Raw genomic sequence first — 60,329 nt, forward strand, 5'->3', positions numbered from 1 at the left:
GATCTAATAAACTAAATCAGAGGATTGATTTGAAAAAAAAAAAAAACTTATTATATAAATGAGGCAGAATTATAATTAAAAATCAGATCTATTCCCAACAACCGCTTCCAGCCTCCCAACACGTCACTGTAGTTGCGCATGGGGAACATCTCCCTAGCGTTGGGAAAATTTCATGGGAGATGTTCCCCTCATGTGCAACAGTAGTGGCTTGTTGGGAGCAATCCGAACCACCCTAATCAATTAATCATTGATTAAAGAATACATCTAATTGAAACACAAAAAATACTCGTATATTTTGATTTTTTTGGCAATTTCTTCGTATTTTCAATGAAAACTAGCAGGACCCATGCATAAGTTAAATTAAAGATAAATAATAGAAATATGTAAGAGTACATAATTATTTTATATAATAATTAATAATTATTTATATTCTATATATTATTTTTAATAATTTTTTATAATACAAAAATAATAATAATTAATTTTAGATAAAATTGTTTATCAAATTTAGGGATGACAATTTTCTTCATTTCCCTGATCCCCATGAGGATCTGCCTTGAATGGGGATGATTTTCCCCGTATAGGGACGAAGATGGAAAATTTTTCATCCTAGTTGAAGGGGATGGGGAGAGCACTCCCTGCCCCACGGAGACCCTGATCCCTATCCCATGGGATTGGGACGGGGAGTGGAGATCCCAGTGGAGATGGGGATAGGGATAACTTTGTCCCCATTAGTGAGGATTGGGACGGAGATGTGGATGGGGATTCTCGTGGAGATGGGGAGAGTCTCCTCGTCCCTGCCCTACCCCATTGCCATTCCTAATCAAACTAATAAACTAACCAACCTGATTTCTAATATTTCCAATTGGATTTGGTTCAACAATTTCCCAACCCGATTCGGTTGGATTAGTTTCGCTTTGACCATTTGTAAATTGACTAAAATCGAATGACCCGATCATATTTTATATCATAGATTTAATTTTTAAATCTTAGGTTAAAATATTTTATATCATAGATTTAATTTTTAAATTTATTTTTAATAATACCATTATAATTTTTAAAAATTTTAATCTTATTTTTTAAATTTAATTTTTTAAGTTTAAATCTTTTGATCCGACCAACCAAACTGAAAATTGACCGAAATCGATATAACCTGAGTGACCAACTCCCCAACCTGACCAGGTCGATTTGGTTGGCCAAACAACTTACAACTTACAACAAAATAAAAATAGATTTACACATAATTATTGAAAATATATTTATCACAAGAAAACAATAAATAATTACTAAAATAAAATGAATATTAGTTTTAGTTTATATAAATATATAATAAATATAGATTAAGTTTTTAAAATTATTATTAATAAACATTAATTTTTTGAAAGTTATGTTCTAGAATTATCAATTGGTATAAATGAAATTAGTTGTTTACAATATTATTCATTTATTGAAATAGTATCGTTATTTAAACTTTAAAATATTAATTATTTGTTGAATTTAATAATTCATAAAATTGTAGTACTATTAATACATAATTTTGTTATTTTAACTATATAAAATCTAGTTATGTTAAATATTCTGTTGTTTGAAATATTTAGTTATTTAACTAAATATTTAAAATCTTAATCTATTTATTTTAATTGAAATTTATTTGGTAACTATTTAAAATATATTATTAATTGATTTAAATATTAGTTTTTATATTTTTGTTTAAGATATTACAATATTTAAATATTTAATAATATTTTTTTTAATGATAGATTTTTATTTTTGTCTTTTTAATAAATTTTTTAAAGTTATTATATAATTTTGTTAAAATATTTAAATAATTCTTAAATTTTTTAATTCAAACTTTCTTTAGATAGATGTAGATAAAAAGTAGGGGAGAAGATAAATAAGAACTAGATAATTTAGGAGAGAAACTCTCTACTAAATTAGAGATAACTTAGGAGAAAGTTAGGGATAGTGGGGGAGGTTGTTTAGGAGAAATTTTAGGATATTAGATTACTTAGGTTATTGGAATGTGTGTGTGTGTGAGAGAGAGAGAGAGAGAGAGATTTTAGGAAATTTTTTTGAGAAAAATAGAGTATAATTGATAGTTTCAAAAATGGCATAGATTAAAAAATTAAAAAAATTCCTTTATACAATCCAAAATTGCACTAAGAAAAATACAACCCTGCCCTAAATTAGGTGTAGTGATCTGAAACTAAACAACCCAATTTATATGAAAGAATATAGTGTTATGGCTGCAGATTGACTTGATAATCATGGTGTATTCAGATTTTAGAAAGGGGAATATGGCTACAGATTGGCTTGCTAATCATTGCATTCCTATAAAGTCTGCAATAGTTCCTTTCCTAGGGATTTATTTGATATCTGTTGTTGTGATTTGGCTAATAAATGGGCAACATTATTAGCAAAAACTTTGTGCATGACAAGTGACCATTGATACGGGGTAAAACACTAATTGCCCTTAATAATAGGGCTGCCAGTACTTAAAAATTCGAGACTCAATTTGATATCAGACCTGTTATCTGGATTCGAATTTTATATATATAATCCGATCGAATTTAGATATTACAATCTATATTCAATTAATAATCTAATCGAACTTAGATTTGACCTAAATCAATCAGATTATAATATAACATTTATTCATTTTAATGTATAAATTTTATATAATTATATTTAAAATTATAATTCTATATATTATATTATATGTGAATTGATGTATATAATAAATTTATTATATATAAAAATTAAAAAAATAAACAAATTTTTAATTTTTTGATATTGTAGAAAATTTGTAGCCGAATCGGGTTAATCCGAATATCCGATTACAGCCCTTTAATAATGATTTGACTTCGTCAAAAGAAAACTAAAGCGGCGGGCTGAAAGAATTTGCCTAAAGAAGCTTCTCGCATGGCACGCATAATTTACTTTGACCTGGAGCCGCCCAACAACTTTCAAACATTTTGAATTTATAGTCTTTATTCTCTATACATATTCTTATTTAGGAGAAAGAATATAGGTCAGACGATTGTAATGGCTTGAGAGCCTGGGTTTTGACATTTCTTTTTTTTTTTTTTTTAATCCAAGTCGGTAAATAAACTAAAATCCGTTTATTATTAAAGAATATGAGCTAACTTTCTAATTGTTTAAATTAAGTGGCAACACAATGTTGTCACCTAAATTTATAGCTTTTCTTGTTCAAGAGTCCTAACCACATGTTTGGACTGATTACATATCTAAAGCTTCCATCGACTTTACTAAAAAGAAGTCGATGTATCTCGAAGGACACTTTTGTTAGAAGCAGTATATTAAAATGGGAAAGTCTATGGCATGGAAAAGATATGATATCAATCAAAATTTAAAATCCATCATGAATTTTGATAAATAACACCTGATTCTAGTTTATTTGTTAGTTGTTTTTCGGATATCATATTTTTTCCGTATCATAATCAAAATTTATTAAAATAATAAATGAAATTAAGTGTGATTAATAATAAAGTCAGTTTTGGGTTTGGTTTTATTATTGGGTCGGGTATCTCAACCTGATCCATCAACGCCCTAAATAAAAGGCTATTAACTAATCGGGTATATTATTTAAACTTTGCCTATCGTTTTTTACCACTGCTTTTAACTTTTCTTGAACTTTCACCTCTAAAAAAACCTCACTTCATACTTTGGAAAAAAATATACATTCAGTATATGAGTGGATTAGTTGGGTCAAATGAGATATTACATAATTAGATAAATTATTTAATCGCTTATAGATTTTTACGACTACTTTAACATCACCTCTATTAAAAAACCTAATTTTAAAATTCTTATCCCTAGATGAAATGGATTTATTTTAATATTCAAAAGCCTTTTTTTTTTTTTTTTTTGAAAAAGTATTCAAAAGCATGTCATCATCTATCTAATCTATTACATCTCAACATCAGACTAAAGATCCGTTTTTCAATAACCTTGATCAGTTCTTAACTGTTGGGGAGAAAAATAAGGAGCATTTGGTAGTAGGTTTAAAGTTGTGTGGTATCGTTTCAAAACCCGGTCGATATTGTACGGGCTGGCCTGTGGTAATCGCCTGTCGTTTTCACTTTTCTGTGGTTAGAAAAGCATGAGCTAATTTGCAAGAGGCAGATTTATCAAAAAAAAATAAAAAATGCAAGCGTCCAACGTCATATACTCTTACAGTTGCTCCAAACCAATTTCATCTTATCTTTTTGACAGGTAGCCTTATCATGTTTTAAATTCATTAATAAGTTGCCACGTTAGTTGGGTATGAATTTGCTATCAACAAATCATATGCACATTGGGAAGAGTCAGGGTCTCCTACCACAAGGAATTTGTTCATCGCAGTCGCACATGGGAAATATTTCATCTTCCTAATAGAAAATGTTCCCAATGCATGGAGGTAGTGTGTTGTGAATAGATATGGACAGAATTATTATAGATAGGAGATTCAAAGTCCATTGGTATGCTGGGAGCATCTAATTGGTAGTAGAAACAAACTCCTTCAGTTGTACATTCTAGAATTGCTACTCACAGACCACACCTCACACCGCCCTCATAGCCCATCCCATCATGTATTGGGAATATCTTTCCATGAATAATAATATAAAGTATAGAAGATATTCCCAATATATGACTGATATGCATTGTGAGGTTGGTGTAAGGAGAAGATCCAAGCTCCAGTTGTACAATCAAATCAGGCCTTAATGCAATAGTTTGGCCTGAAGTTTAATTAGGTTTTGAATCACATTTGATTTAATTGAGCTTGAATTTCAAGGTAATTTCGATTAATTATTTGAACTTTCAACTAATAAAAAGTTCAACTCAAAAGCTTGTAAATCTAGTTTTATTTCTTAGTTTTTAGATATTTAGGGTTTTTATAGTTCAACCCACCCCTAGGGTGGAGTTAAGATTTCTATGGGTGGACTGAATCATACCCATGAATTGATGCCAAATTCACGGGCAGGATGCAGTTTTTTTTTTTTTTTTTTTTTGGGGGGGGGGGGGGTTATTGGTAGACTAGGAGGGGGCTGCAATTCAGATTTGGTGGATTGCAGTCCACTTATCCCTAGATATTTTCAAGCCAAAACTTTAATCATCAAATATTCCATTGAATGGAGCTCAAGCTGGAAAAATAGAGTTTGAACGGCTTCTAACCATTTTAAAATGAATCCATGAAATCAATTTATAACTAGTTTGGGATGGCTTTTGTGTTGACTGAGCGGCTTTGGAGAAGCTACCAAAACTAGCTTCATCAAAAACTTGAGTTCTCAACTCAATGATCATATTTTTTCTTGACCTTTGGGGTTTTCACCAAGCACAACTTCATGGCTTCTCTTGTGAGGGAAGCTTTCCTGTAGTTGCTTCTAATGTTACATGAGTTGAGAAAGTTGGAATGCCATGTAATTATATTTATTAAAAACCTTTAGGCCTCATTTGCATCTTGGTAAATGACTTACGTGGGTAAATGCACTTATTCGGGTAATTGTTTCTTAAGAAACATGTATCCGAATAAAAGAATTTATCAGTGTTCTTTTATTCCCTAGGCAAAGGTGCACAATGATTGATTTATCCAAAAAACTGGTATGATTGAAAGGTTAATGCCATTTTGGCATAAATGATTTACCCAAATATGAGGAGAGTACTACTTCCTTAAGTAAATAATGCGATTTCTTTTCCACAGGACCTACTAACTTACCTACCCCTACTTCCTAAAAAAATGAGCTAGGCCTTCAAGCCAGAGATAGGCTTACTGAAGCCACAAAATAAACTTTCCAATTTATCTATCTTAAGTAGTTCATTTGAATATGTTCAATCATTGCATAAGCCCTCTAAAATGGGCTATTAGTGAAAATTCTAGAAGGCCCAAAATGGTTGTGTGTTTTAGCCTCTTTGAATAGCTTATCTAAAATGCTACAAAGCAACTAAACCAGCTTCCAAACAGGTCCTATAGGAATATGGGTGTAAAAGCTAATGATTGCTGTCTGTCTCCACTATACTCTTAAGTCTAAAAGCTAATGATTGTGTTTTATATGCATATTTTTTATTATTTATTCAAGCCATTAAGGTTGTGCTAGATAATTTTGAAATCTGAAAAGTTAAAAAGATATCATTGGGGTTTGAAATTGAAAAAGAAGTAGAAACGATTTTATGCTTTTTAGAGGTTCTAAAAAGATAAGATCATTTGAGTTGGAGCAATTCTCCAACATATGAAATTGTGAAGTTTACTATTTTACCCTAAGAAATAGATTGTTTGATAATATTATAAATAATAAAAAATATTAAATAAAATAATATTCTATTAATAAACAAAATATTATATTTTTTAAATAAATAATTATTTATTATTATTACTCTTATTGTTAAATAAATATCATTACTAATATTATGTTTTATTTAAATGGATAAATAATATTTATTAAGTAATATACTAATAAATTATCATTATAAATAAATATACTATCATCATCATTATTATTATTATTATTATTATTATTATTATTATTATTATTATTATTATTGTTGTTGTTGTTGTTATTGTTAAATACATGACAATAACAAGGTATTAATGTTATTTTATCATGTTTGAAATGCATTGGATTTTGTAAGACATGAAACCAAGTATTACCAATTTAGATATGAGTTTGTGTTTCAGATCCTCTAATCAAAGCTAAACCCAAACACCATTGGCATTTGAAAAGCAAAGTTTTCAAACTTCAAACGTTTGAAAAGTGTAATCAAACGCCACTTAAGATGCCACATGGACCAAAAAGAAGAAAAGGGGTGTCAATGGTAGTTTTCACAAAATCAAGATATTTAAAATAAGCATTTATGAAATAAAAAAATGCCCAAAAGAAACACTAAAAGGTAAGTGACAAGACCATATGCATACTTAGCGCGACCTACGGTACAAATACCTAGTGATCAATTTTTTTGTTCTTGGTTGGACTAGGATATCATGTCCATAGGCAAAAGTAGGTTGGTAGGGGGTGCAATCAAGCTGACTTGAGCCGAACTTTGACATATTTTGGTACAACTTTACTAAAATACTATTACATTCGAGTTCAAGCTTGAGCTCGATTCAATTATATTTTTCGGCTTGAGCTTGGTTCAAATATTCGATGAGCTCGAGCTTGACTCAAAAGCTCAAAAATGAATACTTTTTATATTATATATGATAATTTTTTATAATATATATATATATATATATATATATATATATATATATATATATATATATATATATATATATAAGCTAAACTTTTTATTAATCAAATTCAAACTCAAATAACTAATTAAATTTATCATAAGGTTTGAACACGATTAAAATAAAACTTAAATGAAGGCTAACGAAACTAAAACCCAAACTACTCAATTGAAGTTAGATTTAGGGAGAGTAGTATGTCCTCAATTCAACTTATTCATATAACCATAGCCACACGTATTCATCCTCTTCAAAGTATAGTATATGGAGCTCAAATCAGTTACGACCACCGATTCGGGGATATCCTGCGACGTGCAATAAGACATGGAAGGATACGTTCTCTGTTTTCTTTTATTATCTCATAGTCATAGACATAAATACCACATGATCTACTTTTTTCTGGTTAGGTCACCTGTCCTATTCCTATCCATGATTTATTGAGACAATCAACAGCTACTCCGAAATCTTTTCATGTCTATTTGTTCAAAAGAAATCCTGTCTACTCCCCAGCCTGTATTCCTTTACTACGGACTACGGTGTTGTTAATCGTTACGGTTGGACCGTACAACACGAGTAATTGGGGTCTACCGATTAGATAGATGGTCCAGCCGTCGAGAATCGCTGACGAGTGACGATCGGTTAACTGGTTTTCCTCGTTTCAGGTCAATTTTAACCGTGGTTCAACACTTTTAACCTAACATTATCTTCTGTGTATATTATTAACGACAAAGTCTCCCTTGAGTCTTCAGCTCTGCCGGGCTCGTCCTATTTCGATTACCACTTGCCTCTGACTGAGGATCTGAAAACTCTAGCCGCGTAGTTCAGATTTGCAGATTGATTCACTACGACCAAATCTGAGAAGGAAGAGAGGGTAAGATCAAGCAATGGAGCAGCATAATAAGTTTATAATTGAGGTTGAGAAGGCAAAGGAAGCGACTGATGGGAAGCCTTCGAGGGGTCCCGTTTATCGAAGTCTGTTCGCTAAGGATGGATTCCCACCGCCGGTTGAAGGAATGGAGAGCTGCTGGGATGTTTTTCGGTGGGTTCATTTTTTCAGTTCTTCGTTTTGAGTCTTCGCCAATTTTAATAATCTGCAGTTCCACGGGTTGGGCGGCTTCTTTTTTATTGTTAACTAATTTCGTCTACTCGAGAACTCAAATATCCGGTTTTCCACCCATATGAATCAAAGCGTGGGGTTCGGAAATTTGATGCTAGCATGCGCGCCATGAAGAATTTTGCGGCGAGCATTTTTATTTATTTATTTTTAGAAAGCTGTCTATAATCTAGATGTAACTATGTGAAAGCTACTTCTTTTGGTCCAAATCAGTTAACGGAGATGGTTCGATCGCAGACATGCAGCTCTGTGTTCGTCGGCCATACCTTAAGATCATTCTACTATTCACTAGTTATTTGTTTATAACTTACTAGTTTAGTAAAGAAATTTGAATCGATCATTGGTTCTTAGCTCTTAGGTTTTGCAAATCTAGTGGCTTACACTTCATAACATAAATTTTTGGTGTCGCATATTTTCATTCTATACAGGACGAAAATTTGGAAGGAGTTCTCACACTACAGTCATGTTGTTATAACTGTTGACCAAACTGGAGCTTTTACGTTTGGAAATATTTTAGATCCTATCGTGTCATTCTCATTATTCGACACCATGAAATATGCTGCCTTTTCTGATTGCCCCACTTTCAGGACTGGTATTACTTGTTTATCAACTGGATTTATTTATGTTATTCATTCGTTTTGTTTGCCCCTCTATTACCTTCACCAGAGGATTGTAGGATTTATCCGTATTGAATTTCCATTATGTAATAATAAAGGTGTCATAAACTATTACGAATGCCTGCAAATTCAACTTACTGCTGGCAGTACTGATTAGTGAGTTTTAAATTTTCTTTGGTTAGAATCCTTCAAAAGCTTGGTGGTGAGTCGGTCCCTTTTAATGGTATAAAATGTTTGGTTATCTTCTTGAGTCCTTGACGTTGTTGACATGACTGATGTTATTGTCTGTTACAGCATGTCAGTTGAGAAGTATCCTAAAAATCCAATGCTTGGTCGTCGTGAGATTGTCAATGGGAAGGTACATCTTCCTTGCAATTAAGATTACTGCTTTCCTCACATAATCAACCTTCCCTATGATACATATCCTCTTAATCAATGGTACGTTGAAGTTTTGGTGGTTGTTTCTGATATCTATTTTTTTTTTGCAGCCGGGTAAATATGTTTGGAAAACTTACCAAGAAGTGTACGACATTGTCATGAAAGTTGGAGATTCTATCCGTAGTTGTGGTGTTGAGAAAGTAAGTTACTGATTTGTTGTATCTTAATTTTTCAGTATTAGGGATTGAAAAGTTGAATAACAAATTTTTTATTAGTTGTTTGTGCTCTTGAATCTATGCTTTGACACCAAGCAGGATTGAGCAGTGTGATCCTTCCACAGTCTCTATTCACCCCTGCTACAATTTTGGAATGATTCCCAGAAATGCTGTAGATCTGTTGTTGCTTTACCCTGTGATTAAGCTGTCATCATTGGCATCGTCATCATCATCTAAGCCTTGTCCCAACTATTTGGTTCAGCTGCATGAATCCTGTTTCACCAATCTGTTCTGTTCCATTTCCATTGTCATATTATGGATGCTTAAATCAGTTCTTACTATTTCCACCCAAGGCCTTTTTTATCTGCCCCAGGCTTTTCTAGCCTTTTCAATTCTTCTAGTGGATGCTGTAGATGGTCTTCTATGCACATAACCAACCACCTTAGTCTTCATTCTCTCATTTTATCACCTATTGGAGCTACTCCTCGGTTCCTTTGTATGACTCCGTTTTTTATCCTATCCTTTCTAGTTTTACCACTCAGCCTAATGTAAAAAAATTACCAGGAATTAATTTTGGTTCGCAATTACAGGTAGCTTGATGGCAATGCCATTTTTTCTTGATAGGGTCATACTGTTCTGTTGGAAAAACAACTTTTTGTATTGTTTTAGATTCTTTGCTCATGGATATAGTGAGATCCTCAATAAAAAGAATGAAAAAAACCCTTCTCCCTTATTCATGTTTTTTGTCATTTTTATCATAGATTCTGTCCTTGAGGGCCCTTGGGTAAAGTTCTATTTAGGTGGGCAAGATTAAACTTTTCATCTTTTAGTTTATTTTCCTCCTTTGGCTTGAACTGGCCAACTGATCTTATCTCATTTGGTAGTAGTAGTTTTTCTTTTCCTTTATGAGATTGTTCTATGTGCAAAAATTATGTCCAACTTGGAGTAACAGTTCATTTGCCCATTTGTCATTTCCAGGGAGGAAGATGCGGTATCTATGGTGCCAATTGTTCGGAGTGGATTATGAGCATGGAGGTACTAGCTTATCATTTACATATTGTTTCCAGGAACAACATCAGTATCTCTGAGTATTGAGTGATTTCCTTAAACAGTGTCAATTTCTCTATTGAGTAATAGGTTTAGGAAACTCTTGTTTAAGGATGTTGTCTATTTCTCTTTAATATTCTAATGTCTTAATCTTATTTTCTTGTAATGGTTTTACTTTTTTGGAGTGCATTTCTTTTCTTTGTTATGGTTTTGTGGAGTTTAGTTTCTTATTTTCTCTACCTAGTATAATTTCCCTCTTTTGATATTTTTAATTTAACTCTGCAAAATATATGCAGGCTTGCAATGCTCACGGCATTTATTGCGTTCCTTTATATGACACCCTTGGTATGCACTTTGAGGACATTGCTTTAGCATTTGATTTTCTATATTATAGGCTTATGATTTTAATTAGAAATATGCTTATTGGTGCCTTTTAACTATATCAAGAAAATATGGGATAGGGCACCTGACTAAAATCCTTGTCGAGTGTTCATAATTTTTGATAAGCACAGTAATTGAAGAAGAATAGTTGTGACTACTCTTTCATGGTTATAGGTGCTGATGCTGTGGAATTTATTATATGCCATTCAGAGGTTTCAATTGCTTTTGTAGAGGAAAAGAAGATTCCTGAGGTATATGATGCTTTATGTTTGCTTTTCATTCTTTAACTAGTTTGGAAAAAAATGATGGTTGTTTTCTTCTTAGGACTAGAGATATTAAACAGGCTGGGATGCACATGGGCTGGCATTGCCCGGCACAACACAGTACCATGGCATGCCAAGCACAGCTCCCACCCTTAGGCTGGGCTTGGCCTAGGGGTTAAGACCCATATGATGCATGGCCTGGGGCTATGTCTTTTATATATTATATATTACATCTATAATAGTTTATATTAAACACATCAGAGTACTTGAAAAGTAAGCTTCATTTCTTCCACATGCTTGGTGAATGGTGAATTTGTGATATGAGACACTGAGAATTTCATTTTGTTTTTCAGCTGTTGTGAGCTTTGGCGAGGTTACACCTGAACAAAGAGAAGAGGTGGAAAAGTTTGGTTTAGCAATTTATTCCTGGGAAGAATTCTTGCAACTGGTAGGGTAATCAAATTGAAATATAGGTCTTCTTACTTGCTGTTGTATCCAAAGTAGTAGTGAATGCTCATGGAAGAGATGCCTTTTCTTCATATACTTTCTGAAAGTTTAAAGTTCTTCTAAACATTATGCTTTCAGGGGTTATTGCATCTCTATCCATTGTCAATCAGTTTACCTGCTGGTAATTTTTATTGAAGGATCAATAATAGATTATGAGGTAACTTATCAAAAAAAAAAAAAAGAAACATTATGAGGTAAGGTGGGGATATCTTATCAGTCTGATCCTTCAAAGCCTTGAGAAACAGTGTTATCTGTACAGAACACTGATGTGGACCCCACTGCTGTGGTCCCCACTGTGTTCGTATGGCAGCATAGCATATGTTTTTTGTTAGTTATGTCAGTGTTAGTTGGTAGTTATTTTAGTTTGTTGTTACAACTTGCTATTTCAGTTTTATTATTAGTTTATTTGCCATGTAAGCAATAAGGGCAATTCAGCCCTTCTACAATTAGTCAACATATATAAATATTAAGAGTGGACTGACAGATCATTAAGATCAACCCCCTCTCTCTCTTTTCTAAAACTCTTCGTGTGCTTCTTCAATTCTCCCTCTCTTCTTCTTTTCTTCTGAAATCTTTCTTGTTTTTTGCTTTCGAATTCAAGACTGATTGTAGTCTTGATCGACTACTTGGTATCAGAGCCAGGTTAGGGTTTCTCATGTGAGTCTGATCCAGCCAACCACATGAGAGTTGCCTAGGGCTGGAAGATTAAGAGGATCCCTTTTTCGGCTGATTCTTGGAGGTTATTAGAGACTGTAGCAGCTGTCCAAAGAGTGGATTGTGTTATTGATAATTAGGAAGAATCAGAGGAAGATAAAGAGTCCAACATCAGTTTCTTTATCAAGATTGAAGGTGGCGATCAGAATCTCTGTTCAAAACCTAAAACTGGTTGCAGAGAAGGAGGTCTTATGTTAGTCTAATTAGATTGACTACATGAGAATTTTCTAGGTTTAGAAGTTTTTCAACAAAGAAGAAGGATTGGCTGATTCTTGGAGGCTACTAGTAGTGTGCGGCTACTACTAAGAAGATTGTAGAAGGCTGGGAGAGTTCCAGTAGTCAGGAAGAATTAGAAAAGGCTTCGGATCCCCAAGATTAGGGTTCTGCATCCGACAGAAGGTGGCGGCCAGAGATTTTCTTTCATAAAGTAAGTTTTTTTTTGCTTGAGAATAACCTTGAAAGAATCATCTTGGTCTATTCTGAGAGGTGCGGCTGGAAAACCTTTTTTTTTCTTTCTAGGCTTTTGAGAGAAAACCCTAAAATTCAGAACTGTTGTTGGTTTTAAATCATATTTGAACTGGTTTCATACAAAATTATGTTTTTCCTTGTTTTTGGAAGACCTAGGCCGGCTGTTATCAGTTGTTTAGGTGTTGTTTTCTATTACAGTAGCTTCAAAAGTTTTTTATTGCTAATTCTTGACCAAGAATGGAGTTCAAGAATTAGGGGGAAGGTGTTTTTGGGACTAGCAATTCTGGTAACATGTATGAGAATGCCTTTCAGATTACAATTGTGAAGTTTGATGGATCCAACTACTTAGAATGGGCCCAATCAGCCATGATGGCCATTGGGGGTAGAGGAAAACTTAGCTATCTGTTGGGAGATGTGAAAAAACCATCTAAGGAGGACCAAATGTATACCAAACGGGTTCAGGAGAACTATTTGGTCATGATTGACTGTTCAACTCTATGCAGCCACATATCGGCCAGAACTATTTGTGGGCAAAAACAACCAAGGAAATCTGGGATGTCATGAAAGAGACTTACTCCCAACCCCTTAATGTTGCTAGGGCCTATGAATTGAAGTGTGTGGTTAATAACCTTAAGCAAGGAGGGAAACCAGTCTCCGTTTACTTCTCTACTTTGAAATCTTTGTGGCATGAAATTGGCCACCTAGAAATGCTTGAATGGGAAAGTTAGAAGGATGCGCAAACTCATAGAAAGCAAGTTGAAACTAATAGGGTTTTTGAATTCCTAGCTGGTCTGAATCCTGACTATGATATTGTGAGACAACAAATACTAACAAGGGAAGAGACTAGGAGAAAGGTTATGATGCAGCATCAGCCCTTTCCACCAACCTTGGCAGTAGTTAAACCTAAGTCTGGGGGTGATACAAAAAGGGATATAAAGAAGGAAGATAAGCGGGATCTAGTGTGTGGACATTGCAAGAAACCTAAGCATACTAAAGACACATGTTGGAAGCTGCACCCTCATCTAGTCCTAGCAAAACTGAGGAACAAAAGGGGTAATGCCCATATGGCTGTTAATACCGATTATGCATCCTCATCGGACACAAAAGGCACGCCTCTAAACACCTTAGCTGTTGTTCGGGCTGCCCTAACTCAATTGGAAAAGGAAGATGAGAATTCAGCTCAATCATCACAATCATGATAAACTCCTTCCACATCAGCCTTTGCTCATTCAGGTACTCGGGCCTCAACTTACCATGCTTCAGTTCCAGGTAACACTGAACATTGTTGGGTAATAGACTCAGGTGCACCTGACCATATGACTAGCTTGCCATCACTATCCACTACCTATCACTTAGCTTCTGGTAGAGATATAATGTCCATTGCTGATGGTTCCCTTGTTCCCATTTCTGGGAAAGGAGACATCAAGTTGTCTAATACCATTTTCTTATCTTCAGTTCTGCATATTCCTAAGCTTGATACTAACTTGCTTTCAGTTAGTAGTATTACAAAACATCAGAATTGTTTAGTAACTTTTTTCCCTGACCGATGTATTTTTCAGGACTTGGAGACAAGGAAGGTGATTGGGATTGGCCGTGAGACGAATGAGATCTATCTACTTGGAGAGAGTTCTCATTGGAAAGATCATGAAGAGAGGAAGTCTTTTGTTTCTCAGTCTGTTAGTCCGGTTATGCTTTGGCATAATCGGTTAGGTCATTTATCCTTTTGGTCTTTGAAGAGTTTCTTTCCAAATTTGTTTGAGTCTGTTCAAATGTCAAATTTGAGATGCGAGAGTTGTGAGCTTGAAAAGCATTGTAGAACATCTTATTCCTTGAGTAATAAAAGAAGTAGTAATTCTTTTGATGTTGTGCACACTGATGTTTGGGGCCCGTATCACATCCCTTCTATGAGTAGTAATTCTTGTTGTTTGTTGATGACTGTACCCGTTTTTCTTGGGTTTACCTTATGTGTTCTCGAGATGAGGTTCCTGCTCTGACCCAGATCTTTCATCAGATGATTTTAACCCAGTTTGGGGTCAAAATCAAAATCTTCAGATCCGAGTACTTGATCATGGGATTATTCACCATAGTACTTGTCCTTATACACCACAGCAAAATGGGGTTGCTGAGAGGAAGAATAGGCACATATTGGAGGTGGCTAGAAGCATTATGTTTAATTCCAATGTGCCTATCCGTTTCTGGGGCGATGCTATTCTTACAACAATGTATCTCATTAATCGAGTTCCTTCACGGGTTCTTGACGTGAAGCCTCCCTTTACCCTTCAATACCCCGATAAAGATTTATTTACTGTTCCCCTTAAAACCTTTGGTTGCACTTGCTTTGTTCAGATTATTGGACCTCATCGTTCCAAATTTGATCCTAAGGCCTCCAAATGCAATTTTCTTGGTTATGTACAAAATCAAAATGGTCATTATGAACCTACTTTTAGGAGGAGATTTGTCTCGATTGATGTTTCTTTCTTTGAGGAGGTACCCTATTACCCTAGGGTTTCTCCTCAGGGGGAGAGTAGTGAGAGTAGGGTTAGGGTTAACTCATCAGAAATTCCTTTATCTGTTCCATTGAGTGATGAGGGATGTAATGGGGAGGGTTGTCAGAGGTGTCAGGATTTGAGAGTATCACAGGCGGTGGAGGCAGGTTGATTTCGGTCATCAGCAGTCTAGGCCAGCCCCAATTCCTTCTACGGATCCAGATCCAGGTACCATAGTCCCTTTATCAGATCCAGGTCCCCCTGAGATATATTCCACTATTGCTACTTTACTTTCTTTGGATGACCTTGACCTCTCCATTGCAGTCCGTAAAGGCAAACGGCGTTGCACCACATCCACAACCCACTGCATTTCCCAGTTTCTATCCTATGATCGCCTGTCCCCCTCTTACATGTCCTTTCTCACATCCATTGTTGATATTCCTATTCCCAGAACAGTGCAGGAAGCCTTGTCAGTTCCTGAGTGGAAAGATGCAATAAAGGTTGAAATGGATGCCCTTCTGAGGAATAATACTTGGGAGCTAGTTGATCAGACTAAAGAAAAGAAACCGGTGGGATGTAGATGGGTATTTACTGTGAAACATAATGCTGATGGTTCCATTGAAAGGTATAAGGCCCGGTTAGTTGCAAAGGGATTTACTCAGACTTATGATATAGACTACTTGGAGGCTTTTGCTCCAGTAGCAAAGATGACCACTATTCGAGTTTTGCTATCCCTTGCAGCCAGTTATTCTTGGCCCTTGTTTCAGATAGATGTTAAAAATGCCTTCCTCAATGGAGACTTACAGGAAGAAGTCTACATATAGTTATCTCCTGGATTTTATGATGCAGAGACAGGTAAGAAGGCTTGCCGGTTTAATAAAGCCTTGTATGGACTAAAGCATTCCCCCATAGCTTGGTTTGATAGATTCAGACAAGCCCTTGAAAAATTCGGCTATGTACAAGCCCAGTTAGACCATACATTGTTCATTAAAAGAGTGGATTCTTCATTGACTTTGCTTACTGTATATGTGGATGATATTGTAGTGACAGGGAATGATAACAATGAGATTGGGTCTCTTAAACAACTCCTTCATTAAGAGTTTGAGGTGAAAGATCTGGGAGAACTACGATACTTCTTGGGTATTGAGGTTGCTAGATCTAAACATGGGATTTTTATTTCTCAAAGGAAGTATGTTCTAGATCTATTAGCAGAAACTGGAAAGTTGGGTGTTAAGCCTGCAGATACACCTATTGAACAATCACAAGATCAGTGTAAAGGGTGGAGAGCCTCTTGAAGACAAAGTTGTGTTCCAACGGTTGGTTGGAAAACTCCTCTATCTTTGTCTCACACGACTGGACATCAGTTATGCAGTCAACGTTGTCAGTCAATATATGCACTCTCCTAGAACTACTCACCTGTTTGCAGTTGAGAGGATATTAGCATACTTGAAGAGATGTCTAGGTAGAGGTATATTATTCAAGAATAATGATCACATGAAGATAGAGGTCTATACAGATGCTGATTAGGCTGGGAGTGTTGATGACAGAAGGTCTACCTCTGGATATTGTGCCTTTGTAGGAGGTAACCTTGTCTTCTGGAGGAGTAAGAAACAAAGTGTTGTTTCTCGTTCTAGTGCTGAAGCTGAATATAGATCTATGACTAATGGTGTGGCTGAAATCCTATGGCTGAAGTCATTATTTGAGGAGTTGGGTATTGCTTATGAGAAGCCATTAATGTTGTATTGTGATAATTAGGCTGCTATTAATATGGCTCATAATCCGGTACAACATGGTAGAACTAAGCCTATCGAAGTCGATCGACATTTTGTCAGAGGGTTTCGTCTCAAGAAGTGTGCCTCCCGTATATCACCTCCAGCATGCAATTCACAGATCTTCTCACCAAGGCTGTTCCAAGGAAAAAATTAGAGGTAGACCTATGCAAGTTGGGAATGACAAACAAATATCTATTCCCAACTTGAGGGGGAGTGTAGAGAACACTGATGTGGACCCCACTGCTGTGGTCCCTACTGTGTTCGTATGGCAGCATAGAATATGTTTTTTGTTAGTTATGTCAGTGTTAGCTGGTAGTTATTTCAGTTTGTTGTTACAACTTGTTATTTCAACTTTATTATTAGTTTATTTTCCATGTAAGCAATAAGGGAAATTCAGCCCTTTTACAATTAGTCAACATATATAAATATTAAAAGTGGGTTGGTAGATCATTAAGATCAACCCTCTCTCTCTTTTCTAAAACCCTTCGTGTGCTTCTTCTTTTCTTTTGAAATCTTTCTTTTTTTTTTTGCTTTCGAATTCAAGACTGATGGTAGTCTTGATCGACTACTTGGTATCAGAGCCAGGTTAGGGTTTCTCATGTGAGTTTGATCCAGCCAACCACATGAGAGTTGCCTAGGGTTGGAAGTCCAAGAATTAGAACTAGTTGCTACCTAGAATTTTTTTACATTCTGAGATAACAATAGAAATATTTTGTTCATGTTATTTATAAAGCTTAAATTTATAGTATATAAGCTTTAAAAAAGATTGAACTATGCTAAATTTTATAAGTGATAGAATGTTAAATTCTTCAATAATAATTATTTTATGATTGGCAATTCTGCAACAATAAATGAAAGTTAAATTTTGAAGTACCAATTGAAAGTGAGTTCTGACATATTTTGCACTTTTTCATCTGCAGGGTGTTAATAAACATTTTGATCTTCCAGTGACAAAGAAAACTGATATTTGTACAATTATGTATACTAGTGGAACAACAGGCGACCCAAAGGGTGTTATGATTTCCAATGATAGCATTATTACTTTTATAGCTGGTGTAAAGCGGCTGCTAGAGAGTGTCAATGAAGAGGTGAAAGTGTGAACATTTTGATTTACCTGTATGGCTAGGAGGAATGCTAACCTTACCAGTGATTTAAAAGGCACGCTTGAGGCGCATAGGCGAGGCGCATTTTGGGGTATGCGCCTCACCTAGGTCCTAGGCGCACCCCTTTCAAAAGGTGCATGCCTGATGTGCCTCAGCCCAGGCGTGTGCCTTTTTAAAATTTTGCGGCTTTTTGCTTTTTTTCTTTGAGTCTTAACGGTTGGGCCTGGGGCTCCGCCCCTGAACCCCCGACCACGCCCCTTGAGGCAAGCTTGAACAAGTCTATGTTAGGGTCTGAAATTCTTATTTCTCACATAAAAATAATGATTTTATAACTTTCATTGCCTTTTAAGAAGATATTTTATTGTAATAAATGAATGGACAACATTAGCAAATAGGGGGTTCTTGGAGCTCCGGTAAGATTTTAAAACATTTATTTTAAAATTTAAGTTTATATTTTTTTATTAACATTATGTTTAATATTTTTTTTTGAATTTTTTGCATTTTTTTTTAAATTTCTGACTTTTTTTATTTTTTTAGCTTTTTTTTTTGTAATTTTGTGCCTTGCGCCTCAGGAGCAAATTGGCCCTTGCGCTTTTAAAACACTGAATCTTACTCTCTCTCTCTCTCTCTCTCTCGTGCATGTGCACGGGATCAAAGATCCATACTCATCAATTCTTTTACATGTGTGCATGTGAGGTAGTGTTATTACCAAACCACCACCATGTAAAAAGACATAGACACCCATGATATGGACACATGTAAATTGGCCCTTGCGCTTTTAAAACACTGAATCTTACTCTCTCTCTCTCTCTCTCTCTCGTGCATGTGCACGGGATCAAAGATCCATACTCATCAATTCTTTTACATGTGTGCATGTGAGGTAGTGTTATTACCAAACCACCACCATGTAAAAAGACATAGACACCCATGATATGGACACATGTAAAAAAGTGGTGAAAGTAGTTTACTGATCCCATTCATCAGGGTAAGATTAGCATTCCTCATGTCACTAGCACGTAAGAGCAATCAACGAGAAGTATGTCCTTATAACTTTTATTCATGTATGTGAACAGTTGCATACCAAGGATGTATACATGTCATATCTACCGCTGGCACATATCTTTGATCGTGTGATTGAAGAGTTATTTATTTCTCATGGTGCCTCAATAGGATTTTGGCGTGGGGTAAGTTAAAGCATTTGCATACACTTTTACCTGGAAAGAGTGCGATTATTAAGTTCAGACTTGATTGCATCTTTAGGATGTCAAACTTTTGGTAGAGGACATTGGGGAGCTAAAACCATCTATTTTCTGTGCTGTTCCACGTGTACTGGACAGGATCTATTCAGGTATGAATTGGAACCAACATCTGCTAGTGCTAATGAGCCATCTTCCTTCAGCATGCATACAGGCAAAAGCTATTCAAGGGCTTTTTGCATCCAAATGGGATTCACATACTGTGCACATGGTCCATATGGCTCACTTGCATGGGGGGTGGGGGTGGGTGGGTTTGATGAACACTCTTTTGATCCAACTAGTTCTTTAAACAATGCCTGGTCTTCACTTGCAAATGTGGTGCTGTGCTACTCAAACAACCCCTATGGGGGGTTCGGGTGTATCACCAAATACCGAAAAAAAAAAAAGAAAACCATCAAATGGTGGTCAACTGGTCATACAAACCTACCATTTATTAAACTTGTCTGTAAGAGAGAATTTGCTTATTTATATTCTCACTTTGAGTAAATTAGTTCCCAAGAGATTTATGCACATTTTCAAGGAATGAATGTAGCTTCATAGTCCATGTCTCTTGACCCTTCTGGCCCTTCTTCATCACTTGTATCTTACAGAAGAATGAAAATACTTACTGATCCTCCAAAAAAAGAAAGAAGGAATTTCTCTTGCAACTCCCATTTTTGCTTGGACCACTCCCATTCAAGTTTTTCTAAATTATGAAATGAATCTTATCACTAAGCTGTTTTGGTGAAAGGTTATTACCCAATGGAGGGTTTGAAAACAGATGTGGGTTGGTTGAAGAACCACAGTATTGGGCCATGGAAGTGTAAGAATGTGGTAAGGGAGGTGTAGCAATTGCATGGGGTGCTTAGGGAAACTTTCAGTTGGACCCAGAGGTCAGCCAATATGGGAAGTCTGTGCCGTGTACAAATCATTGTTAAGAGTGAGTAATAGGACAAGCCAATTTACAAGAGAACTTGGCTTCTATATATGTACTTTATTTTATGTACAAGTCAATAAATTTGATTGTTATTGAAGCGGATGATCTGAGACCTGGACCTGTTTGTTTTCACATTTGTCAGTCTAAGACTTTACTATTCCACCAAGATGTGTACTTCATTCTGATAACTTTTTTTTTTTTTTTTAATTGGATATTTTTGGGTATTAATAACAAAAAAAAAGAGATCAGGGAACATGAGCTTTTGGGTTATTTTGGTCCCAAGATATTCAGCAAAATTAAAGGGGAGTCGGTTTCAAACAAAAAGGGGAGTAGTAATAGCAGTTCCATAATAGGATGAAAGTACTTTTTTATCAGTGAAAAATGAAAATACTTATTAATTTTCGTGGTTGTTGTGTATGCTTTCAGGATTGACAGAGAAGATCTCTGCTGGGGGTTTCTTGAAGCAAAAACTGTTTAATATTGCATACTTATGGTAAGTTCCATGGGACCAAATTCTCACATGAGGATTGAATAGTCTGGTAAAAGACTGCTTTTGTATGTATTTGTACTGTACATATTTGTATTTGTACTCTTTCCAAATTGAGCCTAAAGATAGAATGTAACCACTATATTACCATCAGCCATTGATGGCCAAATCATTCCAATTCAATCCCTGACAGCACAGAATGATGAGTATCCCTAAACTCCTTATTTTCCATAATCCATGATGCCATTGTTCCATTAACATTCTTCAAGGCTATCTCCTCCTGAGCAGCTTTAATTTCAAAAGTTCTGTTTCTTTCCGTCCATATTTGTCCAAACTACTGTCTGCTGCTGCTGGAACAGTCTGTGATACCAGTGTCCCTTTTGTTTATTAGCCCCTTTACAATATCTCCAACACTTCCTTGACTGTTATAGGAAAGACCCCACTTAAGTTGAAGGATCTAATTAAGTGCAACCACAGTTTATAATAACTGTGCAATGCATGAATGAATTTTGTGGACTCCAGATCCCAGTTCTAGAAGCTGCATCCTGTCATAGAAATCTCCATACTTAGCATTTGTCCAGTGTTTCTATCCATAACATGAAACTATTTTAGAAGGAGCCTGGGTTTCAAGATGATTCTGTATGGAAATGTACTGTTGCTGTCAGGATTCAAGACCCTACAATGATCCTACTGAGAAATCACTAATGCTTCCCCTTTTCCAAATGGTTCTTAATGAGAATTTACTGATGCTGTCCTATTTCAAAGATCTTTGTCATTTGCAACAATGCTAGTGTTCTGCTTTCGAAGCTCAATAAGAAGGTTTGCCACTTCACCGACCTCCCAATCCTGTTAATTCCTTTGGATGTGAGGTTTCCAAATTATTCTTCCATCATTTCACATGTTCCTCTTTGTTGACTGCCATAGTAAACGGGTTTGTAAACAATTAAACATTAGTGCCAATTGCCAAAAGTATAGTATCACGCTATCAGCACCATGGCACAGGGCTAGTCGTTGGGGCCCCGTGCGGCACTTGAATGCGACGAGTAAGCCTAGGCAACAAGCAACAACACAAGAAAAAGCAACAAAGATGGCACACAAATTAGACAAAAGGCAACTTGTATTGCATTAATGGATGGCAAGCATAAGCACATAATTCAGTGTCGAGGGGATCTCATGCTTAACCTTTACATGCTCTTGATTCACTCGACTACCTATCTCCCCTCAAAGAGTACGTTAAGCTTTTGGGGGAGTGATAATAGGAAACATAAAAAAGGTGAAAAATCATATTATAGAATTACAGTAATGCCATTTGGCAATCCCTCCATACAAAATCATGCAATGCCCCACCCAAGACACACACTTGGACACTCGGATGGCAGACTGTGGGCGTGTTGAAGGCACTTGATGGCACGACAAATTGGTCACTTGTGACAGTCTCCCCCACTCAATTCGATCATCGTCCTTGAAGACCAACTTCTGCTTGTGGCGTGAGACTACTGTTGGTGAAGGATTCTTCAGCGGCTCCACGAGCTTCTTCTCTTCCAAGGCTTGGGCAAATGCTGGGATGATGGGATTGAAGATTCATGAGGCGTTGGGGAGACCTAAGGCTAGATGTTAGATTAAGTCCTTGGCTAGCGGCTTGAAGGTATGTCAAATGAGGCCTAGGTTTGCTTGCACTACTAGCTAAGGGAAGGATTGGTGCAAAATGTGAGTTTGGATTAAGAGGGGGTTGGATGTAGAGGGGTGTTTCCCAAGGTTATCTCCTCACAGGGTTACTATATGGGTTAGATGAAGGCCGAGTGTTGGAATGATCCCTAACGAGTTGGGGTGGCACTCTCTTCCCATTATGGTAGGTAAACTGGGTGTTGGAGTTGGCCTTGGGTCTTCCCTTGGGCCCATCAATTACGGGCGCTTGCGGCTTCTGCTGATGTTGAGGCTGATGCTGATGTTGATGTTGGTGCTGGCGCAGGTGCTGGCGTTGGAAGTGGAACAGTTTTGGGGGAGACTTCTTCCCACAGATAGATTGATGGGTCCTTTCCATGGTCCAACTTGGGGTTCTACTCCTCGAGCCATGCCCTCTACTGCTTTGGCCCCTGAGTTGATAACCTTGACCCACCTTGTTTGTTTGGTGGTGGTCAAGCTGAGTCGCTTTGCCTCTGCAAGAGAATTGAAGTTATGGGTGGCCCCAGTGTCCACCAAGGCTTGGGTCGGCCTCCCACCGAGGGTGATGTCCACATAATTCAGCCCCTTGTGGGCTTTGGTGGGCCGCTTGGATGTGGCCTCTTTCTTAACCATGGCGTTTCTAAGTTGAAGGGCACCTACTCTTGGCGCCACTGTGGTTTTCTCCTCATCACTCTCTTCATCATCATTGAGTTTGGTGATGAGGGTATTGATTTTCTTCCGCACAGGATAGTCGCTAGTCCAATGCTTTCCATTGCAAATGTAACAAGGTGCGGGAGTAGTTGGTCTCCTGGTGTATTGGTGGCCCTGATAGCTTTGGGCTCCTTGTGGCTTCTTCCCTTGGTGATTGATGGGCTTGTCGGTGCGCACTAGCTTCTCCTTTGTAGAGGTTGATTGTTGATCTCCCCCACTCAAACTCATGGTACGTGGGCAGGATGGCTTTTGCTCTTCTTTCTTAGGTGCCTCAGATCAACAAGCTACTCAGCTACGGCCATGGCGGTGGCGAGGTCCTTAATCCCACATCATTGAAGTTCAAGCTCAACCCATGGCTTGAGACCGTCCATGAAATTGAAAAGGAGATCCTTGTCTGACATGTCGGAGATCTCCAGCGTCAAGGCCGAAAATTCCTTGACATAGTCATGTAGTGATTCTTGATGTCTGAGATTCTTCATTCTTCGGCGTGCCATGTACTCCACATTTTCAGGGTAGAACTGACGCTTGATCTCATTCTTGAATCCAACCTAGGTGTCAATGGTGCGGGTTCCACGTTCAATGTCTTGGCAACACCTACGCCACTATAACATTGCGATATCAGTCAAATACATAACGTCTGTACGTACCTGAGTTGGTTGCCAATGATGCCAGTGGTGGAGAAATATTGCTCCAATTGCCACAAGAAGTTGTCAAGCTCCCTAGCATCTCGAGCACCTGAGTAAGGTGTTGGCTCACGAATCTTGATGTGCATGGAAGCTAGGGTGGAGGGAGTGCTAGATGAGTTGGCCACCGCCCTCTTTAGGAGAGTCATCTCGTCTCTCATCTCGTCCAATTGCGCTTGAAATCTGTCTAGCAAGCCCTGTAGGCTACTTTGGGAAGGCCTTGCTCCCGAATTTTGTATGGTGGTGTGCATGTCTCTGAAGGTGCCATTGAAACGTCCTTCTAATTCCACCACTGCATTCTCAATAGTCTCTAGGTTGAGGTGGAGTTCATCGACCTAATCTCGGGTTTCTCCCACTGTCGCCTCACAACGTAGGATGTGCATGTCCATGCTAGCTAGTTGGTCGACAGATTTGTCACGCTTGCTAGCTTTAGTTGTGCGGTCCTTTGGGGCTTGCGTCTTGGCAGCATCGTCGAGTGGAGCCTCATTGGTGTCGTGGGCTTGGTGCAGCCCGTGTAGTATGCCATCGGCAATGTCACGGTTGCTCTTCATTGTGCTGAAGCAGGGGCGCATGCTAGGTCCAATGTGTGTGTAGGAGCTCCTGCTTTAATGCCAACTGTCACGGGGCTAGTCGTTGGGGCCCCCTGCGGCACTCGAATGCGACGAGTAAGCCTAAGCAACAAGCAACAACACAAGAAAAGGCAACAAAGATGGTACACAAATTAGACAAAAAGCAACTTGTATTGCATTAATAGATGGCAAGCATAAGCACACAGTTCAGTGTCGAGGGGATTTCATGCTTAACCTTTACATGCTCTTGATTCACTCGACTACCTACCTCCCCTCAAAGAGTACGTTAAGCTTTTGGGGGAGTGACAATAGGAAACATCAAAAAGGTGAAAATTCATACTATAGAATTATAGTAATGCCATTGGCAATCCCCCCATACAAAATCATGCAATGCCCCACCCAAGACACACACTTGGACACTTGGATGGCAGGTTGTGGGCGTGTTGAAGGCACTTGATGGCGCGGCAAATTTTGTCACTTGTGACAACCAGGCACCTATCCTGATAGAGACCATGGGCGTCTCAACCCATATTCATAGCTTACACGCAAGTCAGCCCATGAAACTGAGTCCTAACAGCAGTTTTGGCCAGCTCAAGTTGGACCCATGGAGTTACAACAGAGATTGAGAAAATCTTGTAGAATTATTTAGATTTCAGTTTCTTTCCTTTGTTACCAAGGTTTTCCTTGTTTAATTACATCTAAGGGTGTCAATGGACCGGTTTTTGGACTGGACCCCGTCCAGTCTAAAATCAATTTGGATAGACCAATAAGACATATTGGATTGGACCAATCCAGTCCAAAATATTTATTAGATTGGATTGGACCTGGTCCATCCGCAATAAATTTATATTGGATTGGATTGGATTAGGCCAATATCTGGTCCATTGATATAAGATAAGAACATAGGTGTCAATGGACCGGGTTTGGGTTGGAACTTATCTAAATTAAAACGAATTTGAACAGATTGGACGGTCCAGACATTGAATTGGACCGGTCCAAAATATTCATTGGATTGGATTGGACCTGGTCCATTTGTAATGGACTCACATTGGACTGGATCGGATTGGACCAAATCCAGTCCAATTGATACCCCTAGTTACATCTGTAAAGAAGGTAATTATCTTTTAAATCTTAAAGAGATTTGATGCATGAACGAATGGAATTCAAATTGTTATTGCAATTTTATGTTTTGGAGTTGACTCTATTAACCTAATAGTGCTAACTCGACTAGACTGTTGTCTATCCTTACAAGTTACAACAAGCTCATTCTTTATGTTGCTTTATTTTGGTTGTATCTGTCATTTGTCTTAAACTTTATCCTTCTTTTCCTTGTTTTTGCCCCACCTCTCTTCTATTGTTTTATCCCGCTAGCACTGTTTTCAACCTGTTGTTGATTTAGCCACTCAGACTAGTGACCCAGTCATAATTCTGGTTCATCTCAACCTTTAACCTGCTATGTTATAAAAACCCTTGACTTGGTCAACAACCTATTTACCTGGACGGTTGAACCATGACCTGTCTTACCTGTTCAGCAGGTCATTGTTTTTTGTATTATTTTATTTTTTTGAAAAATTTTACAGTGATGGAATCATAGATTGACCTGGTGGTCCAGATGGTTGAACTGCTGGTGTGTTGACCCTTGGAGAAAAGCAGTTCAAACCTCCAGGCCGAGTTTTAAAACACTGCCCTCTAATTCTCTTTATTTATTTTTTGTTCTCTCAATGTTTTCCCTTTTTCTTCTTTACTTATATTTCTAAGATTTCTGCATTTCTCTTAGGACATTAGAGACTCCATGCTTACATCTTTAATGTTCTGAATCCCTATGCCCTTGCTAGACCTCTATCTGCCTTTTGTTTCATATAACCATCCTATAGGGCTTGTTTGAACTCTTTTTGCCACCATACTGGTTCTATTTCACTTGATTTGCTAATTGTTGAAACTCTTTTTAGTTCCACCCAGCCTATTTTTTTGGGTAAAACTAAGCTAGACCTCAAAGTAACAATCTAACTGCTACGCGGGCTGGTTCCTGCTTACTTAGGCCGATTTCCTAATTAGATGCTGTTTGGGTGTGTCCTGCATCTCATTCAAAAATGTGTTCTTGTTTGATTTCCCTTATTGTATGTTATGTCTTTTATGGAGTTGTAAGTGTGTTTCATCCCAGGAATGGGAAAAGTGAAAGAAATTAGGCAGGTAAGTTAGTTAACAATACTAATAATCAAGTTACTCTTTTCAATAGATGTTTTGACTGCCATTTCAACAATGTCTCTTGAGCCTCTCTAAAACCGGAACTTAAGTGGCATGCTATTGATATGGTACAATGGTGAGACAGGATTTGTGTAGATTACCCCATGTAGTTGGGATTAAGGCTTGTTGAATTGAGCCAAGCTGACTTTCACACAAAGCAAGATGCTTTTTTTGAATAACTACATTCTTTTGTAACTGATCCTCAAACACAAGCCTGAGCTTCATCATCATCATCATCATCATCCATGCCTTATCCCAACTATATGGGGTTGGCTACATTAATCCTGTTTTGCCAATCCGTTCTATTTAAAGACATAACCACTGTTAAATTGTTAGTTCTTAAATCATTTCTTACTACTACCCATGCCCATTTTGGTCTACCCCAAGCTCTTCTAGCTCCTTCAATGTGTAACAAACCACTTCTACACAAGCCTGGGCTTCTTGATCTAAAATATTCAAACCCTAAATCCCTAGTTTGACCTTTTGTTAAATTTTCCACTCTACTGTCAATTCCCCTTCTTTGCTTATTTGAATATCATAAAAACGAGACATCTATAAAAGAAATGCTAATGATCTAGATTTCATAAATGTAGCACCTTACAAGGGCTCCATGCTCAACTGCATTTCTGTTTCCTTGTGCCTTTCCATTTTTGGAAATTAATGCCCCCTTCTGATATATTCTTTTAACTAAAACCTATAATTTTATTGAATGGGATTAGAAGGGAAGGTTCCAATAATTTTATATAAAAGCTGACATGGAATAGGTATCTGTAGTATGGGCAATCCAGAAAGTGCGTTCGTCATCAACGTTCTGGATTATCCCGCCAATCCTCCATTGGTCAAAATAGGAGAGATGATATAGGTAAGGAAATATAGGTCACCCGTCACCTGTATATTTGTTTGTACTGTCAGTACCTTATACATGATCTAGGGTGAATAACCTTCTCTGTGTCTAATGTTTTTTTTTTTTGATCGATTTTCTCTGTGTCTAATGTTTTTTTTTTTTGATCGATTTTCTCTGTGTCTAATGTTCAAAGGATGGGATCTGATCATTGGATTGGTCCCACTGTAAAGAGATTAGCTGGATAACAATTGCAACCATGTGCTTTTATTGTATTCATTGGGAAATGGGAAACATTTACTAGGTCTTAGAAAGCTCCAAAAATAGCACTGACAAGATGACAAACCTAAAAGGGCATATTATACCTCCTTTTTCCTTTGAGTGATGGTATTGCTTTGGGGGTTGAGGGGGCAATGAACTAATCAAATTTAATAGAGAGCCCTGCTAATTTGTTAAAGGTTGCTAAGTTGTTAAACTCTTTAGTTTCTAGAAGCTTACTGATGACCTAAAAATTGCTAATCTGCATCTTTCTTTCTTTCCACTGCAGTTACCACCAAATAACTGAGGTTATGTTTGGATAAGCTTCAGTATTTGTGCTTTTAAAGCTCAAAGGGAATGAAAGTGTGTTGGCTTTAGTTTTTTACATTTTAAAAAACTAATTTAATTGTGGTGGTGGTTGATATCTCTTTACTTCATTTTCTTGCATGCTTATTGTTTAATTTCCCTGTTATACAATTTAGCAGTAATTCTTTTTTTCCTGATATCTATTTTTGATTTATGACTTCGAAAATGATGCAGGAAGAACTTTAACATGAAGAGAGGACAACCACATGCAGAAGCAGCTCCCATATTTGATAAAATTGTTTTTAGCAAGGTACTTGATGTATATTAATAGCATCTCTCTCATCTCTCTCTCTCTCTCTCTCTCTCTCTCTCTCTCTCTCTCCTTTTATTCTTTCTTTCTTTTTTTTTGCCTGGCGGACCCTGCAATCTTGATCATTCTGCAACTCAGGTGAAGCAAGGGTTGGGAGGGAATGTGCGACTTATTCTATCAGGTGCAGCACCTCTTGCTACCCATGTAGAAGCTTTTCTGCGTGTGGTGGCTTGTGCTCATGTTCTACAGGGATATGGTATGCACTCTTTTGGATTTCTATCTGGTTATATTTATAAGTTTTCTGTTAGTTTTTAACGGCTGATTGGCACACTTTGTATTATGATTCATTCATTTCCAAAAAGTTTATGGCTACCAATAAAAAAGTTTTTCTGTGTGTTTGACACCTCTGAATAGAAAATAAAGTTGAGCTGATCTTGCTATAATTTCTCATGAATTGAAGTTTAGTATTTCTTAACCATTCTGAGTTAGCTTTCTGTGTCCAATCTTGTTACTTCCACTGTGCTCTTCTGTTTCAATTATATCCTGGTCTTGGTAGTAAAAGTATTAAGGAGAAATTTGATAAATCCTGAATCAAAACCTGTAGTTCTAATCCATAATGGGAACATGGGATTTATCCACTGCTTTGTTGATGAAATTGATAGACAAGTGTAGTATTACCAACGGTCTATACATGTTGTATGAGAATGTCCCATACTGAATGTCTGTCATTGGCATGCTGCACACTATCATCGTCCAGAATAAAAAAAGGGCATTACCCAATGTTGGTCCCAGTTATCTGTGGTCTTAGGAGGGGTGGACAGGATACAGACCTAACGTTTGGCATTTTTTTTTTTTTTTGTGCAAAGCTCTCAGACTTGAACCCTCATTCTCATGCTTGTGACCCTGAGATTTTACCAAGTCTGGATGTACAAATAGGTACGTACAATATAGGCTATGAGACCAATCAAAAGTGAACACATCAGTGTTCCGTAAACATGGGGCCCACACCTTATGGGTACAGAACACTGGTGTGTTTTCACTTTTGATCGGTTCCAATAACTCATTGTACACACCTTTGTTTGCAGCTCGACTCATTCAAAATTTACCAATATACCAAGCAATGTTCCCTTATCATCATCCAGAATAAGTGTAACCATTGAGGAGCATTGTAGCCTTAAGGTTCACTTCAAATATGACCTATCTGACAAAAGGTACCATTTGGTATGTTAAATTATTGTGAGCAGTGTTTTAGGAATTACGGCAGAATTTAACCTCATTGGTAGTTTTTGCCTAAATATATTTATGTTTCTGTTTCATCCTCGGTGCCCATGAGCAGAGTAGAACTGAGTCAGTGACTATATTTATTCAGAACTATTTGGGCCTTTTTCATAAGCTTAAAGATGGTTACTTTTACCAAAAAGAAAAAAGGTTAATTGATAATTTACCTATCTGATAAATGTAAATGCATACGCTGGCCGACCTGGAGGCTGAACCATTTTTTTTTCCTTTGGTTTGAAGGCTAGAGGTTGAACTCTCTGGGTTGAACGGGTCGGCCAGCGTATGCATTTACATTTATCTATGTGCATATATAAATATAATATGCATAATTATATAATTGTATACATGTATATTGTGGATATATAATTATATTCTGCATGTAACTATATATATATATATATATATATATATATATATATATATATATAGCGCAAATAGATCACCCAAAACTGACCATTGAGTGCAAAGTTATGGTCTCTAGAAGTTTTCATAAAAATTGCAATTTGCAACTTGTGACACGTTGCCTGGGTTGATGGTTCTTTGACCAAGTCAATGGTTTTGGAACTGATGCCAGGTGATGGTTCGAACAGTTCAACCGCCCAGGTCAATGACGGTTTGAAAACACTGATTTGTACCTTGTTGTAGCTAGTGCCTCCCTTGAACCCAATGATGTCCCTTTCAAAAGGTGTGCCAGGGTTGCCTTGCACCTCGGCCTAGGCTTGCACCTTTTATAAGTATGCTTTTTGGTTACTTTTTTTTATAAATTCTTATGTGTTGTACATCTTTGTAATGGTCTATTAACTTTTATTGGTGCTTGTGCACAGTGATGGCCTATTAATTTTCAAAAGAAGAAAAAAAAAAACAAAGACCTTTTAATACCTAGGGCACTAGTCATTGTGGATGTGATCTCAGATAGCTTAAAATAGAATGGTTTGTAACCAAAATCACAAAGCCAACCCTTGCATAGGTTTGTCTCCAGGGCTTTTCCTCTAGAATTAGGAAAAGCAAGACATGTAAAACCACACCAGCTACTTGAAGTAATGCAACTAGGAGATAGACAAACATGTTGAGAATTTTACATGCTTCAATTGTAAGGCAAAGTCTTCTTATGTCTGCCAAGTACTTCTCTCACATAAACTCATTGTAAATGATATCTGGCACCAAAGTGAACCCCATTTAAATTATTGTCATCCACTCTGAGTCTTTTGGACGGTCACAAAAAGCATTGTATATTATAAGAAGGTTATGCACATTGGTTATAAACATCTGCCCATATAACTTAGTTGTGTAGCATATTTCCTTGGAAATTAATTCCTAGTCCCTCCTCTACACGTGGCAAGACAAGTGTGTGCAATAATTATACCAAAATTTCATCAGATCATGATTATATCCTATCAGTACATGATAGTCTGGATGCTTGAGATCAGATGGCCTTTCTTTCTGATGCAGGCTTGACAGAAACCTGTGCGGGGACATTTGTCTCGCTACCAAACCAACTAGCTATGCTTGGGACAGTGGGACCTCCAGTACCAAATGTGGATGCATGCTTGGAGTCTGTCCCGGAAATGGGATATGATGCCCTTTCCAGTAAACCACGTGGAGAAATCTGTGTACGTGGTAATACCCTATTCTCAGGGTACTACAAACGCGAGGATCTCACCAAAGAGGTTATGGTGGATGGATGGTTCCACACAGGTTTGTTTAACTTTGCATCTATTCTTCAATAAAATGTGGATCCACAATTTTGGAAATTTGTTCTTCATCAACCTTGGTCTTACCAAATATTTGTATGCAGGGGATATTGGAGAGTGGCAACCAGATGGGAGCATGAAAATTATTGACCGAAAGAAGAACATTTTCAAACTCTCTCAAGGAGAATATGTTGCTGTCGAGAACCTGGAAAATGTTTATGGTCTTGTTCCTGCTATTGATTCGGTATGTTGTGTAACCTTATTTGGAAATGAATGGAATTCCTTGACTGGGGAGGGGGGGGGTAAGGGAATGAATATGTTTTTGTTCTATACATGAATAAACTTTATTGCAATGTTTGATAGATTTTAAACAAGAAAATTAGTATACTGTACTGTTGATTCTTCAGCAATTAGAAAAGTAAGGCAAGGGAAATAAGAAGAAAAAACGACTCAAAATTGATGTTTTTTCTGGGGAATATTGCACTCTACACATAAAACATATGTGCATATGAATAAGCAAGGAGAAAAGAAGAGAAATAAGAAAACAAGTTGTTTTTCCTGGTAAATTTGGATTCACTAAATTAAAATCTTAACAGACAAAAGAAGAGATGAAATTGTATTTGTGCCATAAGGTTGTTTTGGAAATATTTCACCGAGTAGAGAGATAAAAAACAGAATGAAGATCTTCCCACCCATTCTGTGCATATACTGACACACACAGGTAAGCGAAGAAAGTGTGTGGATGCATCTACTTACCCTTGTACAACAAAACAGTAGAAAAATGCACATATTGATGGACAAATCACAGTCTTGGAGAGAAGTTTCTTATATTTTTTACTCATTATGCCCAGACAAATCTCATGGTTGAAGGCCCATGCCAAGAACAAAGGAATTAGTTGTTGATTTTAAATATCACTTGGGAAGCTGATGTCATTGTTCCAGTTTGTTTTTCTTTTATTTTCACCCACTTGAGATGTGCTTGAGTTTGTGCTTATTGAGAAGATAATCCACCTTTCTGTTTCAGATATGGATTTACGGGAATAGCTTTGAGTCCTTCCTTGTTGCTATTATCAACCCCAATAAGCAAATCCTAGAACGTTGGGCTGAAGAGAATGGAATTTCTGGGGAATTTAATTCTCTTTGTGAGAATCCCAAGACTAAAGAATACATCCTTGGTGAACTCACAAAGATTGGCAGAGAAAAGAAGGTTTTCTCCTCTTGCTCCTATACAGAGATTTTTACTGTCATTTGATTACTCAAAATTTGGTGATCTTAATAACTGTGCTAATGTTCTTGCAGCTGAAGGGTTTTGAGCTTATCAAAGCTGTGCACCTAGAACCTTTTCCATTTGACATGGAGCGTGATCTCCTCACACCAACATATAAAAAGAAGAGGCCTCAGTTACTCAAGTATTACCAGGTTAGCTTCTCTTGGCCTTTCCTTGGAACCTTAAAATCATACCCTTAATTCTATACTGTGATGGTTTGATTCTTGCAACAGCCATGACCTCAGTAGAGGAAAACACTGTTCAATAAAAACTTTCCAAATGTAAAAGTCAGTACAGTGCCCATTAGGGAGGGCGTTCATCTGTGGCTTTGGCTTTGTGAGATGGGGTCCACCCAGAAAATGTATAAGCAATATGTGGTTAACATCCAGAAAGCCACGTTTTGGTCACCATAGAACCATTTACATGTCTCTCTAGACCAGTCTCTTCCAGTAGCTTCTTCAAATCAGCTGAACCAAAGTTAAAGCCCTTCCTAAATGGGCCCCATAAACTACCTCTGCGAGTGTTTTTCCTTAATTCCTATAGGATAATAATTAAATTTGATGATTATCTCATAGGAATTTCTGCCTATAATTATAATTCATGTGTGCTTTATAATGTATTCATTCTATTAGGGTATAGACCTTTTTCTTTTAACCTCAACCCGCAACCCCACCCCCCAAGCAGAACAGAAGAGAATAACAAGAAAAGAATGTAGTGTCTAATGGCACCAGTAAACATGGCTCACTGATTGTTATGTTTTACTCTTATCAAAAAGCGAAAAAGAATAAATCATCTCTTGGATAAATGCAGTATAGAAGACCATTTATCAGGTTTAAAATGAATAGAGAATCTATATAGAATGGAAAGTTCCTAGGATTAAAATTTTATTCAACTTTCTTTGCACCGTTACCTATCGAAGAAGTTTCTGGATTGAAGTTTTTAGAGGATGTATAATAAAAAGCGGATAACCCCAAAAAGTTAGTAGTGGTCATCTTACTAAAAGAGAACATTCTGTGTATCATTTATTAAGTACGTGCTTTCTCTTTCTTTATTTTTTTTTTATCAATAACAGAAATTTCATTAAATGATTGAGGAGTGAGAATACATAGAAGGGGAGCTAAAATACATATAAGTTGCACCCTCATGTCTCCAGGGTCAAACAAACAAAACAATGCTGAAGTGATTTATAGTGCATGTTTTGTATTGTGTATTATATGAACCATTACTGACCACAGAATTTTCTTCACAGAACGTCATTGATAGCATGTACAAAAGCGCCAAGTAGTCGGACGACCTTGGTAAGACCAAAACATGATAGGGTGCTTGCTGATTTAGGGTTTGTAAGCTCATCTTGTTCCATGTCAATTTCATAGATGCATGGTTTTTCTTTGTTCTGAATGTACATATTCTTTATATATTAGATGCAGAAAGCATGTCTTAATGTCTGTAAGTTATTGGGGGCGTTTTCTTAAAATGTCCCGTATTGCCTAAAAAAAAAGAGAGAGAGAGAGAGAACCATGTAATTGTCTTGATAATACCAATAAAGACGAAGCAAGCTCCTTATGAATTAGATCATTTGGGTCTTTGCCGAAATCATCATCTTTTATGTTAAAGAAGAAAATGACATAGTTGGCTTTTAAGAGGGCTTCGGAACGTTTGTATCAAAGCCTCAAAGGCCTTTCAATTTCAATGCACAAATTTCTATCGAAATTCAAAAACTCTTGTCGCAAACAATTGACAAAAGATGAACATATGGCGTTTTTAAGTTTTTACTTTTAACTCCCTCGATTCCTGTTTGATACGGGTTCCTTTTATTGTTTTAATAATAAAAAGAAGTACTTGTTCTATAATGACCACAGAATAGAGAATTATTGGCTCCTACCTGGTCCGGGGGTTGTGTGTCCGATCAAATGCATTTTTCAGTTAATATTTAGAATTTAAGTTTAGGGTTTAAAAATTTAGGGGTATAGTTATATAGGGTTTAAAAATTAGGTTTTAGGTCGATTTGTGCATACTCCAAGTGTTATGATTCCTGTTGAATAAGTTTCTTTTGGGTCAATAATCTATTTTTATGCTTTCGAACAGTTTTTATTTTATTTTTAATCAGATGTTTTTTAATTATAAATGATAACAGCTGACGTATTAAGTAGGTCGTGTTTTGAGAACTGATGTAGAACATACGTACCGTATCCGTATAATCACATATATATGGACACGTGGATACTTTCCAAGTTTCTATCATTCCATGGTGTAATGTGGGACCGTCAATCATGCAATGCTCCTGATAAGATGACAAGTTGGTGGACTTTTGGAACGGTGGATCAAATTAAGTGTGATTTCTTTTTGTCGTCGTCTTTGTCATCATCATCGTTGGTTCCTAACCCTAAAAACGTGCATACTCCACATGTATTTTAGAAGTATACAGTCGCAAATCTATTACGCAGCATGAACAGTCATAATCAACCTCTATACGTTTCTACATCTAAATCGAGACAATCAGCATTCACGAAACCATCTCATCACCCAGAAGCAGAATTGAACCAAACAACTGCATCATCGGTCGATCTGGAAATTAAAAAAAAGAAATACATATCAACATCACAAATCACCATCACGTATCACGCCAGGCCGCCACCACCGCAACCCACACAACCCAAAAGAGGGAAAAGGAAAAAGGGAAATCCCAACCACTGAACAATGCCAAAACGACAACGTAACAAACAACCGGCGGGTGAGTGAAGGCTTCCGTAAAGAGTTGAAACTAAGCACACTCACCCTTAGTCCATAGAATTCACAGACCCACAACCCACATTACCATAACTGTCATCTGCATCCCCTGATCCAACCTTCCACTGGTTTGATTTCACCAAATCACCAAACTACCTACAAGGCAAAGAACTGGTTTTCTTTTCTCTTCTCTTTTCTCTCCATCCCCTATTCCTTGCATTTGCATTGCAACAGAACTACTAACTCCAGTCTCCAGCTACTAATCAACCAACCACAACCACAACCAGAACCAGGCAGGTATTCCAACGAAAAACCCACTGCGGGCCCACCGGACCCGGGACGGTTTCACTAAAAGCGGGTTCACGGGGTTCCATAGATTTCAGATTTCAAAATCCGAAGGTACCAAAACCATTGTCCACTGAGCTCAAAATCGACGGCAAGCAAATCGCCAGCAGCTGCTCCTTTGTTCTGTATCTTAGCTAGCACCACACCTGCGGCCAGCTGCCGGACCGGACCCACTACATCTTTATGAATTTTTTTTTTTTTTGGTGAAATACATCTTTAGGATTTATGAGAGAGAGAGAGATCAGCCGGTCGGCCCACGATGCCACAAAATATCGCGATTTGATAAACTGGAAAAGGAAGGTGGAGTGTTTGTACGAAGCGGAAGCCCGGTTCAGAGACTCCGAACCAAGTACAAGACACGTGTGCGGCAGGTCTCCGGGGAATCCGAAGAGTCAACAAACTTTTGTCAAAGGAAAAGTGAGAGAGAGAGAGAGAGATACTTTGGTGGTGGTCCTTCCTTCATCCCAAGCGCCACGTTATTAATTTTCTAGAATATTAAAAACCAACTGGTGGGACCCATTTCTAAATCCACGATATCTCCAGCCAAAATAAAACACTAAAATGAATTTGTTGCACGTAGTCGTTGATCAGTTCCCAGCCGTCCACGTTGCGCTTCCAAATATACACGTTGTCATATTGTTATCCGTGGAAGACCGCCGTATCTAGATATAGGTGGCGGGAATCCAGCGGATGTCGGTATCCGACGGTCCAGATTCTGTCCTTTTCAGGTTAAGTATTTGAATACAGCTGAAGTGGTGTGGTGGTTTCATGCTTGTCGCTGTGTGAGGCAATTTTAAGGATATTAAGAACGAAACAATATGTCGCCGGATTCCAGCAAGAGGGATGAATCTTTGTCGTTATCGTGTGTTAAAAGATCGTTGCATGTTCGCCGGAAAAGGCTAGAGAATCGACGTCTGAAAGCCGTCTCTTCGAGAGAGGACCTTGCGTCGCTCGGCGATGGTAACTCCGCCGACGTATCAAAGTTGGAAGATGATGCCAGGGTTTGTGTTGCTAAGAAGACACGATTGGCTAATAATGAAGTGGTGACGCTTTGTCAGTCACGTAATGATGGTGATACGGAATTGAAAACCGATGCTTGTTCCGATGAGCTGCCGTCCAATCACTCGTCATTATCGTCGGCATCGTCGTCATCCTCGGAGAACGAAGGGGTACCGATGTTGGTCGGGGAAGTGTTCGGGCGAGGAGATAAATTGAGGATCCTTCCGTGTCTGTCGCACGGATCGGCTTCAGTGTGTGGGCGGCGAAGGGAGATGGAAGATGCAGTGACGGTGGTGCCGGGGTTTCTGAACGAGGAAACCGGGCTGTATGATTTTTTTGCCGTCTACGACGGCCACGGTGGTGCGAGGGTTGCTCAAGTGTGCCGGGAGCGGTTACATCGTCTACTGGCAAAGGAAATTGAAGGTAGGGAGGCGTCGGAGGTGGCGACGAAGAGGGAGGAGGATATTAAGTGGGAGGAGGTGATGTCGGCGTCCTTCGCAAAGATGGACGAAGAAATCAATGGTGATGAAGTGGTAGTGGAGAAGACGATCGGATCGACGGCTGTGGTGGCGCTAGTTGGGACGGAGAAAGTCGTCGTCGCCAATTGCGGCGACTCCAGAGCTGTTCTCTCCCGCGGCAGAGTAGCGATACCACTCTCCCGTGATCACAAGGTAATAATATGAAATTATTATTATTGATTTATTTCATTGTTTTGTTGCATGAATTAATTTATATTTACCTCTTTTAAAAAGTTAAAACCTCAGATTAGGCTGCGTTTGGAAACGAATGAAAGAAAACATATTAAACAAGTGCGGGTGCCTATGGAGTCTGGACGAACTTGTTTTCGATTTTTATTATTCTTTTGCTCTTTTTGGGTAAGTATAAGATGATGCTCACAAAGAAGTTGCAGAGAGTGCAGTTGTCATACACAGAAGAGTTGCATATACGTGTCATATAGGTACTGTTTGGGGCATCAAAGGTGGGGTTGCCTTTTGGTAGAGCTTTTGAAGTGTCCCCAAGTAACGGGTTGCGAGTTCCAAGGTTTTAGTGAACGTAGGTGGTAGGTTCCAGATTTGTTCTTAACGTGTCATCCCCAAGTCCAAGTGTCCTTTCACTATGTCTATCAAGAACCTGTTTGGATGGTTTGAAATTCCATCTTTTGCCGCCTGCAGGAAACCCGGTCAGGTCAGGTAGCTTGTCGTCTTACATTCTGCAGAAAGCGGAATGCACAGGTGACATTAGTACAGACATGCAGAGTCGTCCATTGTTAGGCCATGCACACGCCCACCAAATAGTATTAGACTATTAGTTGTCAAACAATTAACACACATCATCAACTTTCAGACTATTTGTGTTTGTTTCTTTCTGGCACTGATACAAAGCAGACTCTTAGAACTCTTAATGCTGCGTTTGAATATAAAAAGAATGGTTAATTTTGTGTTGACAGCCTGACAGGCCGGACGAAATGGAGAGAGTAGAAGCTGCAGGTGGAAGGGTGATAAACTGGAATGGGTACCGCATCCTAGGAGTGCTTGCTACTTCAAGATCGATAGGTACGTACGTACGTAAGTGGACAAATTTAATGGAAAGAGTAGTTTAATTAGCAAATAAGATATGATAGATAGACTGAAGTTGGAAAAATGTGCAGGGGATCAGTATCTGAAGCCATATGTGATATGTGAACCAGAGGTGACAGTGAGCAAGAGAACGGGGAGGGAAGAGTTTCTGATATTGGCTAGTGATGGGTTGTGGGATGTAGTGTCAAATGAGGTTGCATGCGAGGTGGTGAGAAGATGTCTGGATGGCCGGATAATGAGGAAATTGTCGGGGATGGGTGCAAGTGGAGCTGCTGAGGCTGCAGCGGTGCTAGCTGAATTGGCGATGGCTCGTGGGAGCAAAGACAACATTAGTGTTGTGGTTGTAGACCTCAGACCCCACCACGGATTAAATATTGGATCCATCTCTTGATACTTAATATATACAACAACATCCATCTACCCACCCCTACTGATCATCATATCCATCCTTATTCCTACCATACCACCTCATAACATATTATTGTTTAATTTAATGCATTTTTTTTGTTTCCTGTTTGATCTTCATCTTGTGTAATTGTGTTCCAATTGCAATATTAAAATGTCTAACAAAAATGTACGTACATGCGTGCTTTATTGGGTTCGTATTTGGTTCAAATTTCAATTTGGATTAAGCCCACTTAAGTTTTTCACGAGTCTTTTTCGATTTATGTATGTCCATCCCTCCCTAAATGGGTGCCTAATTCAATCCATTTGTAATCGGGTCGGATCTGAAAGTGGGGCTAACCTAATTCTATCCCATAAAATACCGTATTGATGATGAATCTACAGTGTTTTCCATCGATCGAAGCACTGCTGTTTGATCGATTTGATGTTGATTTTTGGTGTTAGGTGGGCCGCCTGACAATTTCACGGGAAATGAGTAGTGTTAATGGAAGCTGAACATATATATATATATATAGATAGATATGGGCTATGGTCGTGATATTAATCATTAATAGCAACTGCTAGTAAATGGGGCACGGCCGTTTTACCCTTTCTTGTTTCTCTATGTAAAAGAAGAAGAGACAATTCAAAAGAGATTTACACCTTTTTTACCCCTGTTGGTCTTTATACAATCTAATAATCAAAGGCATCGAAGATTGAGAAGGGGGTATGCCACGATAATATCAGAACAAAATCATGAAGATTCCACGAATATCGCCATCAAAGCTGCCCTTGGATCAGGATGCATGTGAAGCCCACTAACTATACCATGGAAAGCCTGTGCTTCCACAAGTCTGATCACGTACAAGTGAAGACCAATTTGGCATGTTTTAACTATACCGAGTTATGCTATCAAATGTGTTATTCATCACAATTTATTTTAACAAAACTCTCGGGCAGAAGGTTTCCAAGTGGCAATATAAGGCTATGTTTGGCATGTTTTTTCGTGGCCTGACAGTTTGTGTTTTTGCATGGTTGAGAAAAGAATTGTATTTACTTGAAGTGGAGTTTTTCGGTTATTTTCAACTCGTCTTCGCATTGAAAGAAGCGTACAAAGACACGTCTTAACCAAACGGTCTTTAGGATATCAAGATTTTAATATAAAAGTTCATTCCAAAAGATCTTTCAGAAAAAAATTGTCAAACTGCCCTTAAGTAAATACATCTCTAATCCCCTTGCTCTATGGTATGAAATAGCAGAGGCAATGTGTCTCTCTGCCACTGGCTTGGCATATGGAAATCGATTTTCATTTTCATAAGAAAAAAAGGTTACTGCATGGAATCTCACCGTTTCATATATCATCTCCATAGATAAAGGTTGCATTTGGTACTACCACTCTATTCTTTTTTGAGTTGTTCTACCTCCAAAGCATATAACCGTTTTTTGAAACTATTCGAAGTAACAGGCATGCCTTATAATTGCTTGTTAGGACCGATCATTAATTAATATAGTTGAAATGTCAAATTATCGTTTCTAACTCTGCACAGGTGAAGTCTGATCATTCTAATTGAAGTAGTTCTCATATATGATGTGGCAACACATACATCATCAAATTGTATGATTAACCCAAAATGTATGTAAAAACAGCCATGATACCAAACACAACTCAAGTTGCTGATTCTTAAACCAGACTTCACACTTGATCTCATTTTCTTCTTCTAGTAGAATGACACGTTTTGTGTGTTTATCTCAAGTATAATATTGTAGATTAAGGTTAAGCAATATATATTGTGGAGAATATATTATTAAGACACACCCATCCTTCAGTTTGTTAATTTCTCTACTAAAATTTTCGCAATTTTCTCAATTTTAATGATTTTCTCAGAAACCAAATGCTGACTAACAGATTAATCTTAAACTCAAAATCTTGGGCATCTGTTATACTACTACTGATTATTGTAGAAAGTGTTGGGAAAAAGGCATAGGAACTCGTCAATAAGCACGCCATATGATGTTTTTAGCCTCTCAATCTCCTACACTTGCCCTCAATTTTTTACTTGCATTTCCATTCATTATGTGACAGATGTCTCCTCCTGTCACATGTCGAATGGAAGTGTAGGAGATCCCCATATGTGTTTCTAACAGATCCGGAGTTCTAAGTCTTGGAAAGATTTACAATTTAAGAAAGTTGACAACTTACCTTGGTATGTTTTGTACACAGTTTGATCAACTTGGGTAGGGGTCTTCATCTTTAGCTTGGCCGGAATTTTCAAAGGCCTGGTCCTAGGTTTCCTGTGCAGGCATCGTCTGACTAGTAAATATATGAATGTGCATTTGTGGGTATGTTTGTTTTCTCGTAAATGGGGGCCGGTAAGTTGCTAGGTCCCATGGAAATAAAAGAAACACACGTTTGTGTTTCGGTACTAGCAGTTCCCATAGAAATAATAATTCACAAGTAGCTTAGGCCATTTTTGATTTACTATTCTAGAATGGACAATAATGAATAACATTGGTGTTTGGTTATAAAATTCTTGTCATGGGCTTCATTCTTTTTGGTATGAAAAGTCAGTCTATAGCACAAAAGTTGAGGTAGCCTGCAATATGAAAAATAATCATGCCTCATCTTACTTATTCATTCTTTAAAAAATTCTATATCGGGGTTCATAAACCACCAGCCTAGGTCTACAAAACCATCGCCATAGATGTTTACTGGCAGACTTCCATGATAACTTATGCTGATGGACATTGATCATCGGCCATTTGCCTGAAAACATCTATGTTGATGGTTTTGGAGACCTACGTTGGCAATTTATGACTGTTGGCGTAGAGTTTTTTTGAAGAATGAAAATGAACAACATAGGGCATTTATTGGTTTGAAAAAAAAAAATCATTATTTGGGAAAAATGTTTGGTTCACAGAAATTTTTTCTTATTCTTCCCATTTTTACTCATTCTTGTTGATTTTAGAATTTCTATCTTGGGTAAGAATGAGACAGAGAGTTGAATCAAACATGGCCTCATTTACCTGGATAAGTAATACTCTCCTGATTTTTGGATAAATCACTTTCCCGTTTGCGTGATAATTTGATAGAACATGATGGGACAATATTGTCCCTTCAATAATGACACTTTCATGGACAAAGCAAGTCATTGTATAATTTTATCTGGGAAACAAAAGAACATTGTAACGTTAGCTAACAAACTTGAACTTGAATGTTGATTTCTGAAATTTTTTAATCTAAACCCAGCCCTTACATAAAAAATTCGGGCCCAACCCATACAAAAGTTAAGTTGAATTGGGTTGAGCTTGCCCAAGTTGCAACCCTATTGTTGGGCAACCAAGGTTTTAAATATCTAAAAGCATAGTTGAGGTATAATGGCCTAAAAAGGTAAGGCGTAAGCTTCAAAGTTTAACAAAAGAGTTAATTTAAGTTTATAAATTGATAAAAAAATAACATATAATATACTAAGTGAAAATGATAGAAGGTATAACTATAAAATAGAAGCAATAAATTTCAGCATTTAAGCAATAACTAAAATAATGACTAATGAACTAACAATAATAAACATTTTGCATTACATATTTCAAAATGTAAATTTCTCAAATTATTCAAATGACCTATTTAGAAGGAAACATACGAAGGATCATCCATATAATTGATATTGGATTTATGGCCATCCAATTGTTTAAAATAAATGAAACAACTTAGTTAATTTGATCTATACAAAAATAAAATCAATAAAAAGAAAATAAATCCATTAGGAAAAAATGAGAAAAATAACAAACTTGGGGTGTTAATTTATAATAATAAGAAAACAATCTCACTTGATTTATCCAAGAGTAGACCTATTCATGGCCTAGGCTTAGGCTTGACTTTCGCCAAAATTCTAATGGACCAAGCCCAAAACAATGTAAAGTTGAGCCTGAAGCTCGACCTGTGAATAGGTCTATATAAGAGAAACTAAGAACTTGATTGGCCTTTTTGGTATTGAATTCTCCTAAAACACTAGGAACTTGATTTGACCTATTAGTTTTACATTTTCAATCTTTTTATTTGGCTCATAATTATTGAAGTTTTTTTTTCTATATGTTTTTTCTTCCTATATATATATATATATATATATATATATATTGCAATCACTAAATAATCATTGTCACTTGAGACCTATGCCTTTTTTATGCCTCAAGCTACCTCTTATGCCTTGAGGCTTGAGGATTATGCCTCATTCTAACAAAGGCTTAAGCCTCAGGCCAAATCTATGTGCCTTGCCTTAGAGCTTAAGCCTTTTAAAACAATGTGGACAACCCATTGAGATCTTCCACACTTTAACTAGAAAAATCTTTAGATTTTCTATAGAAATCTTTTATTCTATGGAGAATAAATATGTTGTCTCTTGTTGCATTTATCATCAAGATAAACATGGTAAGCACGAATTGATCACCGTCAAGCATTAGCTTATGTCCAAATTCAAAGTCTCCCTTCTTTTACTATTTGATTAAATGTGTGTGGTCCATCATGAACAATATTTAAAATTTACATATAAATAATATGCATCTATTAGTAAAGGTGGTTTAAATGTTGAATCCCCACTGCCCCAAATGTGAGACTTTGAATGCAAGGTGCCAATTTGTTGGTTCGTAAGGTCTTCAGCTAGTTGTAGTGGAGACTTGGGATCAAATCCCGCTTGCACCAATGTTGAGGGAGTTACGAGTTTGAGGGATAGACTACCCGGCCCATTGTGTAGCACATGCCAAGACAGTGATGCATTAGGAACATCTCCCCATACATGATAACATGCATATAATTAAATACAGATGTTCCCAATGTGTGGGTGTGATGTCATGTGGCTAGGGTTCTTGTGGATAGAAGATCCAAACTGACCAAAGGAAAACGAGGTTTGGTTCAATATCAATTGCTTTGGATTAACTCAAAATCTATTACATCTTAATTTGCCCAACAAAAATGAAAAAAACAACCACATCACTTATTTAGATAAATGGTAGGAGGTAACATATGTTGCAAAATAGTTGTTTAGAAAATATATTTTTCTAGTATTTGGTTATCATTAAGGTTGAATATGGTTTAAAGGAAAAAGTAGGGAAAGGAAAGGAAATGCATGGTGTAGATAAGGTGGCGGCTAGCTAGGGATGTGGTCTCTTTGAAAAATAGAGAAAGACTAAGGGCAGGGGAATCAATCTGGAGGCTAGGGCATGAAGGGAGAGTGACAAAATGGGAGATCAGTGATGAGGATACTCGATGATTGAATGGATGAATTTCGTTATGAGAAGGATCTCTATTAAAGGGGAAAATCCCAAGATCTTGAAAAAAATGAGTTAAAGGTGTTTGTTTTCTACTAGGAAAGGGAATATTGGATTCGCTATCAATTACTAAGAGCATTGTTGGGGTTTCATCACGTGTCCTTATGGGACACATGTGCTACTGCCCTTTGTGCGCCTTATTTAACTGATGTGGCGCTAGTGACGTCACTGTCTGGCGGGCGTCGTCTTATTAGACCCATGTGGTGCCTTGTCACGCTTGTCCCTTCGAAGTTACATATGTAGATAGTGTTTGGGCTCAGTTCTTAGTGAATCGGGGTGTCGTAGCGATTGAGGGTTTATCGTAGGGCCGAACTCATGTGAACCTCATCGCGGATTTGACCCGGGTTTGCTTTGGCTTGAGGTAATAATAGGTTCGTCGTGAGTGTGTGATGAACCATGAGTTTATTGTAGTCCTCCGATGCATTAAGTGTTCACCGTAGACCTGCAATGCATTGTGGATTCATCACAGAGAGACGATTAGTTGCGGATTGATCGCAAGCATCCATGTGGTATCAATCAAGTGTATGCTGTGCGTTGAGGGAGTGAATGAGCACTATGCACTTACACAGGAAAACTTTACAAACCTTGTATGGGTTTCCTACTTTTTCTTTCCTTTCCTCACATTTTCCTTCAAACCAAACATAGCCTAAAATACCAAGGAAAGCAAAATATTATGCAAAACTAGAATGAGAATAGGGTGAAATGACTTGGCCCTTTTGGAGTGTAAATCACCAAATCGAGTTTCCTGTCCATTGCTCTCTACCCACCCTGAATTACAGTCACACATCGTCAAACATTAGAAAATTTAATAAAAATAAAGTTTTATTAAAAATATTCTCCCTTACAATTATATTTCCTGCCAAAATATTTTTCTGGGATACAAGCACAGTTGAAAACCTTTTATTTATTCTATTTATAATTACAAAACTATATCACTCTCTACATCTTTTGTCAATATATAGTTTGCTTCTCAAATGTTATGGTATATATGAGTAGTAAAAACCTACGATACTGTGTATCATTTAGAATCTCATGAAATATTTTGAGCCTCTTTAGTTTAGTCTCAGTTTGGACGGAGTACAAAATACAAACATGTAGAATGTAAAATCTTGTATTTTATATTATTTTGTATATATTTGTATTTATATTCTTTTCAAATTAAACCTTAAGGCCTCCTTTGATTGTAAGCAATTTTTTTACTAATACACACTATACATGACAGAGGGATTAAGGGATAGAGACCGAAAATGGTACATGTAGCAAGGTGTCAATTGGTTGGTTGGTAAGTTCTCCTGTGGGGTACACGTGAAATACAATGGCCTTACAATGGAGAATCTGCAGTAATGCATGCTTGGTCGTGCCTTTCCGGAGGGATGCCGAATGACCATCTAAATAGGAACCAAAAGTACTTTCATATATGTGTTTAGCCTAACTTTGAAAACAAATATGGATGTTTGAGAAACATAAGGGTGTGACAGGATTCATGTTGAGAGAATCAACTTGTGCTTGAAAAAATAAAAATAGAAATGATATCATTTCCTTACAACTAATCCCATAGATATTTCACATGCAACGCAACCAAACACTATAAAATAGCATTGCCGGTGGAAATCTTTTCCTTTTCTCTTTTATTTGAAGCCAAATAAGAGAGAAAAATTGTATGGTTTTTAAAATCGGACTGGATCAGACGGTCGGATCGGAAAAATTGGGAATCGGTCAGGTAACCCGAACAGTCGAACTATTCAAATCGTTCAGCGATTGTAATCGTTTTTATTTTTTTTATTAGAACAGGCCATCCATTCAATTCGAACCGTTCAACCCGGGAACTAGACCCCTGACATTGTCCGGTTTAGCTTTAAAAACCATGGAAAATAGTAACGTTATTAAGAAAATTGCAAATTTTGACACTCTTTTATTTCTGGGTTTTCTTGATTTTGCTTCAGCTTTTATTTCACCTTGTCTACATTGCAAACAATCAAAAGGAAGTTTTAAGCCATTGTACTATCTTATTAGGACGAAATCAACTTTAAAACAATTATTCCCTCACTTTGATTTGATCAAAATCAGATGCAATAGTTTGATTTGTCAACCGGGGTATGAGAAAAGAATTATATATAAAGAAAAATAACAAAGTTGGATTCATCAATCAGGGTATGATAAAAGAACCATAAAGAAAAATAACAAAAGTTGGAGCAGAGAAATTAAAAAAACAAAGATCACCACAGAATAAAAAGAGTATATCTCATTTCATGCTTTAAAAGGGCTCATGTGTATCTGGCATGTCACCTCTTTATATAATTGTATTTGACAGTCTTTAATTAAAAGCCATTGATCATCTCTAAGTCCATGTTGTAAAATCAATCAATTTTAGCTTTGTTTTGGGGGGAAGTTGAAAAAAGAAAAAACGCGGATCATCAAAACCAAGTGAAAGATAATCAAGTACTGAAATCCAAATAACAAAATTCTTAGTAAACCAATATTCGATTCCTCGTTGCAATCTTTAGAGAAAAAAATCCAGGTCCAGGCTAGAAATCAAAACTCAATACAAAGAGTCAGATCATGATTCATACCTGCTTCAACTGTGATCATTGGATTTGCTCCTCACAGAGCGCGACTCACCAATCACACAGCATATTGCAGCTTTGCATTAGGTGCATCTTCCCATGGTTGATAAAATCAAATACGGGAGATGTTTCCAGGGATGCAATGCACAGTGAGGTTGGTGTGTGACACTGTGAGGAGCAAATCTGAATACGGACATGAGATAATGTCTTGCCTATGACTATGAGTTATGAATTATGACCATGAAATGGTAAAATGGGCCCAACATCAATTGAATTGTACATTTATTTGTACTCATCCGTCTCATCCATGGCTCTCACCTTTTCCTACATGTGAACTATATTTTATCGGCTAAACCGTTTAGCCTTCCTTTGGACCGGTACCAACGATTGGATGAGTTCGGCTTCGACCAGTGCAAGCCCATGTTCATACTGTTTGAACAGTTTCTTGCAATTTTGTATTGGGAATATCATGAAATAAAGCATATAAATACGGAGATATTTCTGATACAAGGCTGTAAAGACTGTTCAAATGGGCTTTGCACTGACCAAAGCCCACTCCGATTGGATAGTTGATTTGTTTGTATTGGTCTGTCCCATCCTTCCTTTGGACTTTGTCCGGTTAATGGAGTACCAATCTATGATGTGGGAAAGATATAGTATGAAAAAAGTTTTGACCAATCAAAACCCACTCATGAATTTTGATAAATAACACCTGATTCACTACCACGTTTATGATTCCAGTTTATTGGTCAGTTGTTTTTCAGATATCATATCTTTTCCATATCATAATCGAACCCCATTTAAAAAGCAAATCACTACTTCTCGAATTTTAACAAAGGGCTGGAGTGTTGCAAAGAAATTCTGTAACCGTGAGCCGATGCATTTTGAGTGCAATTTGAATTTGGGTTGGTCCGAGTTAGTATTTTACACTGTTTTGGGCTGTGGACATGAAGCTGGGCCATTCAGAATTTCATAAAAGCCCGACTCAAATTGCATCCTTAAGCCCGTTGGATTTTTGCTATTTTGAAGGAGAAAGTTGGTCAAAGTTACCAATTTACCCATGTTCCTATTTCATAAGCATGTGGCTCCACGGCAAAATTGATTTTTCCAGATATCACTTACCCGGTAAGCGTTAAGTGATGATGCCCTTTTCAAACTTGGATAAGTTTAGAACATAAATAAGTGCTTCCTAGGGATCCACGAATTAAACATTAGGTATGCCAACAATGAAAATGAAAAATCAATTGACCTAAAGTTTTGGTTCATTTGATTATCTGTATCGTATTCAGATTGGTTGGAGACAAAATCATGCACACCGGGCTGGATTATCTATCATGAATGAACACAAAATCATGTGTATGGAATGCTGACATGTTGCTCATCATGGATAGCTCAGCCCGGTGCACAAGATTTTGTCTCCAGCCCATCTGTTTCCGTTTCTATCACTGACCGTCTGACCCCTCCCGGCGGCCGGCGCTGCTTCAAAGTTAACTTAAAATTTTGTCTCCAGTCCGGAGCACAACTCTTTACAGCGCAATGGAGGGACCAGCCGGGAAAGCTCAAAGCTAAGCTTCCTGAAAAGCATATGGGCGAACAACATCACTCGTGGCATATTTGCCTTTGCAGTTTGTAAGGTGGAGTCCATCTGTAAAGAAAGCCCATAGACAATGTTTGCTGAAAATTCAAGGAGCCTAAAGTGATTATATTCAACATTCATATGGCTTTTCCGTGAGCCTCATTTAGAAGCTTCTTCAAAGCAACTCAGCTATAAAATCCTAACCAAATTAAGCTTAAACCCTGCCAAACGAGTGGGAAGCGTTGCTTTAGTCCCTGGGGCTTAATTTGCACATGCATGAAAAGAATTTTGTAGAGACTACACTAGAGAAAATTATTGCATAGGCTGTATTTGATTGCAGCGCAATTTTATTTGTATCAATATAAATGCTTGGGAGTGCAAATGAAAATAATACAAATTCTGATTTAATTTTGTTTTGGATTTTATTTTATTCTGTTTTAAGTCTAATTTTATTTTATTTGTATTGCAATCAAAATAAAATAAGGTAAACTTTAAAATAAAAATCAATCATAGTTTACATTAAAATCATTTGCACTTTCATGGTTTTGCATCAATAATAAACATGATCTTCTGTTTCAACTTTAGCATAGAATTGCCAACCGAGAGTGATGTCTCGTGTTAATGAGGAGAAAGAAAGGAAAAGACACCCTGGACCCATTTTGATATTATTAAGGCAATTAATTATTGTTACATTGTTATCTTCTTGGCTTCCCCAAAATCCTAATTATATGTGAGATATCATTTTTTAGGGTAAATCCCTTAAACTTCCATTGGGTTTTCTAAAAATGCTTTAAACCTTTTCTCAACTTTGATCTGACCATAAACCTCCCCTTACTTTTGGGGATAAAGCACTTATAAATCCCTTATGTTACTTTTAAGTGGATAGAGACATTAACGCCTGCTAATACTAATTATATTCCTCCAATCAAGTTAGTTTTTTTTTTTTTTAATTTTAACTTTACCCTTGAGCTATTAATACGAGTAACTATGTTGTAATATTTCATTTTTTAAATTCACAAACAAGCCCGTTTTGGGGTAAAAGGGGGTTTAAGGGTATTTTATTTATATTTTTAGTTAAAAATCCAAGGGAATTTTTTGCTAAATGTTTAAGGGTATTTCAGTAATCAAACATTTGATGATTTTACATAAGGGTAAAATGAACATTATAATATATTAATCCATGACATCAGTGGTTGCCTTAGAGTTCTAACGGGTAAAGTAACTGAAAGGGTCTTTAAGTCTCTTTATTCCCAAAAGGCAGGTCAAGGTTGAGGGAAGGTTGAAAGCCTTCTCAGAAAAACCAAAGGGTTATCATTTTTAACTAAGCTCTAAAACCTAAGGTTTAAGGCCTTTTCAGGGTCTCCAATATGCTAAATGCAAGGATATGAGACAAGTGACTATATTCAACAATTAATACCTGTCCCAGAGATGATCTTATTCAAAGCTTGAAACCTAAAACTATTTCTATTTCTACATATTGCGGCATGTTTTAACAAATGATTTGGAAATGAAATTATTTTAGTCACTGGTTTTTGGGTGAACGGTCCGATCATTCGGTTCGAATAGATGATTTGTTCTAATAATAAAATTAAAAAATGGTCAAAAACCATTGAATAAGTCAACGGATTGACGACTTGACCACCCAAATCAATGATTTATTGACTTTTTCAATGGTTTTTTACCAGATTTTGGATTTTGAATAAAACGAAATAGATTACATACACGATTCCCAGGCCAAACGATCCAACCGTCCAAATCAACGACGGTTCAAAAACATTGATATTGCCTCTTTGAATTGCTCCAGAAGCTTTTTTTTTTTTACAGTTCTCACATATCAATACCAGTATATATACGATGTGTGGCTGGCTGTAGTATCTTCTGGATGGAAAATCCATTACAGGCTGGGAAATGAATGCTTTAGGTAGAATTGGAATCCCCCATTGATAGCTGAACCCTCAAAATCCTCTTTATTGAGAGAAATTATTTGTTTTTCTTTTTTTGGTCGATCGAGTTTACTTTGGAGGAAGGCCGGTGGAAAATATGTCAATGTAACCCAGAGTTATCACGTGGGGTTTTAGATTGTCCAAATGGCTTTATTATACTCAATTTCATAAGTTGCTTTTTTGCTAATTCAATCGAGCTAAAATGCCTTTTTTCTTTTTGGCTCCAGTCACTCTTCACTACTCCAGTAGAGAAAAATCATTTTATCTCTTTCACTCATCAGCTATATCCAATTATAATAATTAACATCATTTTGTAGATCGCCTTTCACTGATCAACTAAGTCTGCCTAAGGCTCTAATTCATGTCCAGAGCAAACGGCATCATGGTGCCTCAATAGTAATTTTGTTTTTTTTTTTTCAAAAGTTTTATAATTTTCTAATTAAAAAATAAAAATAAAAAGTTCTATATCATGGCATCATGTTGTGCGCTCTGTCCAGAGTAGGTTACAACATGAGTCACGACCTTGAATGTATTGATGTGATTTTAAAGGCTAAAATGCCTAAAAGGGGTAATTTGATTTTAGTCCCTCAGAATTCCTAGTGTGATCCTACGGTTAGGATTAGTGTCAAGGGGAAGAGATTCCCGAGATTCCCAATTCAGGAGGATGATGTGTACAGGGAGGGGTGTGCGTAAATACATTTGGTAAACCAATAAAACAAATCTGATGGGGACTGAACTCTAAAACGGCCAAGCCTAAAATCATGTCCAATGCCCAATTAGAAAGCTTTTTTTCCTTGTTATAAATTTTTATTTTTAATTAATTGTATTTTTAGGGAAAATTTTCAATTAGTACCCTGTACTTTGGGTCTAATGCCATTTTGGTTCCCAAACTTTAAAATGCAATAATTTAGTACCCAAATTTACAAAACATGAGAATTCAGTACTTGTTGTTAACTAGTTGTTAACCAGTTGTTAAGTACGTGGCATTTGAAAAAGACACAAATGCCCTTTGAGTTTCATCTAATTTTCTTTATCAACTATCCAAATATTGACAAAAGACTAATAGTCTTGAATCCTTGCCTCTTCTCTTCAAGAAAATTGGAGTCACCGGAATGCCCACTCAAACGTGATCCCAACTTTCTTGAATAGAAAAGGCAAAGATTTGGGATTATTTTTTGTCAACATTTAGATGGTTGATAAAGAAAAAAAAACACTTGAAGGGCATTTGTGTCTTTTTCAATGCCACTTAACAGTTGATTAACAACTAGTTAACAACATGTACTAAATTGTCATGTTTTAAAACTTTGGATACTGAATTATCGCATTTTAAAATTCGGGGACCAAAATGATAGTAGGCCCAAAGTATAGGATACTAATTAGGAAATTTCCCTATTTTTTAGAATCCAGAATTCTTCCTCACATAATGGTCTTTACACCCACCTCACAATACATGCAGCAACTAAGGGTGGCAATTTTTAACCCAACCCACTCAACCCACCCATTAACCATTATCTAACCCGTCCATTTACTTGGCGGGTTGTGTGATCAACCCATCACCCAACCCATCCATTTAATTAATTTATAATTCCTTAGCCTTTTTTTTAATTTTCTTCATTTGAATTAAATAATTTATAATTAATGCATTAAATTTCTATTAATAATTGACTAAATTTAGTTTTGTCTTGAATCAATACACTTCACCCAACATAAATCCAAATCAATTTGACCTGAGTCTGGACCAAATCAGCGTAGTCTGACATGATCTAGCATATATTGATCCGGGTCGACCCGAATCCGAAATAGACCCTGGGTGCGATGGTTCGGTGCCTCTTGTTTTGTTCGATTTGGGTCATCCGATCCAAACAATATTCATACCGGCCCGACCCAGTACAAGTCAATTCGGGTTGACCCAGATCCAAAATGGTTTTGGGCAGGATGATTCGGCCTTCGCGTGCTTTTTCCCGATCTGGACCGTCCATCCAACCAATACCTACACTACCCGATTTATCTACATTGACCCAGTTCGGGCCAACTGGTCCGGTCCTGAATCTGTGCACAAACCTGATATGGTCTAGTCCAAATCAATCCACCATTGACTAAACCAGTCCAGTCTGGTCCGATTGAATTGATCTAGATCTAAATGATTCAACCACCTTTGAACTTAAAGTGGTTTAAGTTCATCTGACTAGTTTGAACCTTAAGTGGTTTGGTCAAACCCGGAATTCAAATATAGTCAAATGGTTTCGCCGCTTGTATAAAACAACGTGCATGTGATGTGATTTGAACCTTCACCACGTATATAAATAATAACTACAATAATCACTAAGCTACAACCAACTTATTTGTTAAGAGAGAGAGTTTGTTTTTTAAGTTCATAAATACAAGATTAATGGGTTTGGACGGATTGGACTGGGTTAAAGCGGGTTTGAGTTAAACCCAACCCATTTAATTTTATATAACTGGGTCATTAATGGATTAGTAGGTTAAATGGATTGAGTTGAAACTCAACCTAAACCAAACCCAACCCAACCCGCTCAATTAGCTGCAGCAGACCAGAGCAGCAGTGCATGAAGATATGTTCCGCATAGGGAAATCACTCATTTTTGGGAACATATATGCGTTGCAACCGTAGCCCATCTTTATCCTTTTAGCTTTCGCATAGATGATGTGTTAATTTTGAGTGGACTAATCAAAGTTCGACCGACCGTAGAATAGCTTTTAGCTTTCGCATAGATGATGTGTTATTTATATGAGAGCATATAAATAAAGTAAGAAGAGATCAAAAGCAACTACAAACTTGCACTTCTTCAGATGCCTTGACCAATGTCGTAAGTACTAAAGACTCAAAAGCCCAAACCTGATTCGTTCTTTTAGATTTAATTATTAGTTAATAATCGGAATGTATATTTACATTATAAAAAGGAAATAAGGATAAAAGAAAAGTTTAACAATGGCTTTACTTTGAAGAAAGAAAGGAATTAAAAAGAAAAAAAAAAAAAAGAATCCATCAACATCAGGGAAACATGGGGCATAAAATATTGGGTATTAAGTTTATACTTTTTTGGATAATTGGTTGATAATTTAGGTTGTGTTTGGGAGATTTCAGTAATTCTGTTTTCAAAACCTTTTTTCAATCACCCTTAAATTTTACTAATCATTATAAAAAATAATATGAATGTTACAAGGGAGGGGAGGATAAAGCACTTTTTGAGTTATATGAGTTTCCCACAACCCAAAACTCAAAGGATAGAAGCTTATCCAAACAGACCCTTAAGAAATAACTGATATTGTGCAATTCCTGGTTTTCTATGCCCCCATATATGAGAGATAAGCATCTTGCAGTGTGCTTTTTACGGGTCCTATTATTGTCTAATGGGTGAAGAATATGAGAGTTGAATAACTTATTAATTTACTGATATTTCTCAATCTTTTTATATAATAATGAATAAATATGACGTTTATAATAAGTGATTTATTCAACCTGAAAGGGACTTCTAAACATATTTTCTGTGATCAAAATCACTCTATAGTCTGTATAATAATGGATGACCCCACATGTTTCTTCTCTCTCGCAAACAAATATAATATTATAATATTAAAAGATTTATTTAACTAACATTGTGTACTTAATTAAGGACAGTAATGAAAGGTGGGGCATAGGCTGATGTGGACTGTTCACATGTGGTCAATCACTCTAAGACTCTAAGAGTCTCCTACTTTATTGGTGAATGATGGCTTATATTGGCCACATCTTTCTTCCATGTGACAGAAATATGACAGGTTGTATAGAGAAGATCAACTCCCTCCACCCTATAATTCATAGAAAAATTTAAGATTTTTCTTAAGGTGGGCCATATGAACATAACAATCTGTTCTTCTTTTTCTTGGAATGAAAGGCTTGTTTATCAAAAGATGGAAACGCATGATTCCAGCGTTAGGTAGGTGTCATGTGGCTTTTTACTCAAGTAACCCTTTGGATATGGGAAGAGCCCAAAGATAACCTCACTAAGAAGTGGTAAAAGAACATTAGAATCTACTGCCAAGTGCCAACACGACATCCGGCTCTACATTGAGAAGATGTTCTTATGCGGTGTTTGCCCCAAAAAACGACAAGATGTTTGGTTCTGTTTTTTGTACCATGTTTTTAAAATTGGGAAGGCGTGATTTGAGATAATGTCAAATTTGGCATTTTTTATTTTCAGAACCGTTGTTTAGCACCAATGCGGCATCATTTGATGTGTTGAATAATGTAAACCAATGTTGAAACGGTTATAGAACATTTGTACCAAACAAAATCAGTATTATTTCTCAAAAAAAAATTCTCTGTGGCAATATCGATGCTAAATAATAAAAAGAAGACGTTTTCTGAGAAAACAGTATAACTGACCCTCATTTATATAACACCATTTTCTCATAAAATAGCTCTGAAGTAATGGCATCGATGCCAAACACCTACTTAATGTAAAGTTGGGTGGCATGCTCTTAGGGTGGGTGTATACATGATTTTTGCTTTCATGAAATTCCATCACCGAAATGGATTATGTAATCAATCACGAGGGGTAATATCAATGTTCTGTATACCTGGAATCCATATATAGTATGGACCCATGTGGATTTCATGGATCGGGATCATTGATCGGTATGTTCTATCATCTATGATGATAGATGATGATTGGTTATATAACCCATTTAACACCCATATTTGTAGCCAAACGTGGATCGGGCTTTATTGGATAACCACGAACTACCATATCATTGTCATGATTAATTGGTCACTATAGGTCATAGCAGGATTATTGGATCATCATTAAGGATGCAAACGGATCAGACTAGATTCTAATCAGTGTATATTTGAATCAGATTAGATTAGATCATCATAAGGGTTCATCTGAATTCTATTTGACAAAATAGGAATAAATTCATATTGGATCATGATCTGGTCTATTTACACCCTATCCGCAATGGCAATTAGACTTGTTCACGGGCTAGGTCGGGTTTTGCCTATTTATAAATGGAAAATGATCATACTTGAGCCCGAGCCTAGCCTGACCATATATAAAATTTGAAGCCCGGTTTGGATAGAAATTTTATAATATATTAGTTATATATTATTAATAATACATTATACAATATATAGAATATTATATAATACATTTTTCGCTACTAATGTTATTATTATATATATATACTAGTAGGGGACCCGTGCGATGCATACAAAAACCCAATGTCTAATTTGCTAGTAAAAATGATCAAAAGGATATATTGAATGTCAGCTACTAGTAAATTTCCAAAAGTATATATACTAAACTATTATTTTTTTAAATATATTAAATAATTTATTTTCTTTTTAAATATATTATCTACAAAATTACACTAATTTATCTTTTACTTTTTAATATAAGTTAATTAATAATTTCCTTTTCTAGAAATTTCCAATATTATACTAATTTATATTAATAACAGAAATAATTTGTGTAACTATTGATTCAAATTACCGTTTTCCTTTACCAATACTAATTTATCTTTAATAATTTAAAATGAAAATCACACAATTTTTAAATAATTTTCCAAAATCTATCAAATGTAATAAAATTTCCCAAATTTCCCAAACATTCCAATAATTTTCAATAAGTATTTACTATATTTTAAATAACTTTTCCAAAATTACATTAATATATTTTTTATTTTTTCTCCAAAATTTTCCAAAACTATGATATTTTGTTTGCCAACTTGCAAACTCCACCAACTCTTTCCTGGAGCGATAATTATTAATTTTATTTTTCAATTTTATAATTTCTAATAAATTTTAAATGACACTTATAAAGAAATTATTGGTTGAAAATTTTGTATGTTCATTGATTATCAGTAATTTTTTCTGGATAATAACACAATTTAATTGTTAGTGCAATAAAATTAATTTTAAGAAATTGTAACTATAGTAAAATATTTATTATAATGATTACTCTATTTAATTACTACACCAAAATTCCAACAACAATTATTAGTGTAATAATTATTTTGAAAAAATAATTAATTTAACTACACTAATAATTATTATTGGAATTACAGTTATTTCAAAGTTAATAGAAAATTTTTCTATTATAACTTAATAATTATAATTACACTAATAAAATTACATTAATAAATTTCTGAAAACGTAAATTCCAATGATAATTATTACTGTAATTATTATTAGCAATAAAATTCCAATAAGATTTATTAGTGTAATAACATTATTTTGAAACAAACTGAAATTATTACACTAATAACTATTATTGGAATTCTGTATTTCAAAATTACTGTAATTACTGTAATTTCAAATAACAGATTTTATTGTAATTTATGATTCTGTAGTAAGAATTTTTTTTTTAAATAATAGAATTTTGTGTAATTTAATAATTACGTTATTGGAATTGATACAAAATGGAAAATCGTTAATTATGTAACAAAAATTATTACCATTAATTTCCATTATTTTAAATCAAGATTTACAGTTTTTTATATTTCAAAAATTATTAGATAATGGGAATTACTATTTGAGATTATGAAAAAGGGAATTAGTTAAACTACACTAACAATTATTTTAGTGTAATAATTATAGTTACATTGATAATAATACAAATTTCAATAATTATAAATTATGATAACACAATTACAAATTTTCAATAATTACAATAATTTTCAATAATATTCCAAAAATTAGAAAATGTCAAAATTCCAAAATTGCACTAAATTATCTGTTATTTTCAATTAAAATTAATCAACAATTTTCTAAAAATGTAATGATGAGAAATACACTAGTTTTCTGAATAATCAATTATTAATTTTCAATAATTATTCATTGGTTGAATAATCAATAAATTTTCAATAATTTCAGTAATCTATTGAATAATCAATAAATTATCCATAATTGGCAATTAATTAAGAGGGGATAGGATTGGAAATATATAATCATGGAGGGGTAGGATTGGAAATATAAAATCAGGGTGGTAGACGATTCACCCACCCTGTTTTTTAAATGGGTAATATATAAATCAGGATTGGAAACATAATATTAAATTTTTATTATGTATTATTATCAAGTCAATCTCAGGTTCAAGCCAGGCTTATTTGGAAACACTTGAGCCCAGGTCTAATGGCAATGTACCTTCAAACGTGTACATATAAACATCACACTGTACGTTTGCGTTGGTGTAGTTGGAAAAAAGAACTTTTGGTCCTTTTAGGTAAAATCTATTTGTAGGGTGGATGATAATGCCATGGCCCAAAGATTTTGGATGTTGTAAAAGTATCAACAATAAGAATAGATCAATATCATCAATATCGCAAGATACAGATCATTACTAGTGTGTATCACACCGTATCGGTTGGTACAGACCGATATGTCCTCATACACGTTGCTGATCTGCGCACATCCCTTGTCTTGTTTAAAAAGCGCTCTTACAAAGATTCAAACACAATCTTGACATCGACGCCGCTGTACGCTAACATTCTAAGCCACTATGCCATCATTCAGTTTGTGATATTAAGTGAAATAAAATATAAATTATTAATTTTATCATTAACATGAACCTAGACAAACACTATATGTTTATGTTTAATAATTCTAACTTAAAATAAAAAATAATATTAAAAATTACTATTTTATAAACATTTATGAAGTAAACAATCTATCAAATTTACATTTATATCAAAAATTATTTTTTACTCCCAATAAATTTATACAAATAAAAATATTAATAATAGATAATTATTTTAGTACTTAAATTTCATAAATTTATACATTATATGTATCTGCAAAATTTAATATTTGTTTATAAATTATTCATTGATATTTTAATTTAGACTAAATAATAACATATTTATTATTTACAAAAAATAAAAGAAATTGTTTACAAAATAGTCAAGAATATAATATTAAATTGAATTTATCAAATCCACTAACTTAAATTTATAAAAAATGACACTATAGAAAAAAATATTAATAATGGAATCATTACTTTAATAATTAAAAGCTATGAATTTCATATGATATGTATCTAAGAATTTTTAATAATTTTGATATACTTTTAGTTAAGATTAAAAATAAAAATATGATAATAATATATGTATCATAAAAAAATCATAAATTTCATATTATAGTAATTTTGATATTATAAAACATTTCAAATTTTAATATTTAATTGACTTTTTTGTTAATGTTGAAAAGTAAAAATATAAAATAACTGTTATAATAATTAAAATATAATAATTGCATATGCTTTTGTCTTATAAACTTATAAAATTTAACATAATAATGGTTTTGTGCATGTTTTAGTTTGTAAAAAATATACAATATGAGTCTTAGACTCTTGATTGTTGGATTATCAATAAAATTGTATAATATTTATAATATATTTATTTATGTATTTGTGATTATTTTGAATTTTAAAACTAATATAATTAATCTATTTATAAAATTTGTATATATATTTATTTCTTCCGTCCATATGTATGCATTTCCAAAATATATCCGTCCCTATCTCTATCTATATCCAAACTGTCTGACATAATACCCAATATGCATACTTTAATCTTTATTAATATCCCACGTGAAAAAGTGACTGTACTTACCCACCTACGCTAGTAGCCAACTAATCTCAGCATTCCTGGAATGCAACACTGACGTCCAAAGCAGATATTACGTGCCAGAGCCAAGATAGGCGTGGCTTCAACTTCAAGGACAGGCTTGGATTTGTCGTGCACTACGACAAAAGCTTACTCAACACTGTTGGGGACCTTGTGAAGGAAATTGGCACGAAATCTCTCTAGCAAATACTAAGCTACTGGGTACTAAAATCATGACAGTGGCCAATGGGTATTGTGTTGTCCATTCATTACAGTTAGTCGGTTACTAATAGGTGTCTTTCCACTGTCTTAGTTGATTATTAACCACCTAAAAACCTGTATACATGAGTGGCCTCCCTTATCCCTTCTGAGTTGCATTGCTTTTGCTACATGGGTTCACTTTAATTTCTCTGTTGCTTGTGAAAGGACTCCCCCTCTTCTACACACTACAACAACACATGCTTTATTTGGCTCTTGCAAGAAAATGCCTTCACACCAGAACAGTCACAGCATATGTGAGTTCACGGGTGAACATCAACAATTCGACCTAGGATTTAGATGAATCCGATCCCATTACAGCCTTATTTATTAACCGCACGTGCGTAAATCTGACGGTTTTGAAGTTTATCCAAACAAGCAAGCAGCGTCTATGATTGATTCAATATGGATTTTTGGTAAAAAAAAAAGTTAAATATATACTACCCCAAATGTTGTGTATGAGAACTAATGGTCCAAAGGATTTATTGAATTGGATTTGACCTGGTCCATCCATAATAAAATTATATTAGATTGGGTTGGACTGATTCAATATTTGATATATTCATAAAAGATAAAAATATAAGTGTCAGTAGGCCATTAATCTAAATTAAAACAAATTTGAATAAATTAAAGAATCCAAACGTTAAATTAGACCCATCCAAATATTTATCCGATTGGATTAGATCTGATGTATTTTTAACAGATTGGATTAGACCAAATTCAGTCCATTTGATATCTCTATACGCAGCCATAAGTTGTGAGTCATATGCATTCAATTGCTGGAAATGGGGAATTATGATTAGTCCCATACTCCCACAGCTATGAAGTTTAGCTAACTTTTTCTAAATTTAAAGGGTTAAGTTCTTTTACAGCTCTTCATGCTATCGTCACCATTTCATATTTATTATTATTATTATTATTATTATTATTATTAGAGAATAAATTATAGATAACAACCTGTAATTTTGGGTAGTGATACTTAACCCCAACTTTTGTCAAAAAAAAAACCCTTTAAACTTTCATATTTCAATATTTTGCTTGTTTCCGTAATGAGCATTCCATCAAATAACTTTGAAAAAGATTTTCATTTACTTATTTAGATGTTTTGGAATCCCCAAGCTCTCATTTTCATTAATTTGTAAGTTGTAACATTGGTTAATTGCAACACCAGAAAAGAAGGGATTTGAACAGTTGTAAATAAACAATGATTGCTGAAAGTGAGTGTGGGTGGGGTAAGGGTAGGATGTAAGTGGTCTCTTTGAAA

At 36.0% G+C, this 60,329-nt stretch overlaps 2 protein-coding genes across 2 annotated transcripts; both read left to right on the forward strand.

The window, feature by feature from the left end:
- The first annotated feature begins 7,968 nt into the window (after positions 1–7,968).
- On the forward strand, positions 7,969–34,336 carry LOC148879632 (long chain acyl-CoA synthetase 4-like). The gene is made up of 19 exons (XM_088961222.1): positions 7,969–8,261; positions 9,248–9,311; positions 9,442–9,531; positions 10,525–10,581; positions 10,890–10,938; positions 11,149–11,234; positions 11,480–11,510; positions 11,591–11,685; positions 18,105–18,272; positions 19,361–19,471; positions 19,548–19,635; positions 20,886–20,952; positions 28,455–28,530; positions 28,669–28,786; positions 31,258–31,503; positions 31,604–31,743; positions 32,524–32,706; positions 32,799–32,918; positions 34,016–34,336. Exons 1-19 carry the CDS (start codon positions 8,107–8,109, stop codon positions 34,049–34,051), a joined length of 1,980 nt encoding a protein of 659 aa, XP_088817348.1. The 5' UTR covers positions 7,969–8,106; the 3' UTR covers positions 34,052–34,336.
- Positions 34,337–36,538: 2,202 nt separating this feature from the next.
- Positions 36,539–38,995, forward strand: LOC148879633 (protein phosphatase 2C 51-like). Its single transcript, XM_088961223.1, has 3 exons — positions 36,539–37,508; positions 38,285–38,390; positions 38,486–38,995. Exons 1-3 carry the CDS (start codon positions 36,657–36,659, stop codon positions 38,803–38,805), a joined length of 1,278 nt encoding a protein of 425 aa, XP_088817349.1. The 5' UTR covers positions 36,539–36,656; the 3' UTR covers positions 38,806–38,995.
- The last annotated feature ends 21,334 nt before the right edge of the window (positions 38,996–60,329 follow it).

The sequence above is a fragment of the Nelumbo lutea genome, chromosome 1 (assembly GCF_056320005.1).
Source record: "Nelumbo lutea isolate HS-2025 chromosome 1, American lotus-T2T, whole genome shotgun sequence".
Classification (NCBI taxonomy): domain Eukaryota; kingdom Viridiplantae; phylum Streptophyta; class Magnoliopsida; order Proteales; family Nelumbonaceae; genus Nelumbo; species Nelumbo lutea.

What these genes read in the sequence shown, in the direction of transcription:
- LOC148879632 (XM_088961222.1), top strand. Translation starts at nt 8,107, where the DNA reads ATGGAGCAGCATAATAAGTTTATAATTGAGGTTGAGAAGGCAAAGGAA. An exon ending in AGTGGATTATGAGCATGGAG is followed by an intron (nt 10,582 to 10,889) that starts GTACTAGCTTAT and finishes AAATATATGCAG; the next exon opens with GCTTGCAATGCTCACGGCAT. An exon ending in TCCTTTATATGACACCCTTG is followed by an intron (nt 10,939 to 11,148) that starts GTATGCACTTTG and finishes TCATGGTTATAG; the next exon opens with GTGCTGATGCTGTGGAATTT.
- LOC148879633 (XM_088961223.1), top strand. Translation starts at nt 36,657, where the DNA reads ATGTCGCCGGATTCCAGCAAGAGGGATGAATCTTTGTCGTTATCGTGT. An exon ending in CACTCTCCCGTGATCACAAG is followed by an intron (nt 37,509 to 38,284) that starts GTAATAATATGA and finishes TTGTGTTGACAG; the next exon opens with CCTGACAGGCCGGACGAAAT. An exon ending in TGCTACTTCAAGATCGATAG is followed by an intron (nt 38,391 to 38,485) that starts GTACGTACGTAC and finishes AAAAATGTGCAG; the next exon opens with GGGATCAGTATCTGAAGCCA.